The sequence below is a fragment of the Sminthopsis crassicaudata genome, chromosome 1, assembly GCF_048593235.1.
Source record: "Sminthopsis crassicaudata isolate SCR6 chromosome 1, ASM4859323v1, whole genome shotgun sequence".
NCBI lineage: Eukaryota > Metazoa > Chordata > Mammalia > Dasyuromorphia > Dasyuridae > Sminthopsis > Sminthopsis crassicaudata.
The window spans coordinates 727878973-727951061 of record NC_133617.1 but is presented as its reverse complement, the minus strand read 5'-3'; the positions used below and the strand labels follow the sequence as shown (position 1 = coordinate 727951061).

The 72089-nt window shown below is 36.3% G+C and overlaps 1 protein-coding gene across 1 annotated transcript; it reads left to right on the top strand.

The window, feature by feature from the left end:
• Positions 1-51197: 51197 nt before the first annotated feature.
• Positions 51198-59159, top strand: KBTBD8 (kelch repeat and BTB domain containing 8). Its single transcript, XM_074284148.1, is given in 4 exon segments — positions 51198-51540; positions 51890-52109; positions 56082-57184; positions 58607-59159. Coding segments are annotated over 4 exon segments (2130 nt in total). The 3' UTR covers positions 59071-59159.
• Positions 59160-72089: the final 12930 nt, after the last annotated feature.

The window sequence follows — 72089 nt, the reverse complement described above, 5'->3', positions numbered from 1 at the left end:
TTTTAACATTAATTTTATAAGGTTTTTGAGTCCCAATTTTTTTCTCTCACCCTTTCTTACTTTCTCCCTGCCAAGACAACAAACAATCTGTTTTAGGTTATATATGTACAATTGTTTTTAATATATTTCCATACCAATCATGGTGTGAAAGAAAAATCAGAACAAAAGGGAAAAGCTGTGAGAAAAAAAAGCAAACCAGAAAATAAAGGTAAAATAGTATGCTTCAATTTGTATTCAGTCTCCATAATTCTCTCTTGATACAGGTGACATTTTTCATCTAAAGTCTATTAGAATTGTCTTGGATAATTGCATTGCTAAGAAGAGTTGTCTATCAAAGCTGATGAACACAATCTTGTTATTCCTGTGTACAGTGTTTTCCTGGTTCTGCTCACTTTACTCAACACCAGTTCATGTATGTCTTTCCAGACTTTTTTGAAATAAGCTTGCTCATCATTTCTTACAGACCAATCATATTCTATTACATTTATATACTATAACTTATTCAGCCATTGCCCAATTGATGGACATCTCCTTAATTGCCATCACAAAGAGCTGAAAGAAACATTTTTTGTACATGTGGGACCTTGTCTTTCTTTTATGATCTCTTTGAGATACAGAGAGTAGTAGCACTGATAGATCCAAGAATGTGCATAGTTTTGTAGTCCTTTGGGCATAGTTCCAAATTGTTCTCTAGAATAAGTGGTTCAGTTCACAAGATAGTTCCTTATCATCAGTGAAAATCATAGGTAGAGTCCCTATTCTTCTATTTACTTAATACTTTAAGATTTTTGTAAAATTCACAGTGCCTACCAATAATAGGAAATGAATAAATGCTTGTGATTATCTAGAGGATTTGTGTGTTATATTATTTTAGCCTCCTTGAGGAACCTTGTGAATTGGTTATTATTAGTCTCATTTTACTGATAAAGAAGCTGAAGCTCAGAGTTGAATTGACTTGCTAATGACATAGTAAGTGCCACATATATAGGTAGTAAGTATCAGAGATGGGAGAACTCATTTTTTCCTGACTCTAAATCTAACATGCTATTCACTCAGAGATGATCCTAAATAATTTAAATTCTCATTTGAAAGTTATGTGTAGAGTATAATTGCATCAGAATTCAGATTTTGACAAGTAATTTTAAGTCATTAAATTATTTGCATAATTAAAATAAAAAAGATACATACTTGATAGCAAAGTTATTTTTCTACCTGCATTTCTGATTCAATAACATGTATCATAAAGACTAGTTCTATGATTTTTCCATAAAAGTCAAACATAATAGCACATGATCAAAGTGAAGAAAAGTGCTCATATGATTAAGAATATAATGGAGCTTCTGGAAAAATTAAAATACAAAATAGAAAGCAGATAGAAATCATGAAAGTTATTCTGAGATTCTTAAGATATTCTCCAAAGGACAAATGTCATATTTGAAGAAATTAAAGAAAAAAAAAAAACTATGATAAGAACATTGGAAGACAAAATAAAAAATAATGTTACAGAAACTCATTTTAAGGGACAATTCAAACTAAATTTAAAAGATGCTTTAAATGTAAAACATAATAGACTAACCTGAGAGAAATAAAAGAATCAGTCAATAAACTGTAACTATAGCAGACTAACACAGATGGATTGAAGGAAATATAGTCTTAGACAAATCACTGAATTATTCAAAGAATTAGAAAATTGATGAATCCCATTCTAAACCTGGCAGACAGGTCAAGATTTCAGCAGTTTTAGGATTATTGACATCTCAGAAGACTTAGAATTTTTTTTTTAAATAGCACAGGAAATATCAACAAAAAACTTATTCTCAAAAAGCAACAGATGATACACAAAGGATCCATTTTACCCTGACAAGGGACAGCATAAGACCAAACACTCCTAGACATATTTTGGTTAAACTTCAACATTATAACAGTGAGAGAAAAAAATAGTTCAAACAACCAGAAGACAGAAATTACTCACCAAGAAACATTAATCAGAATCACAAGAAGCTTCTCAAATAAGATAGGAGATAATCAGAGAAATTGGAATGTAACATATTCAAGATTAGGAAACATAAATCAGAATAATTTATCCATGAAAATCAGTATGCCATTTAAAGGCAAGAGATGTCTATTTGGGTAGATGCACATAGAGTCTGAAAAATTTGAAGAAAGATATGTATACTTCCACAAAATCTGAACACCAGTAAAATTTACAAGTCAAAGACTTAAGTATTTATGATAATTTCTATTTCAAAAATGAAAATTAACCATCCAGTAATAAAATGTGACAATTCTAAAAACATATTGAATATAACCAAATATTTCAGAGAAATAGTAGAGAAAGGGAAAGATACAGAAAGGAACTTGAATGGGAAAAGGATGTTCTCAAAACATAGATTAGATCCTACCTTCAACAACTGGGAAGAATAGGCTTAAAAACCCTACACAATTTGAAAATAATATTATTTAAAATACATTTTACTAGTCTTATTTTATGATTTTATATTTTCCGCTCTATTTCTCCTTTACCCTCTCCTCTGGGCAGCATGGTACAGTGGAAAGAGCATTGAGAATGGAATCAGTGGATGTGGGTTCAAATCTCAACTTTCTCTTACTATTCGTATGACTGTGGATATATTATTTAACCTTTCTGGATACTGGTTTTATTATCTATGTAAGTAAGACTTTATAAAAATTAAGATGTCTTCTAGTTTAAAATGATCATATTGTGAACTTTGGAATGGCTTTATTAAGTTTGTCTCAGTAAACAAGAAAGAGAAATTTACTTTAGACAGAATGAATGAAGAAAATGCAAAATTAATAATTATAAAAATTACTGAATATATTAGTATTCCAAATGTACTGGCATTCAAAAACAATGTGCTAACATTCCAAAGAGAAAAAAAATATATATTTAGAAGAAAAAGGGAAAAAATATCCATTCCAACAATGGAAAGGAAGATTTTTTTTAATCAATTAAACAATTGGAAGGATTTTTCACACAATATCAGTGGATTTTATTACACTAAATTTTTTAAAAGAATTAAATAAAGTAGTTCTAATAAAAATGTCAAGGCATTTATAATTTATACGGACATGGCTAACAACATTTAAAGAAGGAACTACAAACTATTAATTGATATATGAAAAGATCCTTAAATTGTCATAATTAGAAAAATGTAAATCAAGACAAGTATATGTCATATTATACTGAGCAGAATAGTAAAAATTAGCAAATGTCATGGTGAGCAAGAATATTGGACTTAGAGTCAGGAAGACCTAAATTCTAATTTGTATTAGATATTTAGTAGATTTGTCACCCTGGGTGAGCCCCTTAACTTTTTTCAGTCTCAGTTTCCTCATCTGTAAAATAGAAACAATAATATTGTCTATGAGAAAGAACCTCAAAATCTGAAATAATTTTAGAAATAAATTTATTAGATTATTTGGTAGAGGAGAAGGAGCTGGAAAGCTCTTGCTGGACTCTGGAAAGTTTACATCATATAGGATTTAGATAAGGGTTCTCACACAGCAATCACAGGTACACTGTTAAATACTTTTGCCGAAAAGACAAATTAAAGACTCAGTGGATTGAAAAATATATGAGTAAATGTAAATATTTAATAAAATTTTGGTGAAGCCAAAACATACAAGGAATCCAAAACATTGAGGGAATCCAATAGAAAACCTTGATATAGAGAACCAAAGCAAGAAGGTTTCAGATAGATCCAGGACCTAGGAGAATCCCAAATTCCTTGTACCCATCTCTAACATTACTGAAAGGTTACTGAGGTCATAGAAAATTCTGGGTTCAAGAAATTTCTAGTTAGATTTAAACAATATAATAATTAAGAAGTTTTCAAAACAATATAATAAACAATAATCCATAATAACAACATCTACCTCCCAGGTGTATTTTGAGGATCAGATGAAATTATAGTACTTTGCAAAATTAAGGTGTTATGTGAGTGTTGATTATTATTATTATCATTATATTTCAAAATAGATGGGGCTATTTTTAGAAGCACTGGAGGCTAGTACAAATATGTTAGAGAAAAATATAGCAATATATATGTAATGAGAATCAAGAGGCTTGATCATAATTTATGAACCAACATTTTCATTACTAGAACTTTATCTTGTAAAATGTTAAAAAGAACTAAAGGACCTATAGGTGTGAGAAGAATTATGGCTGCACAAAAATATTAATTTCCTTTAGTTTTAATAGCAACTTAAAAAGAAAACCCTGGGCACAAACTATATGTCTGACAATGGACATGTTGAATGGACATAAATTATATGAATGATTTTTTTTTTCAATGTAAAGGTGAGGAGCAATTGTGTCAACCAATCATCTCCATCCTTACACTGCAAGAGGAGCTTTCTCCATGGACACAAATCTAATCCTGTCTATGACATTATTTAAGCCCTATGAAGCTGCCCAATAACAGAGATATTAACTGATTTGATCAGCATCATATGGCTAGCTAGTGGAAGAACATAGTTTTGAACCTACGTCTCTGTAACTCAAAGTTCAGCACTTTATCCATGCAATCATAACTCTTGTTACTGCAGTATGTTAATACAATGGGATATAATGACACTGCAAAAATAAGAAATCCTAAGGAATAGCAAAGGACCTATATGAAGTGAGAAAGTGATTATCAAAGTATTATTAAAAATAGCAACAGAAACAACAAAAAAGAAACAGAAACAAAGCTAAATATAGTAGAACTTCAGACCAATTTTTGAAAAGCACTTTGAGCAAGTATTTTTTTAATGTTTGTGAATTCTTTTGATTTTATTCTGATGCTAAATATTTTATATAACATTTTGTTCCATATTTGGTATCTGATTATTTGGGGGGAAACTAGTTGGCATTATGAATAGAGTACCAGGCCTAGAGTCAGAGAAACCTGAGTTCAAATCTGTCCTCAAATACTTACTAGCAATTTGAGCCTGGGAAAGTCACTTTACTTCATTTGCCTCCATTTTCTCATCTGTAAGATGAACTGGAGAAGGAAATGGCAAACCACTTTAGATTCTTTGCCAAGAAAACCCCAAAAGGTATTGTGAAGAATAAGACATGACTGCAGACGAGTAAACAAAATCTAATTCTTTGTTTTTATAATGTGATGTGGTGTATAGAGTGATGGACTTGGAGTCAATCATATCTAAATTCTAAGCCTATTTAAAAATCATTAGCTGCTTGATATAGTTTAACTATCTTTGGCAAGCTCAGTTTTTGTGTCAAAATAACAACAATTTAAAAAACAAGGCGATATAATAACAACTTCAATCAATCAATGAATATAAAGATTGAAAGATAGTATTACTAAAATACTTTAGGAATCTTAATAAACTATATAAATATTGAGTATTATTATGTTTATAACAAAATTTAAAGAAAAAAACTAAAATTTCCCAACCTTTCAAAATACTATTTAAGTGGAGTGCCATCATTTAAATGTAGCATTATTGCATGAAATTAATATATTCACTATAATTGTTATTTATGTAAGTAGTAAAACAACCCAATAGTGAAAATGACTGTGATTTTCCATAGAAGATCGAGGTTTTACTTTGAAGTTGAAATAAAATATATGGATAATCTATCTGTAAAATAAACAAATCAAAATACCTCAAATTAGTTCTCCTTAATTTGATGTTAGTAGTTTAACTTTTACTAACTTGGTATTACCAAGTTAGTAAAACTTAGAATACTAATGGGCTTCTTGTTACCTATAAAGAGCTCTGTGACCTGTGAAAGATGAGCTATTTATACCTAGTGAGAAATTTACTCACTGGTAGAATTGGGGTCTCGGAGTTCAAAGTAGGTTAAGCTTCTAGCTCCTGTTTTTATCCATCTCCCAGAGCTAAATCAATGACTTTGCTTTCAACACTTAATTATCTTTATCATCCAAAAATACTTTACTTTTAATGAAAGAAAAGATCAATGAAGAAGGGGAAGATCAATGAAGATAAAACTGAAAGCAGGAAGGGGAGGATGAAACCACCCAGGGAAAGGAAAGACAAAGGGAAGTGCTGAAGGTGAAAGGCCATTGTGAGAGCTTGAGAGAAAGATTTCCAAAATACCAAGAATAAGAGCTGCCCCCACCCCATCTCCCAATAAGATTCCAAAGTTCAAGGAAATCAAAGGCATATCCCCTCAAGATTTGGAAAATGAGCAATCCAGGAAAAGATAGGAAAGTAGTAATGCTGTGTATTTCCTTTCTACTTAGAACCATTCTTTATTGAGGGATTGAGTTTTTTCACATCAAATATCCTTTTTCCTCATTTAATTTTTATGTATTAAATCTACAATATTAGAATTAAGGAAAAAAAAAACTTTCATTCTTCTCTCTTAGAGTTTTTCCACATCAGCATGAACTAAAAATAGGACTTTTTATTTAAGCAACAATATACATTTCTAAAATTTTAATATGTGTATATGTATATATTAAAAAAATCTTTTCTCAGAGAGCTAAACATAGAAAGTACTTTTAAAATGAAAGTCAGGACTCTAGAAATACTGTAAATCCATAACTGGAACTGATCTCAAAATTTTACTGGTCTCACCATTCAGCCCTTGTGAGTCTGGGGTAAAAAACCACTTGGAGAAAAAGCATTCTTGTCATTTTATTCGTAACCTCCTTTTCACATATGCATCGGCAACTGTGCACATTTATGGCTATTTATAGTAGAATAATAGAGTAATGCCATGTGCAAGTTTATGAAGTGATTGGTATCTTACTAGGTGCTTTATAGGTCTTGTTCACCCTCTTTTTTTTTTAAAGTTTTTCTAAAACATGTTATTTTTCCAAATACATGTAAAGAAAAAATTTAACATTTGTTTTTGTAAGATTTGTGTTGCAATTTTTTTTCTCTTTCCTTCCTCCCTCCCCAAGACACCATGCAATGTTACAGGTTATACATGTATAATAATTTAAAATATATTTCCATATTTGTCTTGTTGGTTTACCATCTGTTGTAAAGATCTCTTCAACTTTTATTGTATATTTTCTTTGTTTTCGGATTCCCATATCAATCATCACCTCAAAGTTAAACAACTTTCCTCTACTGTGCACCCCTTAAGGATATCAGCTGGTGCAGGAAACAGACTTTGCTGATGGATTATTTCACGCTGATGTGTCCTTAATAATTTTTGATACCATCCAGCAATCACAAGGGACAGCAAGTGATATCAACACCTGTCTCACTATCTCAAGGTAGCAAAAATTGAAATCCCAGCAAGCTTTCCCTTGGTTTTCAGAGGGCAGCCAAGATAGAAAGGTTTACAGTAGTATAGTATGTAGTATAATATACCCTCACACCACCAAACAATCATGAAAGTTAAGATTCAGGTTAAAAATGCTTCACTTTGTACTGATGTATAATATTTGTGGGACTGTATATTTCATGTGTTTGAAATATGTTTTATTGAATTATTAGTACAAAAGATCACAGAATTCTAGGGAATAACTAGTGAGAAAATGTTTTGCATGTTACCAATTTTATTTTGTGTACTGTATATTATTTTATTTAATATTTTCCCATTACATTCAAAACAAATTTTTTACATTTATTTAAAAAATTTTTTGAGTTCTAGGTTCTCTCCCTTTTCACCACCCACAATTAAGACATGTGAAATTATGCAAAACAATTCCATTAAAGTCAAGTTGTAAAAAAAACATCAACATAGATCCTTCACCCTAATGAAAATAAAAACCCTCAAGAAAAATTAAGTTAAAGAGAAAGAGAGAGAGAGAGAGAGAAATAATTCTACAATATGTATTCAAACACAATCAGTTCCTTCTCTGGTTATGGATAGAATTTTTCATAAGTCCTTCAGAGTAGTTGTGGATGATTGCTGTGTACTTAATAGGATATTTCATGGTTATTATGCGAAGAAATGTACATATTATCAAATTTAATGTTTTGTTATTAAAATTATATGCAGTAAAGTGTATTTTCAGCAACATATACTGAAAGATCACATTTTTGGTGATTGTGGGAATCTAATCCCTTATTTTCCATAAATTCAATTGATCACTATATTGTTTTTTTTAATTTTCACGCCATTTTCTAGGAACATTGCCCTAATCAAATCTTGAGGATTGATGGTATCTGAAATTGGGCTTCTTACCACAGAGTTTTAGAATATGTCATCTGGTCCAAGAACTTAGAAGTAACATGATTTGGAGAAAAAAATGCTGGTTTTGAAATCAGAGTACGTGTTTTCAAATTCTGGTCTTACTACCTCATCTATAAAATGAAAGAATTAAGGTCCCTCCAAGTTTTAAATATGTAATCTCATGGTCTATCCATTGTATTTAACTTGTTAATGAAATGATGGGTTTCTCTGTCACTGAGTTCTCTATCTACAAATGTGATATATTTCTGGTGTCCATTGATCTCTTGGCACAAAACCATCCTTAAGCCATCTGGAGTGAAATAGAGATATAGCACAAAGGGTTTTTTATTTTATTTTTGATTGCAGAAGCCAACATTGACATGCATATATAAGCCAACCTATAAAATTCTTGTAAGCTTCATACCACTCTCCCCAGTGATCTCCAAAAAGGGACAAGGTGCTCAGATCAGATTGTTTATTTCTTCCCTTCTGGATATAATTTTTCTTAATGATGTATCCACAGATAAGATTATTTAGAAGCTTTCTATTAACTAAATAGCTTCCCACAAAATATTTGACTATAGCAAAGGCCAGAAAATAAAACCTGTTTTTGATCATTCTTGAGTTAATTATATAATGAGTACTTCTGTCTTCTCTGAATCAATATATGGGAGCACTGAAAAATGGATTTATCAATTGACATTTCTAAACAAGAACTTTCTCAGCAATCTATTTTAAGTAGAAGAGTAAATATCAAAAATCCTTAGCTGCTTATTAGTAGTTGAAAGTAATAACAGAATGGATTAGAAACTAGAATTGAACAAACTGTTATTTACAAGAAACAGCCCTGGAACAGAAAGATATATATATATATATATATATATATATATATATATATATATTGAAATTAGAGGCTGGAACAGAAACTATGATGTTTCAACTGACGTAAAAAAGAAAGGTAGGAGTAGCAATCATGATCTTAAAGCAAAAGCAAAAACATACCTAATTTAAAGATATAATCAGGAAAACTACATCTTGCTAAAAGGCAGTATAGACATTGAAATGATATTAATACCAAATATGTATGCACCAAAAGGTATAGTATCCAAATTTTTAAAGGAATCATTAAATGAGTTATAGGAGAAAATAGATTGTAAAATATACTAGTAGGGAACCTCAACTTTTCTCTCTCAGAGCTAGAGAAACCTAACCATAAAATAAATAATAAAGAAGTTAAAGAGATGAATGGAGTTTTAGAAAAGTTATATATAATAATTGCTGGAGAAAACTGCTATATATGACACCTTCATAAAAAATGACAATGTATTGGGGCCTAAAAACCTCACAAACAAATACAGAAGAACAGCAATATTACATATAATTATTTCAAGTCATAATGCATTAAAAAGTGTGTTCAATAAAGGGCAATGAAGCATAGATTAAAAATTAATTGGAAATTAAATTATATTATCCTAAAGAATGATTGGATCAAAAAACAAATCATATACATTATTAACAGGTCAATAATTTTATTAAAGGAATGACAACAATGAGACAACATACTAAAATTTGTGGGATGTAGGTGGAGCAGTATTTAGGGGAAAATTTATAATTGTATATATCAATAAAAGAGAGAAAGAACAAATCAGTGAATGGATATACAATAACAATAATAAGGACTTTAAAATATCAAATTAAAATCCCCAATAAGTACCAAAATGAAAATTATGAAAATAAAAGGAAAGGTAAATAAAACAAACACACAGGACTAATAAAATGAACAGTAAAGATGAAAAAGTATACAGCCTTTGACCCCATAATACCAGTACTACATTTGTATCCTAATGATATCAAAGAAAAAGGAAAAGATCCTATATATACAAAAATATTTATGGCAGTTCATTTTTGATCAACAAAGAACTGGAACTGAATAAATGCCCAAAAGTTGGGAAAAGGATGAACAACTGGTGACATATGATTGTGATGGAATATTATTATGCTATAAGAAATGAAAAGTAAGATAGTTTCAGAAAAATCTTGGAAGACTTATATGCCATGATACAATGTTAAATGAGCAGAACCAGGAGAATATTAGATTAATAACAACACTGTAATGGTGATCAACTGTGAAAGATTTAGCTACTATGGTCAAGAAAGAGTGATCTGAGACAATTTTAAAGGATTCATTATGAAAAATGCTATCTACTTCCAGACAGAAAACTGATGAACTCTAAGTGTAAAACAAAGCATAAATTTTCACTTTTTTTCTGGTAACATGACTAATATGAAAATATATTTTGTGTGATTTTGCATGTATAATTAACAAAATATTGTTTGTTTCTTAAATGGATGAGGGAAGCATGAGAGGAAGGGAGTTTGGAAATAAAAAAAAATTATATAAAAAGTAAACAAACAAGCAAATAAAAAATGAAAGTGAAGAGGATTATTGAACTCTATACTTTGTATAATGACGCTGCCTCCCACATATTCATTATTTTGTTTTTTTCATTTACTTCTCATTTCTCAGGTCCTTGTAGTACAGTTTTGAACCTTACCACTTGACCAAAACTCTTCTCTTTAAGATTGTAAGTGATTCATTACTTACTTAATCTGGTGGTCTCTTCTCACAGCCTATTCTGCTTGATTTTCTATAGCGTTAGACTCAGGCCCTCTTGGATAGTCTTTCCTCTTGGTTTCTATAATGTTGTTTTGTCTAAATATTCCTTTTCATTCTCTTCTGTTGGATTATCATCTATATTGTACTCTCTCCCTGTGATTATTCTCTATTTGGTCTTAAGTCTGCTCCCCCTGCATATACCTTCTGCTCAGTGTGATTGGTAACACCATCCATGGGTTCAATTGTCATCTCTCTGCATATGATTCCCAGATATAAATATCCAATCTCTCTCTTGAATTCTAGTTCCACATTACCAAACACTTTGTAGCTATTTCCACTGTTATTGAAATCTCAAACTAATTAGTCCAAAATGAAATCCTTAACAGTTTCCCCACAATACTTTCTTCTTCCAATGTTTTCATTTTTCATTTGAGGGAACTCCAGTCCTTTCGGCCAATCATGTATAAGTGCTTGAAGTCATCTTTGATTCCTCCTTCTCCATCACTTCTTTCACCCTCCATATTAAATAGTTGTCAAGTATCATTGTTTTTACCTCAACAACATTTCATGTGTCTGATCTTATCTCTCAACATACATATTTGTTGTTGTTGTTGCTCTTTAGTTCTTTCTGTTCAACTCTTGTGCCCGCATTTGGGGTTTTCTTGGCAAAGATATTGGAGTGGTTTGTCATTGCTTTCTCCAGCTCATTTTATAGATATGAAAACTGAGGCAAACAGAGTTAAGCTAAAATTTTCCTTAAGTCACACAGCTAGTCAGTGTCTGAGATTAGATTTGAACTCATAAAGATAAGTTTATACAACATTTTATACAAATTACCAGTTCAGACTAGGTAATACATTATCATCTTATCAATTTTATATATATATATATATATATATATGTGTGTGTGTATATATATATATACATATATATATGTGTGTGTGTGTATGTATATATATATATATACATATATATATATGTATATATATATATATACATATATATATATATATATAATGTTCCCCTTCTTATGCATCCTTATAGATAGGTAGGTAGGTAGTACAGAGAGTAGAGTGTTGGACCTGGAATCCAGAAGTCCTGAGTTTAAATTAATTTGGTCACAGATATTTCTATTGTCATATCTTTCTACTTCAGTTTCCTCATCTGTAAAATGGGAATCATAACACTTACTTCTAAGTTGAATATCAGAATTCAAATTTTGACTCAGACCCTAGTTGTGTGATCCTGGGAAATTTATTTAAAGGCTGATTGCTTCCATTTGCTGAGCTGTAAAAAGATAATAATAGTACGTACCTCACAGAGTTGTGAGGATAAAATGAGAGAATATTTGTAAAAGTGCTAAGTGCTGTGCTTGGCACATAGTAGTACTTATTACATTCCCTTCTTTTCCTTTTATATAACCACTAAAATTGTTCTTTCACTGCTTCTCTGGACTACTACAATAGCTTCCAAATTAGTATGCCTATTTTTAGGTCTCCCCTTTCTTACAAATAGCAGATAAATTAATATTTTGAACTTGCAAATGTACAGTTCTCTCTTTCTTTAAAATATTTAGTAATTTCCTATTGACTGTAGTAATAAAATACAAACTTCACTTCATGATTTAGTTTCAGCCTACCTCTTCAAGCTTATTATATCTTACTCCTCCCTTATAATCTATATTCCAGATAAATTGAATTACATAAGAACATTCCATCTCTGACCACTATATTTTTGTACCAACTGGCTCCCATAGCTGGAATGGTCTCTCATTTCCCCCTTGTGTCATAGAAAGCCTGGGTGCCTTCATTATTCAGTATGGGGCCACCTCCTTTGAGAATCCTTTCCCCAAACCTCATAGTTAAATATTCTCTCTCACTGAAAATTATTTTTATTTACTAATCCATGTATACATCTTATCTCCCATCTCCAATACAATGTCAACTCGCTGGGCTTTTATTTTCTCTTGGAATCACTAGAATATCTGCTCACTCCTTTCCCCAAATAGGGACTTATTAGATGTTTGTTGGATGAAAGTGGATTGCTTTTTTTTTTCATGCTATAATGTATTACCTAGTCTGAACTGGTAATTTGCATGAAATATTACTGAAATAAAGTACTAATTAGGATTGTGACAAGGCATTAATATGATGATTATTACAAGGAAATTAAGAGGTATAAGAACTGGGTAAGGAGCTCAGGTGAATATTCTAGCTCAATTCAATTTCCCAGTGTTCTCTTTGTTGTGAGATGTCCCAACCCAATGGGCTGTAGTTCATTGTTGACCAAAGGGATGATTTGTTGCCTACAACATTAGATCTTCTTATGAAAAGCTTTTCATTATCTGTAACAATACTAGTACCCAAACAACATGTGGTACATATAAATCTTGCTTCTGTTTATCCTCTATATTTCAACATTTTTCTTCTAAGGAGCCACTAAATACAAAACAGACTCATTCTTGCAAAGCATCTAAGCCCCACAGCTTATTAAACAAAAGAAGTATAAGCTTAGAATACATGAAAGAGTATGAGAAAATGTTTCTTATCCTTGTTCTTAGAGAAAGTGTAAAACCTTTCATATAAGACAGAGTTTCTGACCATGAGACAGCTTGTGTTATGTGCAGAGATTTTGAAACAAGGGCATTTCAGAAGGAGAATATCCTCTTTTATCTGCTGATTTTTCATTACAGGCTATAAAAATGATTGTGGTTCTTATGGGAATGCTAACAAAATAATTACCAGTTAGTAAACCTATTTTGGGAAGACATCTGTCTTCTACTTAAATCATCTGAAATGATAGAATATGAAATTAGCAAAAGCTAAATTACTCCCTCACAGATTCCACAGGTTCACATAGACTCCTAATTTTTTTTTCCTACTAAGAGGGAATGGTTCAACTTTTCAAGGGAGGAAGGAAAAAGAAAAGAACAAAATTCTATATGCCAACCTCTATTTAAAAACAATATGGTGTAGTGGTTTGAAAGCTGGGCTTGGATACAAGAAGAGCTGCATTCAAATCCTGCCTCTGAAAATTGTGAGGCTCTTGATATGACTGTCTCTGGCAACCTAATCCTAAATATTTATCTTCAAAGTATAGTTTATGATTTAGATTGGTAAAGATAGTGTCCACACCAGGAATTCCTTATCCTAACAAAAATCCCAGATCCTTTCCTGATTTGCAGAATCTCATATCCACAGTAAGCTCTTGAATCCAATCTATTTAGTTAACTAAACTTTCCTACCAAAAAAAAGCAAGTTTTGATATAATTCTCTCTAAGACATTCATGCTTCTCATTCACATCAAATTTGGAATAAAAATATGCACTGAGAAATACTTTTCTTTGATTATATTTTAAAAGCTAAATGCTAAAAATTGAATATAAAAATAAATTTCAAATCTTTTTTTAATTGTTGAATGATGCAATTGCCTGCTTTAAGAACTAGAGGTTATTGAACTTTATTAAGCTTCTATGTTGGATCATTTGATTTTCTTAGAGTGACAAAGAAAAAAGAATACTTTTCCTACCACAGTAGATTCTTAAATTCAAAAGAACAAAGTCCTCATTCTGAGAATCATAGAACATTTGCACACAGTTTATTTCTTTGAAGTCTCCCAGATGTATAGAGTTATAATTATTATGATCTTGGGATTGAGAAAGCATCCTGGAATATGGATAATTATCAAAAAAAATTTTAATATTGCCTTTTATAAAATTATGCATGTATTCTTTATGTTTACTCAAAACAGAAAAATAATTCCCAAGATTTCTTTTTACCTTTTTATGTTTCTTTTGAGTCCTATATTTGAAGATCAAACTTTTTGTTTAGTTCCATTTTTTTCATCAGGAAGAAATGGAATTCACCTGTTTCATTGAATGTTCATCTTCTTTCCTGGAAAAAATTCTCATTTTGGCCGGGTAAGTTATTCTTGGCTGCATACCAAGTTCTTTTGCCTTTCAGAATGTCAGATTCCAGGCTTTTCAATCCTTTAATGTGGATACTGCTTGATCCTGAGTGATCCTTATGGTGGCTCCTTGGTATTTGAATTTTTTTTTCGGGCTGCTTGTAGTATTTTTTCCCTTGACCTGATAGTTCTGGAATTTAGCCACACTATTTCTTGGAGTTTTGATTTTGGAATCTCTTTCAGTAGATCAATGAATTATTTCAATATCTATTTTGCCTTCTGTTTCTATAATATCTGGGCAGTTCTCTTTGATGATTTCCTGAAAAATAGTTTCTAGGCTCTTTTATTCATCATGATTTTCACAGAGTCCAACAATCCTCAGATTATCTCTCCTAGATCTGTTTTCCAGGTCTGTTGTTTTCCCCAAGTAGGTATTATAACATTTTTTTCCATGTTTTCATTTTTTTGGTTTTGCTTGACTGATTCCTGGTGTCTCCTGGAGCCATTCATTTCCATTTGTTCAAGTCTGACTTTTAATGAATTATTTTCTTCATTTACTTTTTTATTTCTTTTTGTATTTGTCCAATTGGGTTTTTAAATGAGTTGGTTTGTTCTATGGAATTTTTTTTTCATTTCGCCAATTTTTTCTTTTAAGAATTATTTTCTTTTTCCAATTCACAAATTCTGTTTTCCTGGGAGTTGTTTATCTTTTCCAATTTGCAAATTCTGTTTTTAGGTAATTGATTTCTTTATCCACTCTATCTTTTAATAAGTAACTTGACTTATCCTGATCCTCTTGCAAAGTTTTCTTTTCCTTTCCCCATTTTTCTTCTAGCTCTCTTTTGAGATACTTTTCAGTTTCTTCTATGAGAGCCTTGTGTGTTGGGGAACAGATCATATCCCCTTTTGGATCTAGGGACAAACTGTTTTTAGTCTCCTCAGGGTTTGAAGTCTGCTCCTTTTCCGTATAGAAGCTATCAATAGAGCGTGCTTTGCCTTTTTGCTCATTTTGAAGAAAAAAAAATCCTTTGGCTTGCTTATTGGGGGCAGTGGGTTATTTCCAAGCTGCCTCTACAGACAACAGGAAATGGCAGTGAAGGGACAGTGGGACAGCACTCACTGGCTGTGCCAAGACCTGAAATCAGATCCTGAAATCAACAGCAGTGGAAAGGCAGCTACTAGGGCTGCCCTGGGACCAACAACACTAGCTGTGCCTGGATGACACTGGGTCTCTCAGGGTGTTGGGTAGATGTGGTCAGGTCCCAAGAGACTGTAGCATTTTGGGGGTTGTAGTCTGTATCTCTTGTGTTTATAGCTTCTCTGCTGATCTACTGGCTTGCTGCCAGAACAGAGTAGCCAGCACTGTGATAGAGTTCTCCCCATAGATTTTCCTTTGGCTGAGATCACACCCTGCCCCCCTCCTGTCTGCTCACTGTGACCAAGCTCTCTCTGACTTCCTGAATCTGCTCCTGGCCTACCCCCCCTTTCATCCCCACCCATGAGCCAAACAGACCTTTTCTGGAAAATTTCAAGATTATCTTCTGTTGGTAATGTGTTATACTCCCAATATTCATGAGTTCTGACAGTCAAGCACTAATTCTGAGGCTGAATATTGTTAAAATAGATTGAGGGAAAAGGAGAGTTTAGGAAGATGCACCATCTTGTCTCTGTCCCCTTCTATGTTTTGTTTTTTTGTTTGTTTTTTTTGTTTGTTTTTTTGAAATAGGAAGTAGAATGATTTCTTGCCCACAACATTAACAAAAATGAAAGAGGGCAATCAAGATATCAGAGACCATGCCATACAAGGACCAGTTGAAGGAAGTAGGAATGGTTAATATGGCAAAGAAAAAAACTTTGGTAGACTATAAGAACTGTTTGAAAGTTCATGAAGGACTGTCACATGTGAGAGATATTTGATTTATTCTGGTTGGGTTTAGAGAGTCGCAAGGAGTTGTATTTACTAGAAGGTGCAAAGAGGAAAATAGCCTTTTGATGTCAAGAAAAACTTTGCAGCAATTGAGGCTGACCCAAAGTAAATGGGACTGCCTTGTCCATTGATGACCACCATCATTGAAGAGTTTCCAATGAAGGCTACATAACTACTTGTCATGCATGTCATTGAAGTAATTATTTTCAGGTAGGGATTAATCCAGATGGCCATTGAAGTTTCTTCAAATATTAAGATTTTTTTTCCATTTAGACTCTATAAACCGTCTTTTCTGTTTCTTAAAGAAAGTGATCATTTACTAACATGCTGCTATGAGGTCTCTCTGCAGTTTCCATGATTTCTGGCAGGGCACAAACTCTTGGAAGGTTTCTTGTGAGCAAGACAGTCCATGTTGCCATCTGCTATAACTGCAAAAGTGCTTGATTTAGAAAGAAGTTAAAATTACACTATTATATTAATTCTTAATTGAAATCTATCCTTTCCCCTTCTATTTTCTGCAAAGTCTTGTTAAGATCAGTCTCTGAAGATCATTGATGGGATTAATCCTCTCCTTAAGATGCATGCTTGTCAATTTTGGAAGGACCCTATAAACTAGGAGACCTAATTTCTGTTTAAAGTATACACAGAATCTAGTCTGAGGAACCTATTACTGTAAGAGGAAACTGAAGTTTAAGATGACCCAATTACAAAGGAGAAAAGCAGCCAAAGAGGTCCATATGGAAGACTCTACCAAGATTTCTGGAGGCTGTTGGTCTACTGTTGGCTACTGAGAGAAACCACTGATCATCAATTTATTGATTATTAGCTCATTAATCAATTATCAATTACCCAGAGACTCTATATTTAGAGTTTTAATTTATAACAATATGAAGGGCCTAGATTCGAATTTCAATTCTGCCACAATGATCTATGTGATGTGACCTCATTTCATCTCTCTAGACTGAATTTCTTCATATATAAAAGCTAGGAATTACATTAGCTGATCCTCCTTCTGTGGTGTTTGATACCAGGATCACAAAGGAAATATCCACTAAAGTCTAGTCACCCTTGCAAAATTCTTAGTTCATAAGATAGAAACAAAAGTGACCATATTTCAAGGAACAAGAAACATAGAGCTGGAGAATGATACAAAAAAGAGAAATCATACAGCAATCACAGAGTTCATCCTGTTAAGACTTTCAGATAACTTAGATATCTGTTGCCATTAAAAATGGGTGACAAACATCACAAAATGATGACCTAGGTGAGGGAAAGTCTGAAGGATCAGAACTTACATCCTGTTCTTTGCATGTCTTCTCACCTGCGCCATGCAACAGAACCATATACATATGCATTCTAGGTCACAGATTTGACCCTCACTCCTTTTTTCAGCTCCTTTCCCCAAATTCAAGTATCCTGTTTGATTTTCAAAGCCATCTATAATCTGATCCTCTCCTTCATTTCCAGATTAAACTTTACCACATACTCTGTGATCCAGGGACAATAGTTTCCTTACTTGCTTGGATGTATCTCTACTTCTCAGCTTGCCTGATCTTCCTTTAAGCTAAAGGAAAAGGGGAAAAAAAAAAGAAGAGAAGAGGGAAAGAATATACAGGAGTTACTCAGACAACTAGGAGAATATGGTATTATCTAAGTCAAAAAAAGAGAGAATAGTTGAAGGAATGGCCAAGAGAATTCAAAAATGGAGACAGCAAGGAAAATAATTGGGGGGAAAAAACACAACCATATGGGATCTGGATTTTCACATAATCTTCATGATCTTTGGACAGAATTTTCATTTGAGTGAAAGAAACAGAAGTCAAACTGTAAACAACCATGGAAAGAATGATTGATGAAAGATTGAGATATTTTGTGTAGGATAGATTTAGAGAAATTTACACGTGTTAGATAAGAAATGGCATGGTAACTGCATGGAATAGAAAGATCAAAGGAAATCTTTTTCTTTTTCTTTTTTTTAAAATTCAGATTGAGGAGGCCTAAGTATCTTTATATACAAATGGGAAAAATTAATGAGAAGAGAGATTGAAGATGAATAAGACAGAAAGATTAATTTCTGAATGAAGGTCATAAACAGAATATAGAATTGAGAGCACAGAACGATGGGATTAACTTTAACAAGAATGAGAACTGTTTCTTCTGGCATAGAAAGTAAAGAAGAGAGGGTTATGGGTCTGCCTATGAAACAGTAAATTTAGATGTAGATTAAATCAGTGATTCCTTCTTATTAGTACTCAGCTCTAATCAAATAAGCCTATTTGCTTTAGAGATGATTTTAAGTAGTAAAGAAATCAAATTTAGTCCAGAATGTTCATAAAATATTTTAAATGTTTTAATTTTAATCAATGCATCATATTCTTGCTCACTGATTTCTTTAAATTTGGTCATTTCATCACAGATATTCATGGAAACAAAAACATCATGATATGATTATATTTCCTATATTTAATAAAAAGTCATTGAAATCAAAATAGGTTTATGATTTAGACATTAAGGGTGATTCTATAAGCAAAATTAGGAGAACAAGAGATAGTCTACCTCCCAGATCTGTAGAGAAGCAACTTTTTGTACAAACAAAACCAATGCAGACAAGATTAGAAGGGAAGCAGAAAACTGGGGGGAAACTTTTACATCCAAGGGTTCTGATAAAGGCCTCATTTCTAAAATATATAGAGAACTGACTACATATTGACTCTATAGGAAAATTTATAAGAATACAAGCCATTCTCCAATTGATAAATGGTCAAAGGATATGAACAGACAATTTTCAGATGAAGAAATTAACACCATTTCTAGTCATATGAAAAAATGCTCTCAATCATTATTGATCAGAGAAAGGCAAACTAAGACAACTGGTACAAATTGGAACTCCTGTTAGCCAAGTTTTCTCTTCAGCATACTCTCTTTCAACATCCAATCACTTCTTATGATTATCTCATCAATTGCAGAAGAGAGGGGATAGTTTCCCTAGCCAGCACTGAGAAAAGGAAATCTGCTACCATTCCACCCTTTACCCTTCTGTCAGTAGATACCTTTATCCTTCTGTCAGTAGATACCTTCATCCTCACGCTGAAACTTATCCCTAATTATTGATTACATTTATTCTATGATATTTTGAAAGGCGTCACTCAACAAAGTGTATACACTTTCCAAAAGTGTTTTGGAGCCCATCTTAATCTCTGCAATACGTGTTCTTATTTTTCTCTAACTCCTTTAGAGAGAATTTATCAGCCTCTGGTTTGTAGACAACTTCAGGGATATGAATGCTACTCTTGGACTCTTTGTCTGTGTTCTAACTTTCTTGTTACCTTACTGACCCAACTTATTTTCTGGCAGTTTTAAAAATTTCTTTTTTTTTTTCTCCCTGCAAGTCATTGCTAGCAATATATCTTTCCACTGTCCTCTGGTTTAGTTTCATTTTATATTCTCTCAGAATTTGTGGCTGTATAGAGGCTTGTGTTAGTCTGGTTTCAGATCTCATACCTATCATACTTTTGTGTATATTAGTAGCAACATTTAAATCATGGTTGGAGCATGCATTTTCACAAAAAATTCAGAGAGAGACACATGCTTACAACTCACCAACATCTAAATCTCTAACTCTGGGAAATGAAGCTGCCCATAAAACACAGTCCAGGAAACTGACTTTATCCAGAATATAAGCTGATTTGAAAGGGCCTTAGAGGTGCTTAGAATGTTCCTGAGTTTTAAATAGACATAGATGAAGTGATGTGGAGCCTTTAGCCTACTCTAGGATTGTACAACCAATCATGAATAGGTCAGATAGGATACATACAAGTCCTTCAGAGCCAGGAAGGAATTCATCAATCATTTGAACTTTTTTTTGCCAACCTATCTCTCTCCCTTCTCTCTATGAAGGAAAAGCAAACTTTGGTCTGTTCAGCCTGTGACAAGGGTGAAGATAAATTTATATACATACATACACACACATATATACATATATATATATATATATACATACATACACACATACATATATACATACATACATATATACATATTATAATAAATGTAATTTGTGTATGTATATATACATATGATAATATATGTGGATAATATATATGTATGTATGAAGACCATATATATATGTATATGTATACATATATATATCACATGTTCTACAGAGATCTGTAATAAAGATAAATCAATATCAAAGAGGAGAAATTCTCAGCCTGACCATTTTCTCTCCAATTAAACAGCTACAAAAATAACAAAGAATCTATAGGCTGTTTACTCTCACTCAGTTCACCTCCAATTTGTAAAGTTTATTTGCAATTAAGTTTCATGAAGATACTTGGGAAATTTTATTGGTAAATATCACATTGCTGTAATAAGATTCCTGACAACTAACATCACCTGCCTGAGCCATCCATAAAACTGCACGTGCCCACTGGGGCTTATTAGAAACTCTGGGGGCTATGATTCTGAGATTAAGTTCCTGGGAAGCATTTGTATGTGATTCGGTTTTAGTTGCCTAAAGTATGAAGGTTAAGCACTTTGGGGGGGGAAAGCTTCCCTCCTCATTTCCCCTTGCCCAAAACAACAGATGGTTTCAATAAAGTTGTTCCCACTGCTAAGAGGTGGTTCTTCTTGCCGAGCCGTAGCTCAACAGGGTTCTTGTTTCGACCAGCCTGTCACAGCGAGGTCAAATCCACTGGACAGTATGGGGTAATCAGAAAAGGCACTCTGATATCTGCCCCATTAATTGCCTCCTGTGAGTCTGCTCTATTTTGATGCAATGCCCACTGTGCTCAGTGGGATAAAATTAATTTTCCTTTCAAGGGCAACTTCCGCTAATGATCTTCTACCCCACCTTAACCTATGATAAATGGTGTCCTTCTCCTTTGCTTTTTAGAAGATTGTTTGAGTGTGTTACTCCTTGGACAACTACATAGTAAACACTCTAAGGCAGGGTAGCTATGTATTATTGCAGTAGTGAAATAAATTTGATGTTTGCCGTGATGTAAGCATGAAATATGATAGAATTGCAAAGACTCAAATGTGAATGAGATGTGAGCACCCTGACATGACTGATCACAGCCCTTGGGTGTCTGCCCATCCTGTGACACTCTCACCCATGTCCTTTCACAAATACTCCCTAGAATGTCCATCCAATGTCCTTGGAGACAGCCTTGTTTTCTCTTTAAGTGTAATCAGAAAATAGACTACCTGCTTACCAAGGCCTGGTCTTGTTAAGCACAGGGCAACCCATGAAATACAGAAAATTCCAAAATGTCCATCAGTCCTAGGATTGCCCTTTTGATTCTGCAGTAGTTATAGAACAATGGTGAGAAAGGGGAATAGAGGTTATTAAAAATCTATACAGTCTAACATTTGTATAAGTAAGATGAATGTTTCCAATATAATCCTTCCTCCATCTAAAAATTAATATAGTCTTAGAATATTGCATAGGATAAGCTAGATGATTTGATAATGACTAAAATTCGAGAAATCTTTAAAGCTAAGACTCTGTATAGTCCATTAGTTCATTTATTCAATAAATAATTATTGAATACCTACTGTGTGTCAAGCATTGCACTAGGCCTTGGGTAGAACACAAATGAAGTCCCTCTTTGTGTCTCCACAGAGAGCTTCCATCTAGTTTAAAGTCTAGGGCTATTGATCCCTTTGTCCTTGTTCATAGTGTGGTCCAATAGCTAGCATTCCCTTAGAATGCAATAATAATCAGTTATCTTTATCTGGAATCAAAACTCATTATAAAAATAAAGACAGTAATAAGAGCAGGATAAAGGAGAAATGGTGGCAGTTTGGGAGGCAGAGGCGGGGATCGAAGGGGGAAGGGAGTAAATTTACCACTTCACAGGGAAATAGCAAAATCTATATAGTCAGATCATTCCTAAAATGGGCTAGAAATCAATTAGGGTTCAAGATTATGTTTAGTTGAATGTAGTAATGTCTTTGGCTTGCAATTTGCAGGCTGCTGGACTGGCTCTGAGGACTCAAAGACTCACCCATAATCTCTTATTCTAGAGACACATATATAATGCAGTGGATAAAGTTTTAATATTGGAATGTGGCACACCTGAGTTCAAATGTGACCCTAGTCACTTATTGGCTCTGTGACTCTAGACAAATCAGTGAACTTCGGCCTGTCCCAGTTGCTGTGAGCATTAAATGAGATAATAATTGCAAAGCACTTAGTAGGGGTCAAAATCTCTAAGACTTAAGACTCTAGCACATAGTAGGGCTTTTGATAAAGGTTTGTTCCTTCCCTGAAAATACCCCTGAAAATTGTATTTTTAGTCCTTTGACCAGCTAAAAACAAAAAAATAAAATAGAAGGCCAAACTTCCTATCAGATTCTCTTGTCAATGAAAGGCTAACATAAAGACGATCCTCACTTTCAAAAAAACACAATAGGATAGTACTTAGTGGAGCATGATAAAAACTTAATAGAGCAACAGACTTGCATTCCTGAGATTTAAGAGGCAGTGCCTAACTGGGAGGCTGGGCATAATGGGGAGAGGAGGCAACCTTTGAGCTGAATCTCATAGAACAAATTAAATTTCAATAGGTAGAAATGGTCAGTGGTAAGCAAAAGCATAAAAGCAAGAATGTTCAGTAGCCCCTGGAATGGAAGCACAGGTAATATGGGGGAATTTGGAAGGAAAGACTTGACAGGTGAGTTGTGGAGATCTTGGCCAAGGAATTTGAAATTTATTTGGCAGATGTTATTCATCTCTTTTGTGAGGCGCAATCAACACCATTATCAGGGGCAGCTGTGTGATCCTGGGCAAATCACTTCACCCTGCTTGCCTCAGTTTTCTCATTTATACAATGAGCTGGAGAAGAAAGTGGAAATCCATTCCAGCATCTCTGCCAAGAAAACCCCAAATATGATCATGAAGAGTCAAACATGACAGAACAACAAGAACAAACATACTACCCTACAACATCATCAGAATCATCATCAATTTCATCATTAGTATAACCAGCATTTCCGTAGCACTTTAAGATTTGCAAAATATTTTCTTTACATGTTATCTCATTTGATCTGCACAACTACCCTGTGTGATAGATGCTATTATTCCCATTTTGCAGATGAAAAAACTGAAAAGGAGAAGTTAGGTGACTTTTTCAAGGTCGTATAACAGATAAGTGTCTGGAGAAAGACTAGAATTCAGGCCTTCCTGAGTGGAAGTTTAACTCTTTATTTAGTCTGTCACCTGACAGTCTTGGCTAGCTAACATGGACATGTTCATCAATCCATTATAATAGCTAAAATATATTGCATGCATATAATAACAGATAAAATATAACATATAAATAATATATGTATTATAATATAGTGAATAGGAAAAATGGGATGGAGCTTTAATATTTAAAGATTTCTAAGATATAGAATTGGAAAGAATCTTGGAAACCAATTGAAACCAGTCTCCTAATTTTATATAGAACGAAGTGCCAAATATCAGTTTGCATTGGAATATTGAAGACCTGATTCATCAGTTACCTGTTTTAGGAGGTCAAAGGAAACATGTTCCAGTGGAATTTAGATTCAGCAATTTGAATTCTTGCAAAACAACACTTCTCTCAAATACAGGAGAGTCATGTTAGGTTTCCATGTGTGAAATGCCAAGTGATAGGGTCCATGGGTGAAAATAAGATACCTGAAACAGAGTAGAATGCATTGTATTATCTAAGAAATAATATTAAAATTAGACAATGAAATAAACACCTGAGAAAAATCTTTCAAATCTATTAGAACCCCAAATCCTGGACCTTATTTTAATGTTACTAGGTATCTAAGGTTGCAAGGATAATTTTTGATTTATTTAACTTAATTCAATTTGATCCACTAAGCATTATTTAGTGAATAATACTTCCAAGCACTGTGATGATCACAAGCTACTACAACAATAAAAAAACAGTTCCTGTCTTCAAAAAGCTTACAGTCTAAGGGCAGGCATGGGGATGAAATAACAAGCCTCCATAAAGTACAAAATAATATAAAATGAGCAAATCAAAAGCAAATAAGCAAATATAAAAAAATGAAAGAAAATCAGCTAGGAATCCCCAAATTCATAAACTATCTCAGGGAACAAAAGCTTCAAAGACAAGCTGGGGAACTTATTCAGACCAGGAAAAAAAAAAATCTCTGTAACAAAAAGAACTTGACCTTTTATCATAAATATCACTAGATGGCAGAGAAGGGTTGTTTCCACAGTGGCTCTCTCCTTCCCTTTGGGGCTTTTTGAGGTTCAAATAGATAATGTACTCCTTATTCTCCTGTTGTCTGGCATCAAAGAAAGTTTCTGTTAGCCTGACCAACACATAAATACCAACCCATTCATTAAAAAGGGAAACTGCCATGAGCTAAATACAATTCTTTTAAACCCTAATTGTAGTTTAGGTGACCTATGTTACCAAGCTCGTATTGGAAAGGTGAAACTCTGTCTCTCTACTGTTTGGAAGGGCTATATCAATGTGTGCCTTGGTTTATGTAGCAGGAAAAATAATTTAAGATAGCTCCTTTCCTTCTCCATTGTTTTATCCTTCATTTTTAAAGAGGACCCTTAATATCACAACAGGGTGATATCTTGCCTTGTCTACAAATTGTATTTGGATAAAGCAGAATTGCACAGAGTTGTCAGTCTCATTCTCTTCCAGAGTCACTGAAGAATGGTGTTAAAACAAAAGTCAACATGACAGGCAATGGTCCAAGATGGAGTGGATGGTCCTGCTCTCACCAAGCTTTAAACACTTCACAATGTCTGCTTCCACCAGATTCATGCCTCGTGGAACAAATTTTTCTCATCTGTCTTTTTCTACGGAGAGAAATCTTCAGATGCTTGGGGTGAACATCCTTTTTCTCTGTATCACTAACCAGCACTTGTATCCTCTGGACACATATTAGGGCTTAATAAATGCTTGATGACTGATTGTATCAATAGGATTCTTGTCTGGGTACAACAAATTGAATTAGATGTTCTCTGAGATCTTTTCCCACTACTGAATCTGGACATCAATCCATTTGGGTTGACTCCAGGTCCAGGACTGCATCTGTAATACCCCCAGATACTCACAAGAGCAGAAGGGAATTTGATTAAAATAGTCCTTACAGCCTTCTCCTTGGATCATATTTTCTGTCTTTTTTTGCACCTTTACAATAACTTTGTCAGTTAGTGAATATGTTGAGGGCTAATAAAACTCTGGGTTCTTCAAAAGTGTTTTTAAAAAATTGATTTTAAATCTATCTGCTAAACTTCTTAGGAGTCCCTTGAAATTACAAGAGAAGATCACATACATACACATACATACACACACATGCACGTGTATATATATATATTTATGATATGGGTGTCCAAAGGAATATCTTAGTGGTCTCACTCTCTTCATATATATATATATATATATATATATATATATATATATATATATATATATATATATATATATATATACACTTGGGTTTCTGAAGTAGATAAATACTTCAGAATTTCCTATTGTCCACAATGAGATGGTCAAAAGTAAACCAATCAATCCCTTTTGGATAAGTCAAAAATCTTTTATTTTTGCAGTATAAAAAAACAAAACCAAGAGTTCCAGGAACTCCTTTTGCCTTCTGGATAGTCTGAGACTTTTTCTGTTCCTGAGAGTGTTTGGTCTCCTTTTGGATGGGCATGAGGGATGGTGGTGGGGGGTGGGGAGAAAGGGAAAGGCCTTTTGAGTTAAATCAGATCAAAATCACTTAATTTCATTGATTTACTTAATCTAACTCTGTCATTTTACAGATGAAGGAACTGAGGTCTAGTGTGGGGAACTAATTTGCCTGATGACCTAGGTTGTAAGTCTGAGACTGAGATCTGGGCCAATTTTTTCCTGATCACAGTTGAATATACTCCTTCTCTTCAAAGATAAACAGATTTGGCCCTAGAAGTGACTGAGTGAGCTTAAAAGAATCCTTTCCTCCAAAGCTGACTAAGCAAGAGCAAGAGACCTGAACTTGGAGAAGGAGACCATTGAGAAGAGGCCCTGAGGTGCCTTTCCAGATGCCATGGACTTTGAAGGAGACAGTAAGGAGTTGAAATAATTAATAGTCCCGTATTCTGCTTTAGTTCTGATGAGGGCCAACTCCCAGTCCCCCACAGTGATGGGAACAGTAATTATAAGTTACTGACTCTCTCATTTTAAGTTTTGTGAGTCTTCAAATATTTCTTTTATGGGTAGGAAATAAATACCTGTCCCATAGCTGAAGCATGAAGTAACGAATGATCCTCTGGACTTGGAGCCTAGGTTTGATCTCAACGAGGTTGTTTAATCTCTCTGTGCTTCAGTTTATTTATTAGGGGTCTCTTCTTAATGCTATGATTTTCCTTCTCCATATTTTGGGGAAGAAATTTAGGCTTGAGTCACAACTTAAGCTTTAAATATATTTGTCCCCAGTCACTGGCAGAATAGGGAAGGGGAGCTTCCTCTTATTAGAAGCCAAGATTGAACAAGAGAGGGGACCCTTCTGGAGAAGGGAGTGGATCCAGGGCCCCTGCCCATGTCTCAACAGTATTTACTATTAGACCAGAAAATTATTTATTAGAACTAGATGGAGAAAATGAATTCCTACAAAGAGCTCTATACCAAAACATTCATTAAAAAAGTGTCTGTTTGAAAACTGAAATAGTTTCAAAGAGCCACATAGTCCCAGCTAAAGCCAGGAGGAGGGAAATGATAAAGGCCTGTGTTAAGGTTGTTATAGAGACTGAAACCACTGAGAAACCTGGTGGGACAGGATAACTAAGTTAAAACCCACATGTAGCCTCTCCTTGACGTCAGGGAGGATATTGCTACAGAACAGTTGTCTGCCTGCCGTCTAAATGTCCTTTCCATCTCAATTCACCCTGGTAACAAGGGGACTGTGTTTCCAATTGGAAAAAATAAGCGTTTATCAGACACTGAAATAGAAGACTATAATAAAAGATTTGACCTAAACTCAATCAAATGTGACCCTGAGCATAATTCAATAATAATTCCTGGGGCTGTTTTCACAGCATCAGGGTGTCTAAAGAAAATCATACATCTTAGGGCTGGAAGGAACCTGTGGACATTATATGGTATAGTCTTCTACGCTCAGACAGGGCAGGAATTATTTTCTGACTCCAGATGAGGTACTAGAGATCCACAGAGCCCCAGTGACTGGATCATGATCAAATGAGATAATTCATAATGAGACCACATATTTGTAGAGTACCTAATAGTTTACAAAGTGCTTTCACATGCAGTATTATTTCTTTTCATCCTCATGACAGCACATGAATGCTCTACTGCCACATGGAGGTAACCCCTGGGCTCTTGAAGATCATGCCCTATCCCCCTTTCCTCCCTCCCCCAGAAGCCATCTCTGGATCTTTTCCCCTGAGGGTCCAATAACATGATTGATGGTTAGTGCTACCCGCTGCTTCTTCTAGGTACATAGTTCCAGATCTAGCCATTTCACTCTTACCAGGTGCCACAAATATGTCTTTTCTAATGAGAAGAGTAATTATTATTTTTAATAAGCATTTATTTGAGAATATTCAGATTTCCCTCTTTTTCTTTTATCCTCATTTCAAGATCTCAGTGTCTGAAAGTTGAGCTAACCTTCTTCTCTACCCAGAACCCACCAGGTGGGGCTGCCTTTGTGCTCTACTCAGATTTGCATGAAGATAAATTTTTTAAATATATTATCCAAGACTGGGATTAATTTAAGAAGTAAATGATATAATCAAAGCTCAGAGCTAGATGACCTCATAATATTCATTCTCTAACTGTTAGCCAATCATAATTGATTGACATCCTCAGAAACACACCTTTTCTAAAAGGCCATATGATGTGGGAGCTTGCCACTATGATTGTCTTTGATCTAAGAGAGAGATGGCCAATTATTCCATTCTTTTATTAAAGTTCTGGCATTATTAATAAAATGATTAAATTACCTAGAAATTATGTCTCATGGACCTTTTAAAATGGTACACTTATTTTGGAACCAGAATCAGATCAATGCAACTAATGCTTTTGGAAAAGGTGTGTCAACCTACTCCCCTGAGGTGCCACTCGTTATTCCTGTAACTTTCTAAACAAAGTACCCCTCTCCAGTTAGTCACCTTTTCTCATTTGTATTTTCTCCTTTCTTTTACAGGATTTCTCAATTTGGGATCCATGGACCCCAAAAGGATCTGTGAATAGATATCACATATATATGAACTTGGATGGTAAAAAATTATATAAGATATATATAATAGATATATATGAACTTGGATGGTAAAAAATTATAAAAGACATCTATTATAGATATATATGAACTTGGATGGTAAAGAAGCATATATATATATATTTTTTTTCAATAATCTTTGGCTTCCTTTGTAATTCTATATTTTTATTTATTTTAAAAATTATTCTGAGGTGTCCATAGGTTTCACCAAACTCCCCAAAATGTCCATGTTATGAAACAGGTTAAGAACCTCTGTCCTTTTAGAAAGCCTTTGAAGGCAGGGACAATTTTCACATTTGTATTTGTGCCCTAGCAATTAATAAAATGTGTGGCATATGGAAGCACTAAATAGATTTTTAAAATTCCTTCATTTATTCAATTATTCATTCATTGGAGTACAAACTCCACTAATTCCTACTAAGCTGGAAAAGCTTCAGATTCCATTATCCCAGGTCCAGCCCAGCTCAGTTCAGGGAGACTCATCACAAAGGCAGCCACCAGATAATTGTGCTTATTTTGGTTATATGGTGACATTATACAACTTTCTATGTTGCCATGATTCTTTCTTACCCATAGACTATGTTCTAAGATGATTTTTATCAACTAGCAGGTGGTAAATAGGCATATATATCTATATATACTTGAACACATATATGTATACATACGTATGTGCATTTAGGCACATGTGCACACACAGGAAAACTATCTGAATGTATATATTCTCTATCTATCTATCTGAATATGTATGTGTGTGTATTTCTCTTCCTAGGTGGTTATTTGTTCATGATTTTCTACGAATTGTTCCATGGCGCTCTCTCTCTCTGTCTCTCTGTCTCTCTGTCTCTTTCTCTCTCTCTCTCTCTCTGTCTCTCTCTCTGTCTCTCTCTGTCTCTCTGTCTCTCTCTGTCTCTCTGTCTCTCTCTGTCTCTCTGTCTCTCTGTCTCTCTGTCTCTCTCTCTGTCTCTCTGTCTCTCTCTCTCTCTCTGTCTCTCTCTCTGTCTCTCTGTCTCTCTCTCTGTCTCTCTCTCTGTCTCTCTCTCTCTCTCTCTCTCTCTCTCTCTCTCTGTCTCTCTCTCCCTGTCTCTCTCTCTCTGTCTCTCTCTCTCTGACTCTTATTCTCTGTCTCTCCCCCTCCCTTTTTCTCTTGATAGGTATATATGTGAGTCTGTGTGTGCATGTATACACACCTATAATACACATAGCTACAAGGGAAAGGATGGGAGTTGTCATTTCACTGGTTAGAGAACTCCTTGATGAAGCCGGTCCTTCTACTGAACCAAGCCAGCCCCTCCTCTGAAAGCTGGAGCCTTTGCAAGTTGCCTAGAGCACTGACGCCAGACTGGAATGGGGGCCTCTGGTGCCCACATAGGGATCCCTGTGGGTGCAGACCGACTTTATTCTGCAGGGACCCTTACCCATGTTCTGCTGCATTTTCCTTTCTTTTGCTCAGCATTTCCTAGTAACACTGCCTTCTATCTGCTCCAGGTCCCCTTCCACAGCACTGCTTGCTGCCCCTCAGGCCCAGATCCCGCAGGGTGGGACTTAAACCCTAGACCACGAAGGCTCTGTATCCACCACCATGGCAAATAACAGAAAGGGGCCAACCAGCTGCATGCTTTTAAAAATGGCTCTTCATTCTGAATGTATGAAAATGGGCTGATCCTCTATGGAGAACTTGGGGAAAGGCTTAAACAAGTGTCATCACAGGATGGGAAGGCATGGATGGGTGGGGATCTGCAGGGATGGATTGGCTGGCCACGCCCACCAGGTCACAGTCTATCTCAATGTCTCAGCAGGCTCCGCTTACTAACCCCTGGTCAGACATGGTAAAGCTATTGAAAGAACACTGGATTTGGAGTCAGAAATCTGGGTTTGAATTCTGATTTCATATCTTACAACTCATATGATTTCGGGTAAATCGGCTCTCTGGGCCTGCAGTTAATGCAATTGGGGAAGAATGAGGAGTACCTAAAGCAAATTGTTACAATCCACAATGATTTAGTGGGGGAGTTCACGACCAGAAACACTTCTATTTTTCTTCCAAAGTCATAAGAGGATCAGTGCTGACATTCCAGTGCTGACAATAAAGTATATGACAACATTTCATTGGATTTCTGTTAGTTATATCACATGCAGAAACAGGAACTGACTGTGGAATTAACATCTACAAAAACTGATGGTTTGAGGAGGTATTGAACTCTGATTCAGAATGAGAAGTCATCAAAACTTCCAAGAGGGGCTTGGACCAGATTTAAATTTAATTGGGAAATCTTTTACGAAATAAATACAAATATAATACAACATACATAATATCAATTTATGATTTTCTAAGTCAATGCAGGGATTCATTTATATTTGAGTTTGACACGATTAGTTTAGAGTATTTGGAACCACAAATGGGCCTTAACATTTGATGAGTCCATATCAAGATTGTCTTTCTTCTGGACAATTGGAATGAATTTGTATAAGAAAACAGCAAAATGAGAGATAGGTAATGACAGAACTGACTTAATAAAGAAATACTTCATCTTCTGAACTTCATGTCTCTTCTAAGAGTACACTGTCAGACATGATGCTGATCACTTACTAAGTGGGATCCTTACAAAAATATTGCTTGGACTATGGTGGAAGCAATGGCAGCAGCATTTGAAAAGATACACAGTCTTTGTATACAACTTCATCTGATGAAGCATTTGTCTATGATAAAACATACTCCAATGGCCAGAAACATCTAGATCATGATTCAAGAAGAATTTGGGGTTCCCAAAATGGCTGATCCATGGGTAGGATTGTATATGATGGAACACCTCACCAAGGAAGTATGTAGTATCATTTTGACATTTATTAATGTGATTGAAGAAACAGGAAGAAAGGCCAAAAGTCAAAGCTGAGGCTGAAGGAATGTCTAAACATCACACTGAATAACATGCTTATTAGAGAACAAGCCAGGAATTAGTCCGGATCATTGTTGGGGCAAATAAGAATGTAAGATTAAAAAAAAAAAAAAGTTTGGTCATACTAAGTCCATAAGAATCAAGTTGAGAAACTTAAGAAGGTTAATGATGAGAAAGGAAAAATACTCACTGAGCAAAATTTCATCAAATGTGCTACCATTAGAAAAAGAAACATCCTGAATCCTATGACAGATGTAGCTCCTTCAAGACGTACAATATTTTCATACATATATATGTACATATCTATATCTGTTTCATTTTATATGACACATATATTTATTGTCTCTCCCACAAAATAACCTAATCTAAGATATTGCCAGAATTAGATAACTAAAATTACTTTTAAATTGTTCTGCTGTTTTGAGTTATTCTTTCTCATTAATCCTTGTGCATCCAGATGTAATGAATCTTCATATAAAAAGGGGGAAAGGGATTGTGGGAGTTAAGTATTCTTAATGATATATGATCTTTTTGGTCATCCAGAATGATGAAGGGTATTAAGTCTATGAGTCCTGGAGCTGTTTAAACTTGTGAAGAGAAGACATAATAATGGTTTGATTAATTGAAGGGTTGTCCTGTTGAAGAGGGCCCCATTGGGCAGAATCAGAAGCAACGTGGAGAAATTATGAAGAAGCAAATCTTGTCTTAATGCTGGGAAAAGCTCTCTGACAAATGGAGAAATCCAAAGGGGAATAGCTTGCCTCAGAAATGAATGAGATGTTCCTCACTTGGGCTTTTTGAAAAAAGACTTGTTGGATGTGTTGTCATAGAGATTGTTTTTCTCATATGGATTGTATGAGATGGCTACTTAGATTTCTTCCAACTCTCGAAATTCTCCGTCATTTTCAATGAGAGATAATCCTAGGTCTAGAAATCCCTTTACTAGTCCAGATCGTAACACTCTGAGGACCAAGAAGATAAATCCTAGAAAGTTGATATTTAGGACAAGAAAACTCCCCAGGATCATAAAGTTTGTGAAGATCTGAGGTAAGAGTCGAACAGAAGTTTTCCTAGCTCCTAAATCCAGCATTTTCTGCAACATATCAGACTCCCTCTGTAAGTTCTGGCTTAACTTTATTATAAATCTCTTTTTACAAATGAGGACACTACAGTCCAAAGGATGACCATTCTAAGGATCCATAGCTAGTAAGTGTCTGAGGCTAGCTCCGTTTTCCTGATTCCAAGCCTTGTATTGTCTCTACTGTACCACCTACCTTCCTTCATAAGGTCATTCTGATACTCTAATGAGGTAATATGTGCAAAGCACTCTGTAAACTTTTGGAAGCTAATGGACTTCCTTAATCAATCCATTAATCAATCATAAACCATTTAATAAGTGAGTCCTCTGAGGGAGGTTTTATGGCAGACACTGGATCAGAAAGAGAGAATACAGACAGTTCATCACCAATTCTTCCTTACTAGTGGTAAAATATTCTGACAGTAGTTCATTAGTATCACCTTTGCATGCAAGAGACACTACATCATTTGTTTTTTCTTTCCCCAGATCAGGTCTGGTTATTCCAAACATTTTCCCTTACTACAATTACTTTAATGAAATCTTTATTTTTTTTAAAGATAGAATGATTTATTACTGGATATTCTATATCCTGAATCCAAACTGAATCCTCAAATTGAGTCAGTGTAATTTTGTTAGTGCAAGTTATTACTACATATACTGTCAGTGATAGTAGAAAAACAAGTAAACTATTCAAAACAAATAGAATTTAGTAAACAGCATGAACAGATTTAAGAACAGCTCAACTTTAGAGGAAAAAAATATTTGTATGGCACTAATTTTCTTTTTTTTATCTATTTATTTATTTATTTTCCCCCTTTATTTTTATTAATTTTTATAATTATAACATTTTTGACAGTACATATGCATAGGTAATATTTTTTTTACAACATTATCCCTTGTACTCCCTTCTGTTCCGAAATTTTCCCCTCCTTCCCTCCACCCCCTCCCCTAGATGGCAGGCATTCCCATACATATTAAATATCTGATGGTATATTCTAGGTACAATATATATGTATGGCACTAATTTTCTCTAGGATTTTATGATCTCATTAGTTAGCAAAAAATACTTCAGTGTGAACTTAAAAGTGGCTTTCTGACCTCAAATTAGTAGTAATAACCCATCAAAAATGCTCTCTGTCTGTATTTGCACCACAAAATAAAGCCTCCTGAGAGCCCTGAGGGCTAGTCACAAAGATCAATTAGCTACTGTCGCTAGACACTGAAAGAAGACTTGATGTTCTAAGTGTTCCAGGGAACACAAATGTGTCTATACTTACAAATGTATGTTCTGATTTTTCTCTGTCTCTCCATCCCTGTCTTTCCCCATTCTCATTCTCTTTACTCTAAGCTCTCCCTTTTTTCCTTCCTCAATGTGATTTAGTATGCTATTGGTCCCAGTTCTCTATTTTGATCCATAGACCAATGATCCAGAAATAGCCCCTATTCCAGGTACCAAGTCTGAAGTTGAGAAGCCAGACATTCAGTAAGCCTGATTATCTCTCAGGCTCAAACTAGGAAATAAAACCTTTCTCCTGGGAAATAACTTTAAACCTCAATTCTAAGCTAGCTGATGTTGGAGGATTGAGATTTCCACAGTAGAGCTCACACAGAGCTCCTTCTTTTCACTAGAAAAGCTTCCACCTGCCCATTTTGCTCTGATTTCTTTTTCTTTTCTTTTTTGCTTAGATTTATCACCCTGATAGTTATCTTATTAGCTGAAATTAGTATGTCTGTGTTTTAACCCCTCCTTCTTGTCATTTATCATCTGGCATCCTGATTCTTGCTATAATGGGAGTTTGTTCTTTAAAAAAATGCTCCTCTGTCTACGGTTCTGACTCACATCTCTCTTACATAAAGCTTATTGTGTAGGGTCAACATTCAATTATGTCATATCATTTCTTCTACTGAGATAAAAACCATTATTAATCAAGCTGCAAATATATTTGGTGTGCTGCCTGCTTTGGGATAAAAGTGTTTGAATGTGAAGGTTTGGAAAAAATTCAGTAGTTATTTAATGCTCTCCTGCTCCATTAAAAAAAATCAATTCACCATATCCTTATTTTCAAATAAAAATATCGTATATCCACTTATGCAATGGGAGAATGTAAAAAGCCTTGATTAGGGTTGTTCCCTGTGATTCTACCAGTTTGGCTATTTCTACCACTAACACGGATCGCAACCCTTTACAATATAGTAGAATTTCTTTGACAGCAGTTGCTTAAAAAATTATCACTGCATAATTTGGTGACATGGCTCTCTGAAACTGGGTAGGCAGGTTTTTGAATGATAGATATAAAGTCTATCTCTGGGCCTATATTAGAAGCTATTTTGCTTTACTAGGAAGGGCCAGATCTTGTATTGTTAGCATAACTCTGAATTCACAGTGACCTGCAAGGGATAAATCAGGCTTTACAACAGGATTTTATCAAGAAGTTTTCTTCCCCATATTGCTTTAAGTACAGTAAATATTTACAGGTGTAATAATTAGGTTTGACTGTGTATACTTTTTGATCCAGCAGTGTTTCTACTGAATTTGTATCCAAAAAAGATCATAAAAAAGAGATAAAAACCCGTGTGTGCAAAAGGGTTTGTGGCAGCCCTTTTTGTAGTAGCAGGGAATTGGAAACTACGTGGGTGCTCATTAGAAATGGCTCATAAGTTATGGTATATGAATGTTATGGAATATTATTGTTTTATAAGAAATAATGAGCAGGATGATTTCAGAGAAGCCTGGAGAGACTTACAGGAACTGATGCTAAGAGAAGTGTGTAGAACTTGTACATAGTGATAACAAGATTATGTGATGATCAACTGTGATGGATTTGGATCTCTTCAATAATGTGGTGATTCAGGCCAGTTCCAATGATCTTGTGATGGAGAAAACCCTCTGCACTCAGAGAGAGGACTATGGGGACTGAATGTGGATTACAACATAGAATTTTCACCTTTTTTTGTTGTTGTTTGCTTACTTTTTTCCTCTTTTATTCATTTTCCCCTTTTTGATCTGATTTTTCTTGTGCAGCATGATAAATGTGGAAAAGTGTATAGAAGAATTGCACATGTTTAACATATATTAGGTTACTTGCTGTCTAGGGGAGGTATGTGGGGGAAGGGAGGGAGAAATATTTGGAACATCAAGTTTTGCAAGGGTGAATGTTGAAAACTATCTTTGCATGCATTTTCAAAATAAAAAGCTATTATTTTAAAAATAAAATAAAAATAATTAGGTTTGAGTACAGTAAATATTTTTTACAAATATTTGTACATATGCACAATAAATATTTCAAGGAGAGATTTTTTTTCCATTCTGCATCTTTGTAGATAAGGGATTTGGTTAAGAAAGAGTAATAATCATGGAATGAGCTATCCTATAAATCATAGAATCTTAGAGTTGGAAAAGGTTGTAGAAGTTACCTATTTTTGCCTCACAGTCCATGAAGGAAATCCTCAGTCATCTAGTGTTTCAGTTCAATGACACAGACATTTATTAATCTAGGTGTAAGGCATAATCTTTATGTAATCTCTCCCATTACACTATGAGATTCCAGAGGGCAGGGATCATGTTTTTGCTGTGTTTTTATACCCAAGATTTTAATAAATGTTCATGGATTGACTGGCAGAGGGCAGAGTAAGGTAAGAAATTTCTTCCACTAATCCTTTCTGGCAATCTCAACTCTATTATTTCTTTTACATGGTAAAAGAGAGTAGATACCTATTGGATTTCAGGGTTTGCATACTAATAATTTGAGTAATTAAGGATGTCCTCTATCCCCAAGTGTCAATTATCTTATATACATAATTGAATCACTTGGAAATTTGTCTCAGCTATCAGTGTAGACACAGGAAATAGTATTACTTGGATTGGAAATGGATCCCAATCAGCATGACTGGATATGAGATCTTTCTGTTCTATTGTATGCATGGATTTCATAGTATTAATGGATTAATTAATGGTATAAATGGAAGAGTAAGTCAATTCTGATGTACAACTGTGGGTGGGCTGATGAACCAAATTAATTAATACAACTAATTAAGAAAGGCTTGTTTCTATCTTTTTGAACTCTCTGAGTTAGGTCATGGATACAAGGGTGTTGTCTCTCAAGTCAATTTTTTTTTCTTTTTCATTTTTTTATTAAAGTTTTTTATTTTCAAAACATATGCATGAATGATTTTCAACATTCACCCTTGTAAAATCTTGTGTTCCAAATTTTTTCCCTCCTTCCCTCTGCCTCCTCCCCTAGATGGCAAGTAATCCAATATATGTTAAACATGTACAATTCTTCCATATATATTTATATTTCCACAATTATAATATCAGATAAAAAAAGAAAAAATGAGAAAAAATAAAATGTGAGCAAATAACAATAAAAAAAGTGAAAATACTATGTTGTGAACCATACTCAGTACCATAATCCTCTTGGTGTAGATGGCTGTTTTCATCATAAGCTCATTGAAACTGGCCTGAATCATCTCAATGTTGAGAAGAGCCATATTCATCATATTGATCATCATGTAATCTTGTTGTTGCCATGTATAATGATCTCCTGGTTCTATATATTCACATACCATAACTTATTCAGTCATTCAAGCCATTTTTTCCCCTGCAGAGCTTGTTCTTATTTCTTGCAGCTCAAACTTACTTAGTTCATAGAATGTTAGTGATAGAACCAGAATAAACAAATAATAACTTTGACTAATATTTAAGATGAAGTTCCTCTAACAAATCCAATTGTGCTTCTTGTGTTTTGAGTGCTGTGCTTGATATTGACTTTCAAATTAAGAAACTATTTTATTTTATATAGAGAACAGAGAAGGAAAATGACTTTATTAATGAAATTCATCCTTTGTTCTATTCTTGCACATATACAAATGATGAGATTGGGATCTTGCACCAAATGATGGGGTTCGGTAGCAATTTGCATGCAAAGAACTCACAAGAATCTCCTCCTTTGTCAAAAGGTACATGTATTTATGAGAAGAGATTATGGACAAAATGAAAAGGTAAAACACACCAGGAAAAGTAAATATGAAATAAAGTTGGGAGAGCATATAGTTATCAAGGAAGTTGATTTTTTTACAATTAATAGTGGAAGAACCAAGTTCTCCAGTGAAACTCACAATTAAACAGCCAAAAGGGTGAGAATATGTAATTGACTGATAGGCTAAATCCATAGAGTATTTTAGCTCCCTAAAGTTAGCTACAAGGAGAAAGACACTCTGAGACACGGGGAAGGGATGGGGTAAGGAAAAAGATACCATAACTCATGAGGGAGGAGATGGGAAGAAAGATACCAGAGGCCGAAAGCAGGAGTGGGCTAACCCAAAAGGGATTCAGCAAAAATGTCATAGGCCACAGACTGATTTATAGTCGAAATTTAACTTGGCTTTCTGATTAGATACTATGAAATGGGGTTACCCAAGACCTCCACAGAGGTGGGATTGTAGGACTGAGCTGATCATCAGTGCCTTTCCCAGCTTGCCTCAGGGAGTAACCTTATCAGTACTTCAGGCTTTCTCTGACAACCCCACCCAGTTACCCAGGACTTCATCACACATACTCTTTTAAAATAGAAATACAAGACTGAATTCGTTTAAAGCAAATATCTTTACTATTATTTAAGGGGGGGGGGGGGAGAGGAATGCTATGCTACTCTCTAACCAGAGTATATATACATTAAACCTAAGTTATATTTTTTTAAAGTAGCAAACAAACAATTGTGATGAGATACAAAATTAAAATACCTTTCCAACCATAATTAGGACAACATCAAAATAGTACAATTGGGAGTAATTAAAATGAGAAATAAGAGCCTCCCCCCCCCCAAAAAAAAAAAAACCCTCTTTCTTCTGGCATATTTTCCAATCATGTGTCCATGAATGATAAATTATGTGTGAAATGATTACAGATCTACCAAATAGTTGATGCCATTTGGACTCATTCATTTATCAATTAAAATAATAAATAGTTGGATCAATAGTGTCTCTTTAAGCAAGAACAGGAATGAAGTCTATTGTGTCTGAAATCCTTGGCTAGTTCCCTGTTCTCCATCTTACCCCATGAAAGCTCCTATAATACTTTATTAAAGCTATCTGTTTTATTTTTTGGTCTAAATGAAACAGCAGTAAATTTGGAATATATTTTCTTCCTTTAGTAAAGATAATAAAACTGACATTTATTTATGGTGCTTGAAGGTTTGGAAAGCATTTTAAATACATTCTCTCATCTTATCCTCCCAAGATAATCCAGTGAGGCAAATGGTATTAATATCTCCATTTGACAGATGGGAAAAATAAGGCTCAGAAAGATTAAGCCACTTGTCCAGCGTTACAGCAGTAAGAGATAGTGGGGGTTGTGCTTCTTGATTCTCATTCCAAATACAACTGGGAGGTACAGTGGATGGAGCTCCAGACCTGGAGGCAGGGAGACCTGAGGTCAGATTTGGATTTGGGTACTCACTCTGTGGTCTGGACAATTCACTCAACCTCTTACTACTTCTTCAACTAAAAAAAAAAAAAAAAAAAAAAAAAAAAAAATGGCACCTAGTTCCCAGCATTGTTGTGACAATAAAAAGAAATAATATTTGTTGTATTTAGCATAGTCCCTGATGTATACAGGAGATGCTTAACAAATGCTTGTTTTCTTCTTTCTTTTCTTCTTTTTATTGCATCAGGGGTGAATGTAATCTTCTGGGAGCTGTGTGAGACAATCTGAGTTGGATAAAGGGCTGACCTTGGGGACAGGGATACTTGAGTTCAAGCACTTGTGTGTGTGTGCGTGTATATGCATGTGTGTAATGTATTTGTGTATAAGTGAATGTGTGAGCATGGGTTGTGCATGCATGTGTGAAGGTACATGTGTGTATGAGTGCATAAGTATGAGTATGTAAATATATGTAGTGTGTGCACGTGAGTATATATGTGTGTGCATGTATGAGAGTATACATGAATGTGTCTGTGTGTATGTGTATGTAGTGTGAGCATGGGAAAGTCTCTCTTGCCCCATCCCCCCAGAAAAATAACAATCTGAGAACATATGTGATAGGATAAACACAGGGACAAAACCCCCTGATTCCAGATCCATTGAGTCTGGGCTGCTATTCTTCCTCTAAACTTTAGGGAACATGGGCAGGTTAATGACCACTCTGGGCTTCTTCAATTGTAAAATAAGGAAAGGGCTTAGGTTAGATGCCCCTGAGGTCCTTTCTGGTTCTGAGGTGTCCTTATATTGAAATCACTCCAGTAATATATGAAACCATAGGTTTGGGTTTTCCCAAACCCTAGCCTTCCTTTCACTTCTCCCATTAATTAAAGGAGAGAGGGAAAAAAGCAAGAAAAAGGCAAAAGAAAGAGAGAGGGAGGGGGAAAAGTAGAAGAAAGAAAGGAAAGAAAGAAGGAAAGAAGGAAGAAAGGAAAGAAAGAAGGAAAGAAGGAAGGAAGGAAGGAAAGAAAGAAGGAAAGAAGGAAGGAAGGAAAAGAGGGAGGAAGGGAGAGAAGGAGGGAGGGAGGGAGAGAAGAAAGAAAATAAGCTCTGTTCTCTTATAGAAAGTAGGACTTGAACTGTCTAACAGCAGGAAGAAGAGGTGAGGAGGAAGGACTTTCAGGCATGGAGGACAGCCAGTGAAAAAAAGACGAGTTGTGAGATGTGATTTGTTCAAAGAAAAGCTCCTAGGCCAGGGTTGCAGAGCATATAGAGAGAAGGAAAATGTAAGAAGATAAAAGAGTGGCAAGTGGCCAAGTTGAGAAAGGCTTTGATCAAACACAGGCGCTTATATTTGCTACTGGAGGCAATAGGGAGCCATTAGAGTTAAATAAGGAAAGAATGGCATGGTCGGACCTACACTTTAATCACTTTCATGGATGAATGGAGGATGTACTGGACTGGGGAGAGCCTTTTGGCTGGTGATGCTCCAGTACTCTATTGCAACAGTGCAGATGAGAAGCCTGAAACAGGGCTGTGACAGTGTAAGGAGAGTGAAGGGGATCTAGGAGAGACATATTGTATGTTGATAATATCTTCAGTTTGACAAGTCCAAAAGGTAATTGGAGATATAAGACTTGAGCTTTGGTATACACACACATGTATACACATACATACACACATACATATACATAATATAGTACATATTATATATCCCACATATAAGTGATATATGTATATATTACTAAGTGACATATATCTATAAAGATTTTGCAGTTGAGGAAACTAAGGTTGAAAAGATTAAGTAAGAATTACCCAAGATCATAAAGATGATAAGAATCTGAAGCCATTTGAACTTGGGTCTTCCCTGAATGAGGTCTGACTCTCTGTTTCTGTCTCTGTCTCACTCATATATATACATACATGTTTATATATATATATATATATATATATATATATATATAAAGATATATATATATATATATGTGTGTGTGTGTGTGTGTGTGTGTGTATGTATATAAATATATATATATCATAGATGCATGCACACATATGTTACAAGGTATGAAATTATGTCATAGAAATGATAATTGAATCCATGGGAATTGAGATCAGCAAGTAAGATGCTTCTTCTTCTTCTTCTTCTTCTTCTTCTTCTTCTTCTTTTTTTTTTTTGGAGGAGAAAAGAGCTTAAGACAGCCTAGGGGAACATCCAGGTGTTAGTGCTTGATCTGGATGAAATTCAGCAAAGATAAAAAAAAAGTCTTCCAGCAAAAAGAAAAAAGAAAAAAAAGAAAGAAAGAGAAAGGAAGGAAGGAAGGAAGGAAGGAAGGAAGGAAGGAAGGAAGGAAGGAAGGAAGGAAGGAAGGAAGGAAGGAAGGAAGGAAGGAAGGAAGGAAGGAAGGAAGGAAGGAAGGAAGGAAGGAAGGAAGGAAGGAAGGAAGGAAGGAAGGAAGGAAGGAAGGAAGGAAGGAAGGAAGGAAGGAAGGAAGGAAGGAAGGAAGAGCAGTTAGGTAGGAGGAGAGCTAAAAGAGGCCATTGCCATAAAAACCAAAAGGAGAGAGTTTCTGGGAAGACTGGGTGATCCACAGCATCAAGGACAGAGAAGGTCGAGTAGAATGAAAATTAAGGAAGACCTGAATTCAAGTCACTATGGACATTTACTAGTTATGTGATTCCCAGCAAGCCAATTAATCTCTATCTCCAAGTAACTAACACATATTTATCTTTGTTTTTGATGTGCCTAAGTGAGAATTTATTTGGTTCAACTATGCATATTTGTTACAAGGGTTTTATTTTTCCTTTTTTGCTTGTTTTATGTTCTTGTTGTTTTCCACTGGGGAGGGGATAGTACTGGGAGGGAGAGAAAACAGATGTTTGTTAATTGGGAATAATAAAATTTAATTAATAGAAGAACAAGATGCAAGAGCACTTGTTGATGTGTATTGGAGAAAGGAATTTCCTCACTGGTATTTGCTTTCATGTTTAAAATTACAGAAATGGACATCTCCTTCCCAAAAAATGAAATTAAAAATGGCAATAATTATATGCTTTTGGCATACAAAAACAAGGTTAACATTATCAAGTTCCACTCTCTCCAAATGTTACCTATCACAGTGAAGACTGAAATGATTAATTTCTTGAATCTTATCTGTAAAAGGACACATAATACCTAGCATTTTTACTTTACTTTGACAACTTTAAAAGCACTATATCAGAGTTAGCTAATATAATCTTCAGAGTAAAATAAAACGAATAAAACATAACACAAAAACAACAACAAACTATAAACCGAAAATTCTGGAGTTAATCTCTACTTTAATTTGCTTATTTAGCAGTAGCTTGGCATATAAGATAGAACTAGCAGAATATATTGGTATAACATACAAGATATTAAATGATTTTTTTTAAATGAAAAACTCTGTTTCACCAACTCCTTTTGAACATGAATCAAGCTAAACAAAAAGTCTCCCAGCAAAAGAAAACGATATCAAGGATTTCAAGGACGTCGTGTCTGTGGTCTGAGAAGGACAAATATATGAGAATGCCATTTGCTAAAAGGTAAGAGTCACAGGTATTCTCCCTTACTTTCATTTTATATAGCCCTGGTCAATTTCACAGCCCCTACAAGTCCTGAACGGGGAAATTGGAAAACTACAGAATCCATTTGCAGAAGTGAAGTTCTATTTTCTTTTACACCTCTTTCATCAGAGTTGCTATCACTCTTGTGTTGTGTGGTATTATTATCGACAGGAGCCTGGGACTACTGATAATTGCTAAAAAGAAGCTGATACTATTCTCTAGATGTGGAAACAGAGAATACAAAGAACCGTAGCCTCATCTTTCAAATATGCTTCTTTAATAACCTACTTCTCCTTCATCTTGGTTAGCTTTTAAATGTAAAAGCTGCATTCCACCCTGGTTATCACACTGCTGTGGCTATCTCCACTGATTTTGATCATTAAGTTTTGTGGTAATAACTGTTTAAGTCTTAAAACTTTGTCTATTTTGAATGTACATTCAAATGTCTCTGGCTATCTATCATTTTCTTTCTTTCTATCTTATCTATCTATCTATTTACCTATCATCTATCTATCTACCTACCTACCTATTTATCTGTCTATCCATCTATGTATATCACTTTGTTGTTGTTCAGTCATTTTTCAATCATTTGTGACCCCATTTTGGGTTTTCTTGGCAAAAATATTGGAGTTGTTTGCTCTTTCCTGGTCTACCTCATTTTACAGATGAAGAAATTAAGACAGGGTTACACAGCTAGTCAGTATCTGAAGTCAGATTTGATTCAGTCACATGAGACTTCCTAACTCTAAACTGAGTGCTCTATTCACTGAATCATCTAGTTGCTCTCTCTCTCTCTCTCTCTCTCTCTCTCTCTCTCTCTCTCTCTCTCTCTCTCTCTCTCTCTCTCTCTCTCTCTCTCTCTCTCCTCCCCCCCCCCCCCTGTCTCTCCTCTCTTTATCACATCCTATGATCCTACCCTCTTATTAAATGGGAAAAAAGGCAAAGGATATGATTGAGAGCTATTTTGAAGGCAAAAAAGATGGACTGATCAAGTAGCACAATTGAGAGATAATTAATGGATGTCCAAATACTTCATTAATATTCAGTCTCAAGAGATCAAAGGAAAGCCTTCAACACATCAGGTGGCTCCCTCTGTGTGATATTAGGAACAGAGGGTAAGAGCCAAAGAATTATAGCATTTTAATAGTTGAACTAGATGGGTGGGTATAGAGATATATCTACATCACTGGATCCAATCCACTTTTTGATAGCTCTGTTAGGAAGGTTGGATCCAACACAGATTCTTCTTTTTTGGCATTTAAAGCCATTCACAAATTGGTTTTCAGCTTGTTTCCTGAACTGTTGTTCATTCATTTTCCTTCATGTACTAATGGATTGGACAAAATAGCCTTTTTGCTGTTTCACCTGCATTTTCTTCTGTCTCTTATCTCTATGCCTTGGCATTATCATTTATGATCAGAATGCATTTCTTCCCTCTCTCTGCAGGTAGAACCCTCAGTTTCCTTTAGAGCTCAGCTCTACCACTACCTACCTTTCACAGAGGATTAAAACAGACCTAAAGCTGAAAGAGACCTCAAAATACAACTAGTGTAACCCTCTCATTTTAGAGATGAGATTAAGAGTTTTCCCCTAAATCATAGATAAGCATCAGTGGTAGCACTGGAACCCAGGTCCTCTCAAAACATTTTTGATTTCCTCTCCCCCAGGGCCTAGTGCTGTGACCTCCCCAAAGGAAAAAAAAATATATAGATAATATAGATATTTAACAGGGGCTGTCCCTTGTATGTTGTACCAGAATTTCCCTGGCAATTTCTTTATTATTATTATTATTATTATTATTATTATTATTATTATTATAGCTCTTTATTTTCAAGATATATGCATGGGTAATTTTTCAGCATTGACAGTTGCAAAACCTTTTGTTTCAACTTTTCCCCTCCTTCCTCCCACCCTCTCCCCCAGATGGCAGGTTGAACAATACATGTTAAATATGTTAAAGTATATGTTAAATACTATATATATATATATATATATATATATATATATATACAATATATATATATATACACATATATATACATACATATATATATATATATATATATATATATATATATATATATATATATATATATATATATATATATATATATATATATATATATATATATATATATATATATATATATACACACATGTCTAAACAGGTATTTTGCTGTATAAAAGGAATCAGATTTTGAAATAGTGTATAATTAGCCTGTGAAGGAAATAAAAAAATGCAGGTGGACAAAAATAGAGGGATTGGGAATTCTATGTAGTGGCTCATTGTCATCTCCCAGAGTTCTTTTGCTGGGTGTAGTTGGTTCAGTTCATTACTGCTCTATTGGAACTGATTTAATTCATTTCATTGTTGAAGAGAGCCACGTCCATCAGAATTGATGATCATATAGTATTGTTGTTGAAGTATATAATGATCTTCTGGTTCTGCTCATTTCACTCAGCATCAGTTCACATAAGTCACTCCAGACCTTTTTGAAATCATCCCGCTGGTCATTTCTTACAGAAAAATCATATTCCATGACATTCATATACCACAATTTATTCAGCCATTCTCCAATTGATGGACATCCACTCAGTTTCCAGTTTCTGGCCACTACAAAGAGAGCTGCCACAAACATTCTTGCACATACAAATCCCTTTCCCTTCTTTAAATTTCTTTGGGATATAAGCCCAGTAGTAACACTGCTGGATCAAAAGGTATGCATAGTTTGATAACTTTTTGAGCATAGTTTCAAATTGCTTTTCAGAATGGTTGTATTCACAATTCCACCAACAATGTCTCAATGTCCCAGTTTTCCCACTTCCCCTCCAACATTTGTCATTATCTTTTCCTGTCATTTCAGCCAATCTGATAGGTATATAGTGGTATCTCAGAGTTGTCTTAATTTGCATTTCTCTGATTAATAATGACTTGAAGCATCTTTTCATATGGCTAGAAATAGTTTCAATTTCTTCATCTGAGAACTGTCTGTTCATATCCTTTGACCATTTATCAATTGGAGAATGGCTTGATTTCTTATAGAGTCAATTCTCTATATATTTTGGAAATGAGGCCTTTATCAGAACCTTTGACTGTAAAACTGTTTTCCCTGGCAATTTCTTTAAGCAAGTGTGGCTCACTTCTGGATACCAGTACTTTTTTACTGATTAGGAGATGAGCCTCTGATTTAGTATATCTTAAAGAGAGTCCACTCTTTGTGTTTTTTCATAGTCCTCATTTGCTGCGCAAATCAAGATTCTTTGAGCTTCCCTTTAGTGGGGAATGAAAAGACTGGTCCCCTTTTCCTCTTCCTGGCAGCACAGGGGGTATGAGCCCATGCTATTAACAGTATATGTTCTGTTCACGCAAGCTTGAGCCTGGGTTCAGGATGTCTTTTCTGATGTGCTTTACCTGAACATAAGTGACTGACAAGTGATCTCAAGATAGATGTTTCCAGACTCAGACCTTTTGTGAATTCAAAAATTTGGAGATCCCTGGATCCTCACTTGGGAAGACAGCTGCATTTCAGGAGGAGCCAATAACTAATTCAACATTTTTTTGGAGATGACCATCAGCAGGAAGATGAAACTAACCCTAGGAATTGATTTCCCAGACAACATGGATATGGATAGAGTGATGGATTAGTTCAGCAATATCTTTCTGACTGGAGATTGGGCACTCTATCTACTTTGTACCTAGCTGCCTCTACCATTTCTTATACTGCAGTAATATTCCATTTTATTAATACACCATAATTTATTTGGCTACTCCCCAGTTGATGAGAACACTCTTAGTTTTCTAAGTCTTTGCTACAATAAGTATTCCTATGAATATTTTTGTATCTATGGGTCTTTTTTTGTTCTTTGATTTCTTTAGTGTATATCTATTAGTTACTTTTCTGGGTCAAAAGGTCTGCACAGTTTAGTAATTTTAGTTATAAATTTAGTTTAGTTATAAATTTAGTTATAAATTGCTGAATCAATTCACCCCTCTATCTATGGAGAAGTGTGCCCATATTTCCACATCCCTTCCAACAATTTTAATTTACCATTTTGTCATCTTTACCAAACTGGTATACATGAGGCAAGACCTCAGAGCTCTTTTGATGTGCATTTGTCTTATTATTAGCAATTTGGAACTTTTTTCATCTGTTTGATGATAGTTTATGTCTTTTCTCTTGACTGCATTTCTCTACTTCCTGGTTTCCTTTAAATCTCAGCTCAAATTCCACTTTCTTTAAGAAGTCTATCTTCATCCCCTTTAATATTATTGCCTTCCCTTGGGTGGTTATCTCTAATACATATATGTCTTGTTTGTGTATAATTATTGTATGTTGTCTCTTCCATTAGAGGGTAAGCTTCTTGAAGTCAGGGACTGGTTTTGTCTTTCTTGTATCCCTACTGTTTAGCTTAGTAAACGCTTAATATGTGTTTTTTTGACTTTTGGATTGACCAGATCTTTGTTAATATGCATTTGTGAGGCTCTTATGTTAAACAGTATGTCTCTGGTGTGTGTGTGTGTGTGTGTGTGTGTGTGTGTGTGTGTGTGTGTGTGTGTGTATCTGTGTTCAGGAAATAAAATAGCTGTCCTGAATAACTTTTTACTTCTATTTTGGAAAGATCTTAAACAAAAGCCAAACCTAAAATTTAAGGGATTCCCTCCCTATCTCCCTTCTTCCCTGTCCTAGGCTCCAGAGTTGAAAGTGGTAGTATAAACACTGTCAAGAAGATAGGATCTCCCTAGAATTGAACCCATTTCAGGTGCATAAATCTGTAGGGACCCTTTGTGGAGACAGAGAAGGCATGGAGATCCTTGATCCTTTGAAGATTAAAAAAAGATATCAGTGCTTACTGATTATAAACCTAGCTACAGAAGGCTCATCTTTGGTGGAAGAGCTGTTTCATCAATAATACAATGATACAATTTGTATCATGGATGTATTGACATATCCATGCAATATATATATATACACACACATATACATAGATACATATGCATGCACACATACATCTATATGTATATGTGTATATATAAACACATACACATATACATCATTTAATTTCTTGTAGAATCACAGTACTGGAAGGGACCTGGAATCAGTGGCAGTGATGGAACCCATACCCTTGAATTCCAGTCAATGACTTTTCCATGATATCATATTCTTCTTGAATTTGCTTAGCTTTTTCAATTTTTAAATTTTACATGGTTTCTTCTAAAATGTAAATTTTTTTGGGAAAATAATTTAGCAAGCAGTGTATTTTAGCTATTTAGTTAATCAAAATGAAACCTGGCTGACTTTTGCTACCTGCCTTTAAAACTCCTTGGCTGGAACTGCCTAGTGTTATTTAGCATTTACAATGGAATAGGACCTTCTTTGTATCCTTAAAGGTCACAGAGAACAAATAGCTATTTGTCTGTGGGTTAAATTTTATTATCTTCCTATTTTTTATTTAAACAATAATAGACAGTCCTAACAATAAATGATCATTACATCAGAATTTAGCCCTATTAAGGGTGTCAAATTAGCAATGCAGTAAATATTTTTCCCTACTTTTTTTGATACTCATTTAGGTTTGCTTTTAGAAGCTCTAGCTCTCTGCTTTGCACATCTTCCTCCAGCACTAGGGGAATAGAGAACACACGAGTCTTTTCTGAAATTAATTGATGAATATTACCCAAGTACATTTGTTAATAAGTAGAGAATTTTAATGGTAGTGACAAGTCTTACGTTTAGTTTTAAACCTGACTCCAAAAGAAGTTAAAAATAGAATGAAATTGGATTTTTCCATTTATTTTTTCTTAATTTAATAATTTTGATTGGGGATCTAAGGATATCTGGGAAAATAATGATAGTGTTGTATTCTATAGTAGAAACTGTTCTAGGACCTAGAGTCAGGAGACCTCGATTCAAATCTCAACTTACTGGTTGAATGACCTGTCCAAGTCAAATAAATAAGTTCTATGAAAGTCTATTCTTCCTCTGTAAAATAGGGGCAACTGGTGGGCAGAATAAAGTGCAGGACCTGAAATCAGGGAGATTTTTACTCAAATGTGATCTTACACCTTTACCAGGTCTGTGATCCTGGACAAATCATGTAACCCTGTTTGCCTCAAATTCCTTACCTATAAAATGAACTGGAGAAGGAAATGGCAAACCACTGGAGCATCTCTGTCAAGAAAAACCCAGATAGGGTCAGAAAGAGCCAGACACTATTGAAAATGACTAAACAACAAAAATGGACATAATAAGAGAGACCTTTTGGCATAATGTAGAGCCAGTTTCAGAATCAGCATGACCTTTGTTCAGATTCTGCTCCTGATACTATGTATGTATAAGACTCTGGGAAAGTCACCTAACTCAGGAGGATGTTAATATCTTAAGCTCCTAAATTGTATGATACTTTGGTAGAGGTAGTTTCCTCCCTGGGAGTTTCCTATAATTGGATTAAAAAACCACAAAACTTCTGCTATTTTTCCCACAGAGTTGTTGAGAGAAGAGCACTATTTAATGTGACTTGTTAATGTATATAAAATATATTTTAGAAATTGATTTATGAAGAGCAATAGTTAGATAAATCAAAGCCACCTACCTAGAAGCTAAGTAAATACTTAATGATAAATTGTATCTTATAGCACCAAATGACAAAGCAAAGAAACAAAGACTACAGATTTAAAGTGCAACACTATCTCCAAAGCACACATTTTGTTATATAGCCTTATTCCAATTATGCTAAATACAAGAAATAAATTCCTGTTCATATATGGGCTAATAGAGTTGACATTTATATATTTTTAAAATGTACAAAACTCTTGCTGTGTATCATCTCACTTGAGTCTCACAGCCACCCTGTGAGACAGGTATTGTCAGTATTAACTCCATTTTACAGATGAGGGGAGGAACAGAGAGGCTGTGATTTTCCTGTGTTCACAAACAGTATCAGAAACAAAATTTGAATCCAAGTGAAACCTACAATACTCTAAATGGGGAGCCAGCATTTTATATAATTTCCTGTATAATTTGAGTTTCTATATAATTTTCCCTAAAGCTCCTAAAAATGAATTGCAAAGAAAGGGCATACAAAATGCCATCAGATTCACTAGGACCAGAAATGGAGGTTATATTGTACTAGTATCCCTGACTGGTAAGTGTGCCCTCCAGAATGTTAGGGAGAGTCCCATTGGATGATGTTTGAAGGACAAAGACAAAAACCGAGCAGGCTGGGAGTCCGGGCTGCGTTGTGACTTGCTTTTCTCCCTAAGATTACAGATGTATGGAAATATCAAAGTAATTAAATATAAGATAGGAAGGGGGAGGGGGAGGTATCAGTCCGGCAGGCCGCGACTTGTCCAGAGTCAGTAGGTGTAATTCCCTCCCATTGATAAACATCCACCCAACCCCGGCAGGCTGCCTGGGGAGCAGATTGAAGGGAAGGCAACACAAGTGCTAATGAAGGTATTCACAGTGTGGACTACAAAAGCAGAGAGAGATCCTCCCCCACCCTTTTTTTTTTTGGGGGGGGGGGCCCGGTAATTTAATTTTTTCATATTTTTACATGCTCTAAAAATCAGGGAAATGTTCTTTATGACTCAGCTTTGATAGCCAGCAAGGTTAAAAGCCAGTGGAAATTTAAAGATAACTCAGCCCCGCTTAGCAGACCAAATGATGAAAACAGCCCAGCCCCGGCAGAAATGCCTTTTCATTTGGTCCGTCTCTAGACCGTCAGATCCTTTTCCCTGTGGCTGTGGAGGGTTGGGGAGGCAGGTACCGGCTTTTACACTGTTGCACTGAGCTGATTGGGAGGTGACTTATGAGCAGATCAGTTCGGGTTTGGGGGCTCGTTACCCCGCAGTGGGTGTGACAGGGGAGGTCCGCGTGCCGGAAGTGAGCCCGGGAGGCAGCCCCTAGACCAGTCTGGCACTTTTTGGAGTTCCATCCCGCTTGGACTCGCTGGGGGGCGGGGGAGGGAGTCTCCAGGCATTCACTCTTTAAGCCTCAACTTCGGGATGACCCAGGGGAGCGCTGTGCTCAGTTTCCCTACTCGAAGAGTGGGCAGGAGTGAGGAGAGGAGGGGGAAGGGCTTGGCCTGGTAACTCCCTTCCAGGAGGGAGCGGTCCTTCCCCGGGAGGACTGCCCAGAGTTCGGCACCGCGTCCCGTGCCTGAGCCCCCAAGTGCTCGCGAAGCCGGGGAGCTTTCGTTTTTGCCCCGCGCCGGGGACTAAGTTCCAGCTCCGTCCCCACTCCAGACCTGGGCCGCCTGGCCCCGGCCTAGGCCTCAGTTTCCACGTCCGACCAATGGGTGACACCTGCCGTGACCCGTAGCAGGGTAGCGGGGAAATCTGAGGGGGCTGGGTAGATACAGACGCCCTAAATTGGAAGATGAAGGACTTCGAAGAGTCTGGATGATGGAGGGCGCCCTAAACTAAAGGCGACCCTCCGGCCCCCTGACAGGCCCCAAGCCCACACCGCAGTCCGGCCACCGCCCGCTCTGCCTCCGCCTCCCAGAGACCACGCGGGGCCGGTCTAAAATAGACTACATTTCCCGACACGCACCTAGGCAGCATCCAACCAATAGGCACACGCAACGCTAGGGTTGGGGGCGGGGTCTGAGCACCGCGGCCTCCCATTGGCCACGGTGTTCTCTGACGAGCCGGAACCGGGGGGAGCAGGGGAAGCGAAATGACATTTCCTCTCTTCTCCACACTCCGCTCGAGCCGGGGCCCCTCCGAGACATGGCCGCGACGGGAGGTGGGTGCTGCCGCGGCCCGCGAGCTCGGGGGGCGGCCGGGACAGCGGTTGGGGGGTCCGGGATGGGCGTGGCGGTGGGCGCGGGCCCCCTCCTTCTCCCTCCTTTCCCCGCGGCTCCCGTGGGCCCCGACGGTGGCTGAAGCCGGGCCGTCATCCCGCGGGGGCCCCGCGCGTTCGCGTCGCGTCCTCCCCCCGCCCCGCCCCCACTTCCCCCCGCCGCCACGCCACCGCGCGGGTCTGGGGCCAGTCAGAGCCGCGTCGTGGGGCAGGCGTGGGCTCGGCGCGCGTGGGTCCGGCTCAACCTCGGCCGCGCGCGGAACCTGGGGCTTGTGCGCTCTCTCTCCCGCAGATTCAAGTAAGTGTCCGCCGCAGGCGCCGAACGGCGCTCCGCCCGCGCCACCCGTGGTCGGGCCGGGGCCCGTGGACGCCGCCCACGCGTGCAGCATCCTCCAGCAGCTCAAGACCATGTATGACGAAGGCCAACTGACCGACATCGTCGTGGAGGTGGACCACGGGAAGACCTTTTCGTGCCACCGCAACGTGCTGGCGGCCATCAGCCCCTACTTCAGGTACCGCCTGCCTCAGTTTACCCCTCTGTAGCATGGAGTAAAGCCCCCTTTTGCAAGGACGCCAAAGCCGTTGACCCTAGAGGAACTTGGGGTCACTCAGTGACCAGAGTGTCCAGAGCCTCAGGGACTGGTCAGGTGACCAGGGCCCTAGCATTTATTAAGCTCCTCTTGTATGCTGAGTTCCAGGGACAGAAAGGCGGCAGCAGCCCCTGGAGGAATTGCCCATCAGTGACCCCTGGGAACTGCAAGCTGACCATCTGCATCCTTCCCACTCTGGCCATTGGGCTGGGCACTGGGCCAGACCCCAACGTTGGGAAAGCTGGAGATTCTGAGGCAGGATTTGACTTTGGGTCTTCCCTGGCCCCAGATTCAGCTTTAACCCTGCTACCCCTGAAAAAAAGGGAGAGAGAGAAAGGCGGCCTTTAAATAAAGTTTTGTCCAGTTTGCTGCTGCTCTAAAGTTCTTAATGCTCCTCTAGTTCAGAGCTGTTTAGAACATGCTTATTGTAAATATGCCTCAGACGGTTAGTCTGTGCACTTAAAAAAAAGTTTGGCATTGTCTGAAACTTATACTATTCCAAAGAATGCAGTTGTTAGCTGGAGATTTTATAAGTGAAAAAAAAAGTTAGATAAGAGATTTCTTGGTTTTTTATTTTAACTCGCTTTAGGTGCACACTTTTATGTTCTTTTTCAAGAAGTTTCCCTCTCATGAAATATAGTTTTTCTCACATTCCTGGGTCAAAGTAATTTGAGACAGTGGATATAACTACTCTGGAATCACTGAAGAGGATAGAATTTATAGGTGAAAAGGATCGTAGGATCAGAGAGTTGAACATTGACTGGTCCTACTGTGTTTCTGCTACTAGTAGGCTTTTAGTGCTTGTTGATGCTGCCTTCACATGATCTCTGTTTACTCAATTAATATACAGATAATGAGGCTGAAGCCCAGGAAGCAGAACTCCTCAATATCCTATCAGGCTGGATTTGAACCCAGTTTCTCTGACTCTGCAACCAATGTTCTTTCTGCTGGATCAGATGTTAATGATCTAGTTCAGAATCTTTAGTTTATAGATGAGAAAACAAAGTCAAGTTAAATGTCAGAACTGAGACTAAAATTTAGAGAGAGCAGCTGCAAAAAAAAAAAAAATTGGGAAAGTTATTGTTAGTTTGGGCATTAGCTGTGTATTTCATTTAAACATTATATTTGAGAGATCTACAGCAGGAGGTAAAGTATAAGTCTAGGTATAGAAATCATTCTTTACTTTTAAAGATTCTTACGTTTCATTACTATTGAACACTAGAAGCTGGAAATGTGAAAAGTTTTGGCCTTTTGTGTCCAGGATTATGAGAGTTTAAATGATATTTATATTTATCATTTATGACTTTGAAGACTGAGCAAGAAAAATCAGTTTTAAAAAAATGACATAAGATTTTCTCTAAATACTTAAGAAGGTAAGTAGTTATTATTCTAACTGCAAGATATGTGATTTAAAAAGAATTAACCAAGGACAAAATTTAGGAAACTAAATATATTTATACACACACATGTGACTTTCTTGTGGCTGATATTTTTCCTCATTTGAGATATGGACATTGATTTTTTTTATACACATGCACATATATGTATGTATATATGTTGTTCTTTGTTTTGCAAGATAGTTGGGGTTAACTGACTTGCCAAGAGTCTGATTTTTATGTCATGTTTTTATTAGTAAGTCGTATTCAGTAGCAAAGTAACCTCTGATTGGTGTTGTTTGGTAGTTGTTGATTGATAGATTGTATGATGGTGGCTACCAAAATAAGTAAGTTGTTTAATTGCTGATAAGCTAAGGTTATCTTACTTAAAATAAGCTGTGCTAAAAGATCAATCCTCTTCCACCCACTTGTGACCTTTCTACCCCAGCCTCTATCCAAGTTTCTAGTAGTTTTATAATGGTAGTGTTGGATAATGCTTTTCAAAGTAGCTCATAATTTCTGATGTTTGGTGCCTTTCTTTTTAGTTGTTTTCTCTATAGCTATTGGGTACTTGTAATTCTTAGAATTGGAAAAAACCTCCCACAAAAACAAAAGAGCTTCATCTTGTGAATACATGGGAACACAAATATTGTTTTATTTTAGCTTTTGTTAAGAAACTATAAACATCTTTATAATAAGAAAAATTATATCTTAAAAACATTTCATACTGTAATGTCTAGCAGCACTCTTGTGCTCATTATATACCTCCATATTAATTGTATTTTAAAAATTCCAACTGTTCCAGGGAAGTTTATGGAATTGATCAATAACTTCCATAAAAAAAGAATGAATATATTGTCTTTCAAGGAGGATACTTTGTTCCCCCTTAAGGATTTTTTTCTTAATTCCCTTATTTAAAAAAAAAAAAAAGACAAGACAGATGCTCAGTTTTTATAATACATTATATAGTACCTAGAGGTTTTTTTGTTTGTTTGTTTCTATTTTTTTGCTGAGGCAATTGGGGTTAAGTGACTTGCCCAGGGTCACACAGGAAGTGTTTAGTGTCTGAGGTCACATTTGAACTCAGGTCCTTTTGACTTAAGGGCTGGTGCTGAATCCACTGCTCCAAGTAGCCACCTCATATCTAGAGGCTTTAAAAGTGCTTTTCTGACATTGTTATTAGATGAAATCTCCTTTGACTTTAGTCCTTAGTCGTAGGAGTTAACTTAGAAAGAAAACTATTAACAAATAACTTTTATTGATGACTTACGTGTAAGAAAACCAGGATCCTGGTTGTCTGATTCCTAGTCAATGATACTATGGCAATCCTTTAATCTTATTTTAAAAGCATACCATTTTCTGTTATAGGTAGAATTTATTTATTTAAAAGACTTTGCACTTTCAAAAGGCTGAGGCAGTTGTTAAACTTACTTTAGAAGTATGGAGGATTAAGTTATTCTTACCATAATATAAACTTTATTTCCAGATTTTTTTTTTTTCATTTCTAGGAGAAATTTATGGGAAATATGGCAGCTCCTCAATTGGAGAAAGATAATGAAATTTTAAAAACAAAGATTTTAGACTGTTCTAGTGTGACTGAAGTAATTAAATAATTTTTATGTACAATAAATAGGAAAATATTAGTTATGGAATAATTTTCAAAGTTTTGATATAGGAATTAGGATATAATTAAAAATAAACTTTTGAAGTACATCTTTATTTTAAGATGACTTAGTTTCTTTTTTTTAGTCAGAGAACATTCAGTTTAATGTATCTCATCCTACTTAATTTTTTTCAGTATGTAATTTCACATCTCTCGCAGATCACATATGTATCTATGGAAATATATAGTTATTTTAAGGTATACTGCAAGTAGCTTAAATTTTCATAAAATTAAATTTCCATGGATACTTATGTATTAACTTTAGAAAAGTTGATGGTTTTGGGTGCAGGTCACTGTGAAGTTTATAGTAAAACATACTAAAACAGTAAGAAAATGTTATATATCTGGTCATTTGTTATCACACTAAAAGTTTAAGAATGTAGTGAGGACACTTAGAAATTATACCTTAAACAAAGATCCACAGTAAGTGTTTGCCCCTATATCTTCTGCATAATTGGCACCAAATCATCTCCCTGAATTTGGAATTTATTGGTATGGTTAAAAGAGTGCTCATTTATCTGTTCTTACATTTTTATCTTGTCTTTAAGATTAGCTCTTCTGAAGAGAATTACATGCAGAGTAGAGGGGCTTGGAATAATTACTTCCATTTGGGATTTGCTCCAAGAGGTTTACTTTCTTTTTCTCAATGCCAGTTCCCAATTCCTTTAATAGATTGAATATGAGAACTTGTCTTTTGAGGATTGTAAATCTTTTTGCTTTCATTTAGAATTTCAGGAAAGCATATTAGTATATTCAAATATATTTGTAATTTGTTTATTTTGTACTTGGCTATTTGTTACAGTGACATTATAATACCCAAATGCCATTCTAACTGCTTTCTTTTCCCCTTATCAGATCAATGTTCACTAGCGGCCTTACTGAGAGCACGCAGAAAGAAGTGCGTATAGTTGGCGTTGAAGCTGAGTCAATGAATTTAGTATTGAACTATGCATATACCTCCAGAGTCGTACTCACCGAGGCCAACGTCCAAGCTTTGTTCACTGCAGCTAGCATCTTCCAGATCCCTTCCATTCAGGACCAGTGTGCTAATTATATGATAAGTCATTTGGATCCACAGAACTCCATTGGAGTTTTTATCTTTGCTGATCACTATGGTCATCAGGAGCTAAAAGACAGGTCACAGGAATACATCCGTAAAAAGTTTCTGTGTGTCACCAAAGAACAAGAGTTTCTTCACTTAAGGAAAGATCAACTCATTAGTATACTAGACAGTGATGACTTAAATGTCGACAAAGAGGAGCATGTCTATGACAGTATCATCAGGTGGTTTGAACATGAACGAGAGGGAAGAGAAGCGTACCTTCCAGAAATATTTGCCAAGTGCATCCGTATGCCTCTGATGGAAGACACCTTTGTTGAGAAAATTCCTCCCATGTTTGCTGAGGCCATTGTCCAGAAGGGGCCGTGTAGTGCCAACGGCTACACGCAGAGGCTTGGGATGACTGCATCGGAAATGATCATATGTTTTGATGCTGCCCACAAACACTCAGGAAAGAAGCAAACAGTGCCTTGTCTCGATATAGTCACAGGGAGAGTGTTCAAACTATGCAAACCACCAAATGACCTGAGAGAGGTAGGAATTCTTGTGTCTCCCGATAATGACATTTACATCGCGGGAGGCTACAGACCAAGCAGCAGTGAAGTCTCCATCGACCACAAGGCAGAGAGTGATTTCTGGATGTATGATCATGCTACAAATAGATGGCTACCCAAAGCTCCTTTACTTCGAGCCAGAATAGGCTGTAAACTGGTTCATTGCTGTGGGAAACTCTATGCAATAGGTGGGCGTGTTTATGAAGGTGATGGGAGGAACCCCCTAAAATCTGTGGAGTGTTATGACAGCAGAGATAACTGTTGGACAGCTGTTAGCCCAATGCCTGTAGCAATGGAGTTCCACAGTGCTGTGGAGTATAAAGAAAACATCTATGTTCTACAGGGTAGGTGTCCAGTGTTTGCTGAGTTTAGACAGGGTACTTTACCTTTCTTTCTGCTCAGGGATAGTACTCAGTCCTTGTAAATCTCTGATGAGAACAATTCTTGTTGAAGAGCTCTGTGGGGGAAAAAAAGTGATTTTTGAACATAGTGTCAATTTACTGTTTAGCGCTTATTTCAGTTGAAATAATCACTTTTTAAAGCATGTTTCATGATGTATAATAGAATGTAACTGAAACCATATAAAAATATTCTTAGGCTAGATTGAAATATATACTGTTAGCGTGCTGACAGCTATTTTCACCCATAATCAAGACAAGCTTTGGCTCATAGTTATGCATATGTGCTTTATAATACATCCCCTTAAAAATAAGGGATGACCGAATTTATTCCTGTGTAATTTACTTGGTGGCATTTTGAAAAACAATCCACAAAATCATGATCATGTGACCCATCAATTTTGAAAGGTTATTAAATTAGCTATAAATAGTTTTAAGTTGCAGATAATATATAATGATTATCAGTCTTTGTAAAATGTGATTGCTCAATTTACTTATAAGGTATAGTATATGTGTCCTTTATTTTGCCAGGGTGGAAACTGCCTAGTATCACTATATCAACCATATCTATTTTAGTGAAGAAGTATCTCTTGATTTTTCCCACATTTTTTTTTCCCCCTCTGAGGCAATTGGGGTTAAGTGATTTGCCCAGGGTCACACAGCTAGAAGGTATTAAGTGTCTGAGGCCAAATTTGAACTCAGGTCCTCTGACTTGAGGGCTGGTGTTCTATCCACTGCTCCATCTGGCTACCCTCCACCTTTTGCTTTTAAATTATTTTAGCAGACTAGAATTGTCAGCCTGGTTTCTCCATGAACACTTACTTACCCACTTGAGCCACCATTTTGTGTTACAAGTTTTTAAGTTTAAAAAAAAAAAAAAAAAGTTCTACTGTTGCAATCAATACATGCTGAATTTTATTTATAATAAAGCTATTATTTGTCCTACTTTTCCAACTTAAGACCTTAATCACAGAAAATATCTAAAATCCCATACTTCCTACCAAACACATAAACTCTTGAGTCTGGAGATTGAAACTCTTGAGTCTGTGAGTGAAAGTATTATACTCATGATCCTTTTAACTTTCCCTTGAGGTGGTGCCTAAATGCTAGTAGAAAATGAAACAATTCTCATGCCCTATGTAGTTTATCATAAAGAAGTTTAACTTTGTTTGAGAGAATAATGTACTGCATAGTTTGAATTTTGTGCAAATGTATGTTACAAGGTAACGTATGTATATACAACCTACATATGTATACTATATGTATATACAACCTACAAGTGACTGTTTATTTTTGAAGATTATGAAATAGTTTTTCAAATATGTCACGTGACCTCCACTAAAAATGTCTGTTCTTTTTGCTTCTTAGGAGAATCTTTCCTCTGCTATGATCCTCAGAAAGACTACTGGGGCTTTTTAACACCTATGACTGTGCCTAGAACCCAGGGCTTAGCAGCTGTATATAATGATTCCATCTACTACATCGCTGGAACCTGTGGAAATCATCAGCGTATGTTTACCGTAGAGGCCTATGATATCGAGCTAAACAAATGGACTTGCAAGAAAGATTTTCCATGTGATCAGTCTATAAATCCATATCTGAAACTTGTACTTCTCAATAATAAACTCCACTTGTTTGTTCGTGCAACTCAAGTTACTGTGGAAGAGCATGTCTTCAGGACCAGCAGAAAAAATTCGCTTTATCAATATGATGAGGGGACAGACCAGTGGAAAAAAGTGTATGAAACTCCAGATCGCCTCTGGGATCTTGGGCGCCATTTTGAATGTGCCGTTGCTAAACTATATCCACAATGTCTTCAGAAAGTACTTTAGTGGGAAACAGGCCTTAGGATTTGAGTAGTAACTGATACTTGAGGTGACATGTCTTACAATAAAACAAAGGCATTCTGTCAGTATTTAAAGTAAGCTGAAAGAGTTGTGTTCATGGGGATGGGTGCTCTTAAAGAAGGCAGTGTGGGGAATGATTTGCTCTCATACGTGTGATGTTTTCAGTTCAGCAAGGGGATGATGACAAAGTGCAATTATCAGCATTTTTTCTGATATAAATTTAATCATGTCATTCTAGAAGGTTTCTGTGATTAAAAGCAACTAAGATGTCAGAAGAACCAAGACAACTATGCACTACTGCAGAAGCTTGGCTAGCGTTACTGGATAAGGATGTCCAAACTGGTTCGAAGTGACTTCTTTTAAATACGGGTAAAAATTTGAGGCAATATCACTAGATCTTTACTTTAGCTGTGACTTAACCAACATAGAGGAATACTCCTTTAGGTCCTGATTCTTAATATTTATACATTTTTATGTATGCTATTTCAAATATACCGAGGTGTTTGTTATATGTTCAGCTGTATAATAAGTTTTGAAAAAATTTGAATCTCAGAAAAAAGAGCTGTTTTGGGTAATTGACATTTCCTATGTGGCTTTAAGTCAACCTAATGATATAAGTTAGCAGTTTTCTGGCAACAAAATGTTTTCAAGTGCTAACACTTGTCACATTTGGGGGAGACAAAGATAATAATCTAGTAAAGGGCTTTTAAACCCAAAGGCGGCTGGTGCTAGTATACTTCCATTTTCGTGTGGCCAGGTATTGTTACCTTGCCTGACTGTGCTTGTCTTTCAAAGTGGTCTGCTGGTTTTATGGCCAGAGTACATCAACTGTAGACCTCTTGATTTGAGTGGGATTCTGCGTTTAAAATGATAGCAGAATATGGCCATTTGTTGATTTCAGTTTCTCTCATTGTTATTTTTGGGAAATTGAGACTTTTGTAGTTTTTGTCTTTTTTTGCATGAAGTTAGTTCCAAAACTGCTTAGTAGATCTCACATTTGGCTTGTCCTGATTCCTCTATTTCTATTCATCCCAACACCGTAAAAATGTTGTGTCTGTTCTCCACAGAAGATAATGTGAGAATTGGCCTTATTTTTGATAATTTTTTTTTAAAGGAAGAGACATGGTGAACTTAAAATTTTTTAACTTGATTTTTTTTTTCTGTTTTTTGTATATTTAACATCAAATTTATGAAAATAGATCCTTTTCCTAGGGTTAGCCTCTGCTTGGTTGCAGGGGCTTGAAAAGGGGGGAAAAAAAAAGTGAAGAGTTTGATATCTCATTTTTTAAAATCAGTCATAACATAACTGCATCTTTAGATTCCAAGTGTCATTCTTTATATCTGACAAATTTCTAGCACTAATCTAAGTACATTAAAGTGAAGAAGAACAATTCATTTGTAATTAAATAAGGCAGATATTTGGATGAGTAACTTATTTTTTATAGTCTTAGACAAGTTGATAATAGCAGCTAAGTATAATCCAGGATCTGTCCTTATCACATGAGCAATTTTTATCTTCTTTAAAGAAAGCAAACTGACATAGTTCTTATTTAAATATTGCACAAATTTTAACGTGATACTGTGAAACAAAAAAAAAAAAAAATTAACATTGCCTCCTTGCATCACATACCTCATTTTCCAGAAACTTACCAAACTGCTTCTTGGAGAGATGTATAAGTAGTGGGATTTTTCTGAAGCAGATTTTAAGGTTGATGGCATTTATAGTTACATTTTAGAGTGGAGTCCTAGAAAGCGAGAAAATTGCTTTCTTGGTGTTTGTTACAATGCTGTTTTGTTTTATTTTATTTTATTTTTTTCTTTTTAAATACAAGTCAGTCAATTAAAATGTTCATTTCCCATCCCCTCCTCCCAAGTTTTTCTTATTCTCTGTGTAAATTGCATAGTTTTGTGTAAGGGCTCTATCTGCAAGCTTTTTGAAGTACCCTTCCTTTACTACAGTGTTGCATTAGTCTATAAAAACTATCCTTGCAAAGTGTTAAGTGTTAGTTTTTTGTTTTAAAAGCTTGGTTGACTATTTAGATTTCCTGCTGCTTTTTGACAATCTCTATTTATTTAGTAGAACATAATTTTCAGCATATTACTTGAAAACATGACCTAGAACATTTGATTTAGCAATTGACTGATCATATGATTGTATAGGAGTACAACATGCTGTAGTCAATTCTACAGTAAGTTTATTTTGTTGATCTGCACTAAAGTACAACTTTTATTGTTGTTGTTGTTTTATCCTTTTATGCCGGGGGTTACGATCCAAGATGATAATATGTTCAAAAGCTAAAGCCTGTAACTTGCCATGGAAATGAAATCTGTTGAATCTTAGGTGTGCTTAATCTTTGTCTAAACAATAATCTAGCTGGAACCTTTTGCCACTTTAAATGCTTTCAAAAGAAGGCCTTAAAGTTAGATTGGTGATGGTTTTTTGCTCTCTATTTAGATTTTTTCAGGTAAATTTTCATAGTGTGTGGAGGAAATTGGTAAAAGGTACCATAAAGCACTATAGAATTAAGTTAGGGCCGTGTTGAAAGATTATTTATACAGCATCTTCCGATATATTTAGAAAAATGTGAACTAAGACTTTACAGAAAAGTGAAGTTGAAATCTGTTTTCCATCTTTAATGGTACACAGCTGATGTTAGATTAAGTCTCAAACTGATTGCAGTGGTGCATGAGACAAGGTGGATGTGGTCTGTAAGGCATCGAATTCACTGTTTAAGGCAGTTTAAAATGGCGTTCAATGTTCAGTGCTCAGGTATGTAGTAAGAAGTACTGTAGTCCGGGGGGTGGGGGTAGGGGTGGGAAGGGTTAGGGGAAATGTGTGGAATTTTTAAACATTTTGCCATAATTGCACAATTTTGCATTTTTACTTGATGTCATTTAAGTTTCTTATAATAAAACTTATTCTTGTTGAAAACATGATTGGCTTAAAACATTTCTAATATCTTTGATACCCTCATTGGTATGACCCACTAGTAATATAATTTCTTATATGTGATTTCTTTAAATAACATTTAAATATATGCTGTATTAAATACAAAATTGAAACTAATTGGTTTAAGAAAAAATCTGTTAATGGCTTAAGATTAAAAAAAAAACAAAATAGCTTTTTATTTTTCCAAATACATGTAAAGATAGTTTTCAGCATTTACTCTTGCAAAACTTGTGTTCCAAATTTTTCTCCCTCCTTCCCTTCCCTCCCCCCCTTTCCTGGATAGCAAGTAATCCATTATAGGTTAAATATGTGCAATTCTAAACATATTTTCACATTTATCATGCTGGGCAAGAAAAATCAGATCAAAGGAGAAAAAAAATGGGAAAGAAAAAAAAAAGCAAAAAAAGGTAAAAATATTATGCTGTGATTCACCTCCATAGTCTTCTCTCTGGATGCAGATGGCTCTTTCTATCACAAGTATGTTGGAATTGGATGGCTTAAGATCTTAATGAATCTCTCAACCTGTGATCCAGGTATGTTAGTGATGCACATCAGAGATCTTTGATTTCATTTAGTATTGGCCTTTCCATCATTAAAGAAGACAGATCCTAATTTTAGCATAAATTCTCAACATAGACTTTGCTTGAAGCACAGAGAGGTAAAGACATTTTCTTATTGTTATCCAACTACTGTCAGGTAGAATTTGAACACGGGGTTGTTGTAGCTCAGGGTAGGGAGTTGCCTCAAAGCCTAGCACAATGTCCACAGTGTAACACTACACATTTTTGAGCTGTTAATAATAATCACTAGAGGACCCCAAATAGATCATGAGCATTTTTCTCTTAACTTGGTTTGTTACAAAGATCTCACAAAGATCCCTTGGAATTTTGCTGGATTTGTTTAGTTTATGTTCCTTAACTGCTATGTTATGGAGGTAAGTCCTGAGGAGCTTTGCAAGTACCTTTTAACATTTAAAACCATATTATCTATGGAGTATAATCTTTATAATTTTTGAGTGAGTATACAAACTGAAAACAATGGCAATCCCTCTTGTGTTGCTTTTTCTTTTAATTAGGTACAACATGGTGATCATTTCTCCTAATCAAAGGTCATTCCCTTTGCTAGGAATAATAACCCTTAAGAGAATTAACTCTTGGTAGTATTTTTTGCCCTTGCTTTCCAGTCTGGGCACATCCTGTGCCATCCCTAAATGGCAGTCTTGGTTTCAGTGGCTTTCATTGGTTTGGTCTTGTTCCTTTGGGTCCTAAATGGAGTGGACTATGAGGAGACATTTGAGAAATCAAAATATTTCCTTCCCAGAAGACTAGATTGAGCTTCAGGGGATTAGGTTCAAATCCCATAACTTCTACCTGCTATCTGCTCTGAGTAATAACTCCACTGGGGATATGATGATCTGAGTCCTTTTCTTTTAAACTGATGCTCCTATACCTGCATGAGGCTTTCTCTATTTCAAAATCACACATATAATCTGTAAATTAAAGATAAAAACATTAGATTATTGAATTTTACTTTCTAACTTGTGCGGAATTATTTCTAACAATTTTCAACTCATGAGTTTTTCAGGAACCCAAGTTCTCTATAACTGAAGAAAAGTTGACTGAGGTGGTGATGTTCTGGCTGGCTGATACTCTGAGGCTATGAATGTTCTCTTTCACTAAAAAAATATCATTGCCCATTTCCTGAAGGATGTGAAAGTGTGATAATATTTGGCCCTTTAATAGCCACGGAGTGAAACCATTTTTGACCAAGTCTGCACTCTAGCTTTGAAAACCTTAATACTACTTAGCAGCTATCACATGGTTAAGTGGTATGTATGATGGAGAATCTTGCTCATTTGCGAACATACAACAATTGTTTTTGGAAGAAAATTACCTTGTTTTTTTTAAACACTGATTTTCAAATGGAATGTGTTTGGAACTCTTCAGTGTTGTCAATGTTTTCATTTACTGCTTTTTTATTTTATTCATTTGAGTAAGGCCACACAATTTGGCATTATGAAATAGAGTATTGATTTTTTAATGCAAACACAAGATTGTTAAATGCTAATATTTTACATGCAATATCAGCTATAATTTGAGAGAAATTCCCTAATAAATAGTTAAAGATGGATCTTCAATTTATATTTAGTTCATAAGATTTTTGACACAAATTTGATAAACTGAAAAAAAAAAAGTACTATTTTATGGAACATTTTTTCTACTGGGGAAGACAAGCTAAAGATGAAAAAATGAATGTGGAAAAAATATTCAAATGGAATTTCATTAGAGATTTTATGAAAACTACGAATCCAGTGAGATTTGTTGTGGACCAGAGCCACCCTTAAAGAGGAAAGGACCTAGGCTCAAGATTCATGTCTGACACGTACTTGCTTTATGACCCTGTACAACTCACTTAATCTGTCCCAGACAAGTTTTCAAGACTATAAATCACAGAGAAGGTACGGAGCAACCTTTGGAGGAATTTCCCTTCCTGGGATTTCCCCAGGTCTTATGACCAATCCAATTTTTTTTTGGTCTGTTATTTGTTTTATAGTTTGCTAACTGATCTACCCTTTTATATACCGCTTTACCAATGAAATAGGAATATTAGGTATTAATTTTCTACTTTCAAAGCACTTGTCGAGACCTGAATAAAAGGTATCTCAACAGAGTCGAGTCCCTAGTTAATTAAATCATCAAGTCTTGGACTAGCAAAAGCTAAGACTCCTGGGCAGCTTTTTCTTATAAATTCACAAGTTCTCACCATCCAGCAGCAGAATGAAAAATGCCAGCCTCTTCCCAAATTATTTGCCACTCCCTATCGCTTGTGGGACCTGGACAGATCAGAGAAACGAGTTCCTTCCCCGCTTCCCTGCCTGCTGCTGTTGGCTGCTGCTTCTCCCAGATTCAATGGCCCACATCCTCCAAACTTCCCAGAGGAGCAGAAATAGGCCAGCTTTGGGTGCCGGGACTCTAGAGCTTGTCTCACAGGCCGGCCCTTATCTGAAACTCGGGTTCAAATCTCACCTCTGCCACTTGGAGGATGCCGGGCAAGTCATTTAACGGAGACCCCAGGACTCAGTTTTCCCATCTATAAAATGAATTGGTTGGACTAGATAGTCTCTATATTGCTCTAAGGATTCCCATCCCAAAGAGAGAGGGCGGGGCAGTTGGGGGCAAACCATGGACAGCGTTAATGATCGGGCCTCAGAAGAAGGGAGTCCTATACCCCAAACCTGGAGAAGAGGGGCTCCAGGGCTGGAGGAGGAAGGACGAAGGCAGTGGAGAGGGACCAGGGGCATATGGGTTTGGGAGCAAGTGGGCTAGGGGTATGGAAATCAGCATAAGGATGGACTTTCTCCCTCCTTCAATCTAGGGGCTTCCTTGTGATCCTATCCAGGACTGCACTCTCCTTTCCCAGGAGCTTTCCTTGGGGGGGGGGGAGAAACGGGTGATCTGGATGCTCCCCGCTACTTCCTTTCCCTTCCTCCCCTCCCAGTGTGTCTTGCCTCCGCATTGGCTGCTTTTTGAAGAGGAGTGGGACTCAGAAGTGACTTGCCCAAGGTCACCCTGTTAGCAGCCTGGCGGGTCTGTGGCAGGAACCTTATTCCATCCCCGTATCCGGCCCCACTGCCTCTGAAACCCGGTATCCGATCTCGCAGCCCTTTTCCTAAAGAGGAGAGACAGGGAGGGAATGCGTAATGCGTGCCCCTTCTGCACCCCGCCCCACCTCTTCCCCATTTTCGGCCAAACCTACTAGAGCCGGGGCGGGGGCGGGGCGGGGCGGGAGAGTGCTGCTATTGTTTCCTACACGTGGCCCAGGGGAGGAGGGCAGGTGTGGCCTTCTGGGGGTGCTGCTGCTTGTGCTCCAGGGCCCCGCCCCCAGGTGGAGGCTGCGGTGGTGCTCCCCAGTGTGTCTGGATAGTAGGGGGAGGGGAAGGAGGAGGGGGGGAGAGTTCTCCAGTCTGCCCCTTCCGGGGTTCTGTAGTCTTCCAGGATGGTGAGGAGCACCCCGACTCATGAAAGCCAAAAGATTTCTTTGGGGTTGTTTGCCTTTTAGAAAATTGCATAATTGCCTAGTCATTGTCTAAATTTAATTTAACCAGAAAAATACCAAAACCAAGGCATAAAGTCAACAAAACACCAAAAGAAATGTGCTGAGTGTCAAATTATGGCTATTTAAAAGGAATGGTGCATTATTATTTTTTTTTTGGGGGGGGGAGCAAAAAACAGATACAGACACAGAGAGAGGTTTTGCTGGGGGACAAATCATTTTTGGTTTTTCTGAGCCTCAGTTTCCTTATCTGTAAAATGGGAATTGGATTGAAAAGATGCTCTAGATCCTCTCTTTTGGGAGAGAAAAAGAAAACATTACAAGGAGATAATCTGGCTGAGTGGAAGAGTTTTGAACGGAGTAAAAGAAAAACACTCATCTGTCCCCCTCGTCTCTAAACTTAACTACATCAGCTCTCGTTCTCTTTCTTTTACTGGGGGGGAGGGAGGGAGAGCAGATATGTGGCCTTCTTTACCAAGGCTAATTATTTCCCCTGTGTATTTAAAATTATTCTCTAGGATTTCTTTTTTTTTTTTTTTTTTTTTTTCCATGAGGCACAGTGTAGAGAGTGTGGGGATTCAAGTGAGAAGACTCACTTTCAAATTCTGAGTCACACTTAACTATTAGTATACATTATTTAATTTTTCTTAAGACTCAATTTCCTCCTCAGTAAAAAGAGTATAATAGTAACTACCTCACAGGGCTGTAACAGTAACATTACATAATTACATAATTGTCATACATATTATACAATATTATATAAGTATCATCTCCTCCAGTCTTTCATATTCTTTTCCCTTTCACCTATAAGCATACTCAATTCTCTTCTGTTCTCTCAGTTTTCTCCTCCCCCTCCCCCAATAAAATGAACCAACCTTGGCCCTTCTTTGCCCACAATTTTTGTCCTACTCTCCTTACTTTCTCTGCCAATCTAGATGGTAACCAGCCTAAAGTTGGCCACCATTTCTCTATCAATCCTTTGCATTGATTCTTTGCATTCTGGCTTCTGTCCAGACTATTACATGTTCTAGAAAAGGTCATCAGGACTTTACATCTCTGCTGATGCTGCTTCTTTGTCCCTGTGCAATGTCTTAATGCTAAAATGCATCTAGGATCCTTCTCATCAGGGTCTGCTCCCTCTTTCTATTCATGCTAGTCCATCCTGTGTGACTATCATCTTCCAGAAGGGCTTCCCTAGATGATGAGGCATTTCCTTATGTGCTCTTGACTTATATAGAGCCCTTTGCAGACTATAAAGTATTTTATGGATATTTGCTGTCACTATGACCTTTCATATTATTGGCACACTAATGGAGCATGGCAGTGGTCCTCAAACTTTTAAAATATGGGGCCAGTTCACTGTCCCTCAGACTGTGGGAGGGCCGGACTATAGTAAAAACAAAAACTCACAATCTGTCTGCGCCCCTCGGCCCATTTGCCATAACCCGGCAGGCTGCATAAATGTCCTCTGTGGGCAGTATCTGGCCCGCTGGCCGTAGTTTGAGAACCCCTGATATTGTAGGGTCTTTTGCTTTTCTCATATGATCAACTCATTTTTGTCCCCCTCCATTTTTCTAGATTTCTCTCATGACTTCATTTCCCCCACTCATCATGTGAAACCCCTAGTTTGTAAAGTGTTTTAGTGGGCACACCCTCTGTGAGCTTGCCCATTGCCTCTTGGGTGATGGTCAACTTTTGGAGACTGTAATGGTTCCTACATCTATTCACAGACACATGCCATCAGCAACAGAAGAACAGGGTTAAAGATAGGTCTTTGTTTCAAGGAGAAGCCAGGAGACTACTAAGAGCAAATGAACCTTGCCCTCTTTTTTTCCTCTTGTTCAATTCTGGACCTTGCATATGTTATCTATTTGCCATTTCTCATACACACGCGTGGATATCTAATATATTAATAAGAATATATTGTATGTTTCTAGATTTATTTGGTATATTAATAATATAATGCAATTACATGTTAATAGATAATATAGTTATATTTTATTTGTATAATTATGTATATTTATGTAAGTTTATTAAGTAAGAAGGGCATTTCCCTTCCCTATCACTCAGCTTTAGTGATAGTCATTCTCTGAGGACCAGAAAATGTTCACTGGCAATGGCAGCCTTGTCTGTCCTAGTTTGTGGTACCTGCAAACATTTCTTATTAAGACCAGTGGAGGTTCTTTCTTTTATGTCCTTTGTGCCTGGTGCTTCTTCTGGTTGGTTGATATCTGTATCATTGGACCAACTAAATTGACTATCACCAGACCTTGAAGGAAACTGAAATCTCTGGTGGAATCTTTAGGTTTGGGGTTGTCCTGATCACAAAGCTCTGGGAGAACAGAGGCTGTTTTCATTCTGGCTTTATATCTCTTGAACCTTGAACCTTATATCTCAATTCTTATTGAGAAAAATCAAACTGAATGGGATTTCTGACTCTGGGCTTGGAGGACATGCCATGCTGAGCCTGGTATTTTTGATCTTTAGAAGACTGGATTCTTGAGCTGATCCCCTACTTGTATGGGTTCTGGGTTCTCCTGGTCCAATGGCCTCCCCCAGCCCTTACCCACTATGCTTGATGCTGTGTCCTTTCTAACTTTAGAGAATCTTAGCATCTCAGGGGAGAACAAACATGAAAGGCCACACCTGAACACAAACTCCCTCAGCAACATGTCTGACAAGTGGTTACTGAGCGTCTGCTTGAAGGTCTCCAAAGAGGGAGAACCATTATCACCAGAGGCAGCCCATTCTGCTTTTGAACAATTCTTTTTATTAGAAAGTTTCTCCTTAAGTATAGCCTCAATCATGCCTTTTGCAACTTATACCCATTGTTCTGTATCCTGTTCTCTTGGATCAAGCAAATAAGTCAAATACTACTTCCTTTCAATAACTCTCTCCACTGTGATTTGAAAAAGTTAATGTGACTCTACCTTAAATCTTGTTTCCAGGAGTGCTGATTGCCATAGATAAATCCTTCTAGGCTGAAATTTAATGATTAATTGCCACATTTTTCTATTTGTCCTCCGTGCTTGGAATTCACTTTCATCCTTACCTTTTCCCCTTAGAATCTCTAGCTTTCTTCAAGGCCCAACTCAAGTATCTTTTTTCTACATGAAGCCTTTGCTGATCTAACTTTCTTCTCTAACATAATCAACTCTGATCTATTTTATTTTCTCCTCTAGTAGAATATAAGGTCCTTAAGGACTGCTTCATTAATAGAGCACTCAGCACTTAGTAATGAACAAATGCATTCTTGATTTATTGGGGTGGAGATGTTCCATGTGATCATTCAGTGTCTAATGCCTCCATCAGATGGGACAAAGGTGTGTACCTTACCTCTACTTGGGTTCCTAGGATTGGAGTTATAGAGCTGGAGGGGCCTTGGTGGCCACTGAGCCAACCTTTCTCATGAAATCTCATGATGAGATAAATTAGCCATAGAGAGGTTGAATGGTTGATTTGCCCAGGATCACATGGTTAGCATCTGAGGCCGGAACCATGGTCTTCCTAACTCTATGTCTATTGCCTGATTGCATACCATCTCTCATTCAATCCTTTGTTAAAATTTTCTTTAGCTCTTGGCTCTGAGGGGGCAGAATTCATTATTGCCATACAGTGTGGATGTCCTGTGGGTAATGGAAGACAATTGCAGATTCCATTTGAAAATGTTAATAGAGAATAGACTCTAATTCTCTGTAGGAAGAAACTCTCAATTCATGGTATACCTCTCCTCTCTGCTCTCCCCAAACTGCTCCCAATAAAGACTACCCATTTTTATCTACTGAAATACTATGTGGCTGGATATTTAAAGAATCCTGAGGTCTGTTCCTTCTGTTCTTGGACTATGAATAGGATGTAGTAGTTAAGTCAGGATATGGTGAGGATATCTGTGAAATATATACATGGGGTACCTTCACTATGCTAGGAACTGAAATGCCATCTACCAGTTGTTTACATTGTCCATATATACATTTGTTCATACTCTCTAGAAGGGAAAGAATGGGCTTCCGTCATGCTGGTAACTGTGTAAGATGACTTCTGAGTTCGGACTCAAAATGCCCAAACAGTCAGAAAGAGTTCATCAAGGATGTCCCGTTTCTCTGACCTTCTGGCACGGAGTCAATGAAGCTCAATTTTTTGATGCTGCTCAGAACTTTGGCTCAGAAAATTACTCTATAAGCTACCAGGGAAATATCTATAATGTGTGTGTGTGTGTGTGTGTGTGTGTGTGTGTGTGTGAGTGTGTGTGTGTGTGTGTGTATTTCAATACATAGAAACATGCATACATGTGTAAAGTATATAGAAGAGAGTAACATATATGGGGTATCCTTACTTTGCTATGATTTCAGGTGTATCTCAGTTATTTCAGTTTTGTTCACTCTGAACTAGGAGCAAATGATTAGACATTCAAACATTTTGTAGGCAGTTTGAAGTTTGCAACTGAAGCAAAGGTGATAGGTCAGGGTCTAAAGCAGGGGTTCTCAAACTACGGCCCACGGGCCAGATGCGGCCAGCTGTGTTATGGCAAATGGGCTGAGGGGCAGAGACAGAGTGTGAGCTTTTGGTTTTACTATAGTCCGGCCCTCCAACAGTCTGAGGGACAGGGAACTGGCCCCCTATTTAAAAAGTTTGAGGAGCACTGGTCTAAAGTTTTAATTTATAGTCTAAATGACAGGCATAGTGAATCTTGGTAGTATGGCTGTAAGTGAGATTAAAGAAAGGATCATGGGGTTCACAGGCTACATCTTTAGTCAATTAGGCAAATGTCCTGGAGAATAAAGAAATTGTATTTGTAAAAGGCTCATAAATAGACGTTGTAACTTAAGGAGCTTTCTGATGATTTGACTTGGCTTGTAATATCCAGGATGCAGGATTTCCAGGAGGGATGTTGTTCTGTCTTAAAGCCATGAGTAAATGAGAAAACACAATGATCCCTTCTGATAGTGAATGGGTATAAGTAGTGCTACTTGGAACCCTGATTGGTATGGGATTTTCCTGTGCTTTTCCTAAAATTTTATTTAGTTATTTATTTTTGGAGTTGAGGCAATTGGGGCTAAGTAACTTGCCCAGGGTCACACAGCTAAGAAGTGTTAAGTGTCTGAGGCCAGATTTGGATAGGGCTGATGCTCTATGCACTGTGCTAACTACCTGACCCTCCCCCTCCCCATTTTTATCTTATCTTATTTTATTTTATTTCTGAGAACGAATACTGACGTTTCAAAGTAATTATAGTCAAGTTGCATTGATTCCTGCTATGGAGTTGTCCTGTATCTATGGTGGAGGTGAGTAAAAGATATATACTTTTTTCTTCATAGGGGAAAATGAACCATATATGCATGTGTTATTTTTAGAAATCATACTATGTAGTTTTTAGCTGACATAGGTAATTTTCTTACAATTAACTTTTAGATGAATTTGAAGATACTTAAAGATAATTAGGGTATTATATAACTAAAGTATGTTGCTGCTGCTTTCATTCTCATAGTCACAGAAAAACTATCTAAGACACCTCTCTCTTCCTATCAGGGAAGTATTTACATTATCCTCAGGAAGCTCCTTTAGCTGAATAGTCTTCCACGCACATGAATCCAGATCAGTTTCTCCTATGTGTTTTAACTTTTTATTCTATATTATTTGGTGCCATCTAGGTTTAAACCCTCATTTTCAATGCCAACCATTCTCAAGTCCAGGGACCACTCAGAATCAATAGGAAAACTGCCAGAACCAAATCCTGGAACACTGAGTCATGGGTAGGAAGATTAATCATGTCTTGGTGGTAGAACTTGTAGCCTGAGAGGGTATTAGTCCAGTGTTCCATAGTAAATTCTGAGTGGTTTAGTTTTCCTCCTCGTGGCACCATTTTTTGTTTTCTTAGCAGAGATACATTTCTTTCTCTAGCTCATTTCATAATTAAAAAAGCTGAGGTAAACAAGGTTAAGTGACTTGGTCAGGGTCTAAGGCCAGATTTGAATTCAGGAAGATGATTCCCCTTTCCTCTTCC